This window comes from Larus michahellis, chromosome 25 (assembly GCF_964199755.1).
Source record: "Larus michahellis chromosome 25, bLarMic1.1, whole genome shotgun sequence".
Taxonomy (NCBI): domain Eukaryota; kingdom Metazoa; phylum Chordata; class Aves; order Charadriiformes; family Laridae; genus Larus; species Larus michahellis.
The window spans coordinates 2,659,357-2,727,570 of NC_133920.1; the positions used below are offsets into that span (position 1 = coordinate 2,659,357).

General features: G+C 55.7%; 3 protein-coding genes across 18 annotated transcripts; 1 reads left to right on the top strand and 2 right to left on the bottom strand.

Moving 5' to 3' along the window:
• Positions 1–6,399: 6,399 nt before the first annotated feature.
• LOC141734910 (guanylate-binding protein 1-like) lies at positions 6,400–15,588 on the bottom strand. Of its 10 annotated transcripts, none has more exons than XM_074567189.1 (13): positions 15,348–15,588; positions 13,581–13,674; positions 12,058–12,152; positions 11,203–11,414; positions 10,999–11,126; positions 10,459–10,568; positions 9,941–10,143; positions 9,586–9,828; positions 9,009–9,289; positions 8,220–8,432; positions 7,993–8,095; positions 7,668–7,861; positions 6,400–7,516 (listed from the first exon to the last, which is right to left on the bottom strand). In XM_074567189.1, the coding sequence occupies exons 1-13, from the start codon at positions 15,398–15,400 to the stop codon at positions 7,175–7,177; spliced, it is 2,271 nt and encodes a 756-aa protein (XP_074423290.1). In that variant the 5' UTR covers positions 15,401–15,588; the 3' UTR covers positions 6,400–7,174. The 10 variants fall into 10 exon arrangements, with proteins under 10 accessions (XP_074423290.1, XP_074423289.1, XP_074423285.1 ...); XM_074567188.1 differs by having other exon boundaries at positions 11,203–11,426; XM_074567184.1 differs by lacking the exon at positions 15,348–15,588 and adding an exon at positions 13,857–13,883 and having other exon boundaries at positions 11,203–11,497.
• On the top strand, positions 14,263–31,989 carry LOC141734911 (guanylate-binding protein 1-like). 7 transcript variants are annotated; one of them, XM_074567193.1, is made up of 15 exons: positions 14,263–14,312; positions 16,470–16,563; positions 18,012–18,106; positions 24,662–24,755; positions 26,184–26,278; positions 26,908–27,131; positions 27,208–27,335; positions 27,764–27,873; positions 28,189–28,391; positions 28,504–28,746; positions 29,047–29,327; positions 29,904–30,116; positions 30,241–30,343; positions 30,474–30,667; positions 30,819–31,989. In XM_074567193.1, exons 1-15 carry the CDS (start codon positions 14,278–14,280, stop codon positions 31,125–31,127), a joined length of 2,421 nt encoding a protein of 806 aa, XP_074423294.1. In that variant the 5' UTR covers positions 14,263–14,277; the 3' UTR covers positions 31,128–31,989. The 7 variants fall into 7 exon arrangements, with proteins under 7 accessions (XP_074423294.1, XP_074423300.1, XP_074423301.1 ...); XM_074567194.1 differs by lacking the exons at positions 14,263–14,312; positions 24,662–24,755 and adding an exon at positions 16,261–16,287; XM_074567199.1 differs by lacking the exons at positions 24,662–24,755; positions 26,184–26,278; positions 26,908–27,131; ... (7 more) ...; positions 30,474–30,667; positions 30,819–31,989 and adding exons at positions 18,736–18,959; positions 19,036–19,163; positions 19,594–19,703; ... (5 more) ...; positions 22,305–22,498; positions 22,650–23,826.
• Positions 31,990–43,540: 11,551 nt separating this feature from the next.
• LOC141734907 (olfactory receptor 14C36-like) lies at positions 43,541–44,440 on the bottom strand. The gene has a single exon (XM_074567180.1). The coding sequence runs from the start codon at positions 44,438–44,440 to the stop codon at positions 43,541–43,543; it is 900 nt and encodes a 299-aa protein (XP_074423281.1).
• Between the last annotated feature and the right edge of the window lie 23,774 nt (positions 44,441–68,214).

The following is a 68,214-nucleotide window of genomic DNA, read 5'->3' on the forward strand; positions in this document are numbered from 1 at the left end:
GAGGTGATTGTCCCCCTGTACTCAGCACTGGTGAGGCCACACCTGGAGTATTGTGTCTGGTTTTGGGCACCTCAATATGAGAGAGACATCGAGGTGCTGGAGCAAGTGCAGAGGAGGGCAACGAAGCTGGTGAAGGGCCTGGAGAATAAATCTTATGAGGAGCGATTGAAGGAGCTGGGAGTGTTTGTTTAGTTTAAGGAAGAGGAGGCTGAGGGGAGACCTCATCGCTCTCTACAATTACTTGAAAGGCCATTGTAGAGAGGTTGGTGCTGGTCTCTTCTCACAGGTAATTAACGATAGAACAAGGGGGAATGACTTTAAGCTGCAGCAGGGTAGGTTTAGACTGGACATTAGGAAAAAAGTTTTCACAGAAAGAGTGGTCAGACCCTGGAACAGGCTGCCCAGGGAGGTGGTGGAGTCACCATCCCTGAATGTGCTTAAGAGTCGTTTAGATGTGTTGTTAGGGGTTATGGTCTAGGGGACAACTTTGTAGAGTGGGATTGATGGTTGGACTCGATGATCGCAAGGGCCTTCTCCAACCTGAATGATTCTATGATTCTATGATTCTATGCCCCTGCTCACTGCAGGGGAGTTGGACTAGATGGCCTTTAAAGGTCCCTTCCAACCCAACACGTTCTGTGATTCTATGACTCCTGTGTCACATCTCTGTAATAAGGGAGATTTCCTCAGTGCAAGTGTCTGGAGGTTGGACTTTTCTTCCAAAGCTGAAGTCAAGAGCAGGCTGAAGAGGTTGTCCCTACAAGGCCATGCTGCTGTGCTTGGGTTCTTTATGGGTTCAGGGCAGGAGGGCATGGGGTGATGTGCTGGGGAAGGCCTGGGCTGATCTTTCACATGTGGGTGACCCCCGCCCCTGGAGATGGTGAATGCTCAGAAGGGATGTGCCTGGGACTGTCTCCCTGCGGCTTTTGGGCACCACAGCCTGCTCACTCTGCAGAGCAGCACCACCAGCTCAGGGCTCTGCAGGTGTTCGTGGTGTGGACCCCCTGCCCAGCCCCCACCTGCAGCTCCCGAGGGGCTCTGGTCTCCCACATGTCCTCTGTGATACCTGCCAGTCCCAGGCAAACACCTCAGGTACAGTGAGGCCTCCCAAAAAGGCACTGGAAGTTTATGGTCAGGCAACTGAGGTCTGCCTGGAAAGGTGAACGACTTTTTTTGAACTAGGCTTTTTTTTTTTTTAAATATGGGCTCATATTCATCAGTCGAAACAATCGAGTACTTTTATTAAAATGACGATGTCTTCCCCACCGTGCCACAACGGGAATTTCCAGGGAGTGCACTACCCGTAGGAGAAGTATTGATCTTCCCCTCTACTTGCATTGCCACTACTCTGTCTACTACCCTGTGTGTTGAATCTCCCCCACCTTTCAGGTGTTCCCACCTCTCCTGATTAAGTGACAGTGTCTAAGGGCATCTTTTCAGCAGACCGTCTGGACATACGCCCTTCCCGTGGCTCTCCAGATTTCCCCCTCCCCTTGCTCTTCCATCAGCCAGATACCTCCAAACTATCTGGTTGCTGCGTTGGCCTTCAGGGAGTTAGGAACTTGCTGCCTCTCTGAGAAGGCTGATGAACTCTTGAGGCAACTCCTTAAGTATGTTTCTATCTGTATTTTCCTAGCGCTCTCTCTAAACCGGTTCTCGTACGGATATGCCTTGTGGAAGGTGACCCTCGTTAGATGCAGCTTGCACTTGGCATGTAGTAGAGGAGAGAGTTTTAAAGCTTATTGAGTTGCATCGTGTGTAGCTTTTGTTCTTTAGGCAATGAGGAGAAGTCCTCCTGTGCCTGTGTGCGGGCAGTTCCCTGAGGAAAGCAGGTGGGAATTGGTGCCAAGGAGCTGTAACATCCAGCTGCGGACTTCAGTGGAGAAGTCTGATGTAAGGACAAGTGCCGCAAGGCCCAGGGGGCCGATCAGAGGAACGGTGGGGTCGGGGAGGTGAGGAGCAAGGATGCCCCTTGAGTGTGTGGCCTCAAGGGACTGCTTTTCCTTCCTGCCCATACCTGCTTAGGTGACCCTCTGGATCAATACCTATTTGAGACTGCTGCTATCGCTGCTTCGTAAACAGGAAAATAAAACCAAATGCCTTTAAAATGCAAAACTCCCTTCTCATTATGTCCTCATTGAAATCTTCCTCTGTAACTACCAGCCTGAAAGCTCTCCAATTAGCTGCAGGAGTCTTGAGGACTTGAAGAAAGTTATGGGAAGAGACAAGGCACACGAGGGCTCTCTGCCTTGTAATGAGCCCCCCGGTGGGTTCGGTGCTGAGCCCGTGGACCCGCAGCGCCGAGGAGAGGTTGCACAAACTGCTCAAGGAGTCAGAAAGAAATGCTGACATGTCTTGGAGCATTAACGAGCCCCACCGAGGGCCATTACCAAGACGGCCACCCCATGGACTCGTTAGAGCAGAAGTTCGGAGGCGGCGATGACAGGCAAAGGCAAAGTGCCGGTGGCTCCGACGCTGCGTGAAGCCTTGGTGTGCTTTATGAAGGCAAATGCCAAGCCCTGACCCCAGCCCCTCACCCTCAGTAGAGAGACCCCGTCCATCACACATGGCTCAGGGCTTTCATGGGTTGCGGGGGGGTGTGGTGCCAAGTGAAGCACAACGGTACGACACCTCCCAGCCTCGCCGGGGGGCGCAAGAAGGCAACGTGGCCTCAGTGCTGTGGGGACAATGTGTCTCCTCATAGGCCCTGGTGGCAGAGACATCAGCCATAGCCAAGGGGACAAAGAGCTCAGTTCTGTCAGGGCTTTTTGGCCTTGACGGCACCCTTGGCCATCTCCACCATAGGCTGTCCCACACCGTCCCGTGCCTGCGCCTCTTTCCCTGCAGACTGTAGACACCCAACACACTTCCCCACCTTGTTCTCACCCTGGCACGTCCCTGCCTTTACTGACATCTCTCCATCCTCACTGGCTGCTCCTTCAAATGCAAAATCATGGGTTAACGCAGACTCCCTCTGAGTGACCTGTTGCGCCAAAGCACCACCTTCCTTCAAGTGACATTTCGGTCTCCTCACGTCCATCTGGACATTCAAAACTGCAGTTTCACATGGTTTTCCTGTCTCGTGCTCTTTCCCTCTACCAAAAACCACGCGATCATCTCTGACAGTAACAGTCAAGCTTTCTGAAGCTACTATTATTCTTCCCTGAGCTGCCACTTCACCAGGCCAATGCGGTCCCCACCTCTCAGCCTTTCCGCACATGGTCCCTAACCCCATCTTGGTAGCCCTCCTATGGGCCCACTCCAGTTCCTCCCCGCTCCTCCAGAAGAGAGAGCCCCACATGAGGACACACTATTCCAGATGTGGCCACACCCGTGCTAAGCCCTGGGGGTGATAACTCCCCTTGCCTGGATGGCCACGCTCCTCCCGGCGCAGCCCAATGTGCACGTGGCCATATTCATGGTTAGCACCACGGTCCTGTATGGCATCGCTCGTAATGCCCAGGCCCTTCTCTTCCAGGTTGCTCCTCATTCAGTTCAGGTCCAAGCCTGCTTTGATGTACAGGGTTGTTTTGTCCCCTAACGTAGAAGATCAGAAGGAGAAGACCCCATCTCCTTGAAATCTTCTTGAGGTTTCTGTTGGCGTAATCCCTGAGTTTCTCAAGGTGCGCTTGGACTGAAGCTCCATTGTGCCTGCTGTTAGTGTGAGCGTGCAGATGCCCCACCTGACTTGGGGTGTCTGGCACAAGGACAAAGCATAAGGAATTTAAAGGACAGGACAGATCATACATTAAAAGAGGAGACACTAGTTAAATGAAATTGCAAGCCAAGGTAGGCGTTACCATGGTGACCATCCGAGAAACACCAACTGAAGGGACAAAAGAAGCAAAACCAGAGCCAACAAGGGAAGCTTTAAGAGGGGTGGGCTGTTTGTATGGGAGGGCATGAGGATGATCCAAGGGAAGAACTTGGGAGGGATAAAAGAGGGAAGAAGGAAATACGAGATGAAGCCAAAGATAAGGTCATGGCTGTGTGGGGGCATCTGCCAAGCAGCCCTTCACCTGAGAAAGACTGACTGGCGTGGACACAAAACTGCTGTTGATCTGGCCATACTTAGGTCTGCATTATTTCCATGGCCATGGGAACATGAGTGCTTTCCCGACCATCATCAGGGAAAATGCCTGTAGTGGATGGCAACACTGGAAGAGACCTCAGGAGGTCTCTAGCCCAATCGTCTGCTCACAGCAGGGTCAGCCATCAGGTTGCACCAGCTTGCGCAGGATTTTATTCATTTTTGGCCTGAAAACCTCCAAAGATGGAGATGGCACCAGCTCTCTGGGAAACATTCTTGTTGGTCATTGGCCCTCATCCTCCCATCACGTACCGTGGTGAAGAGCCCGACTCCTCCAGTTACCTCCTGAAAGGGGTGGGAAGGCGCATCTGTGGTCTCCTCAAAGTCACCTTTTCTTCTGACTGGACAAATCCAGCTCGCTGAGCCTCCCTTAGCGAGACAGCTGACCTTACAACTGCACCCCTGAGATCTTTAAGACTCTTCCAATCCTGTTGGCTTCTCTTGGATGTGCAAAGGATGTCACGGTTGTGAGAATGTCGCCATCCTCCTGCCATGGCTTTTTGCCTGTGTCACTCTCCCTTGTCACCTTGATGTCACGCACAGGTGTTGTGGGCTGTGAAGAGGGCGCGATCTGAACAAGTAGCCATTCACAAATAAACTTGGAACTCAAAATGCTGCAGGCCCAAGAGCCAACATCACACCGTGGGAGGGGCTGGTGCTGCGTTTGCCACACTTGGTGCTAAGCCACGTGCAGAGGAGGAATTCACGTCTACAAGAATCGCACTAACTGCTGTCAGTGGTGGCAGAAACACCAAAGCATTCAGATCAGAAGGGACCTTGGGAAGTCTCTAGACCAACCTTCCACTCACATGAGGAGCAGCACTGAATTCCCACCAAGTTCCTCAGGGCTTCGCCCAACAGTGTCCTGGAAATGTTTTGAAACGGGGGCTTTGTCTAAGATCGTCAGGGGGCTCCAGGGTACCCTCTGAGGAAGGTGTGGGTGCCAGATAAGGAGAGACACAGGATTCCTTGACCCTCAACAAGCCGCTAGAAACCTCTGGAAGCTTCTAAAAAACTCCTTTTGCTGCCTTTGATCAACAGGTGCATTGCTGAGAGGCTGCTGAAGCTATTCCAGCCCTTGGACTGTTACTCCCTGCTGCTCTTCCAAGAAGGCACCAATGACATAGCCAGACTTGGATCTACGGGCCAGCCAGCCTCATCTTGATCCCTAGGAACAAGAAGGAGCAGCTAATCCTGGAAACCATTTCCAGGCACGTGAACAACAAGAAAATCACCAGGCGTAGCCACCATGGATTCGAGAAGGAGACCAACCTGATAAACTTCTACAACAAAATGACTGGCCAGGTCCCAGAGACTGAGGGAAGGGCACCTAGTATCCAATTTATGGTTTGTTTTTTTTTCTTTTTATCAAATCACAAATCTTTCTCTGGGTATGGGTTTCCTGATAAGAAAACCATTTCCCAGTTCTGGGTGCAATCTACCACAGAGGCACTTATAAGGGAAGGCGATGAGGGCACCTTGCCCACCGAGATCAAAAGGATAATGCAATCCCTGAAAAAGGATTTCCAGTCTCGGTGGCGTTTGCTTACGTTCACTTATGACCTCACCAGCAGTAAAGCCACAGCTTTTGTTGTGACAATACGCAATGCTTCGGTACCCACCATACGCCCAGTCATTGCGCTGGGATTAAGCCACCGTGGAACCGTCCTCTGTCCCTTAGAACATAGAGTATGGGCCCAAGAGCATGGGAACAAACGGCAAACCATTGATGTTTACGCGTGTGGTGTATGGGACCATGGTACCGCACCAAAATTTGGCAAAAGATGAAACAAATGATGTCAATAATTTGACTAGAGTGTGGCAATGAAGGGAGACAGTCTCACGGTGTGAGGGCTCGGCAGGGAAAACAGCCGCGGCACAACAGCAGGTGGAGGAGCAGAGCCCGGGCTTTGTCCCCGGGAGGTTCCCCAGGACCTTGCTGGCCAAGCAGGGTCAGTGCTCCACAGACCTCCCTCTGTCACCTGCAGACCTTCCTCTCTCACCTGAGGACCTCCCCTGCAGGGATGGAGTGCCCACACAGCAGGGAAGGCATTTGAGGGGCGAGCGTCACTGGGGTAAGTGCCTTTGGAGCAGCCCCTCTGTCCATAAAGAACTCAAAAACCTCTACACCTTCATGTTAGTGTCCCTGCTTCTTCTCCAGGTGCGGCTGAAAATGTAATTCCCTGTAGCAAAGGGGGAAACCCCTTTGCCCATGAGTGACATGGGCTGACCCCGGGAGGCAGCTGAGCCCCACGCCAATAGTGGATGGAGGAGAGGACGGGAAGGGTAAAAGTGAGACAATGCATCGGTCGAGATAAAGACAGTTTAATAGGTGAAGCAAAAGCTGCCTGTGCAAACAGGGAAGGGGCACTTGGGGATCTCCTGGTGTGAAGAGAGGGAAGAGAGGGTGAGCGAGTAGAGAGCAGGACATCACGGCAGGCAGAACTTCCTCACGGCTTCAAAGTGAGAAGAGCCTTGGGTGGGAAAAGCTCCATTGCAGAGGATGCCTGTCACTCACCGCTCCCTGGATCGCGGGCTCACTGCTTCTGGGTCACTCTGCCTGGGACTGACGCCAAGCAAACCAGGTCGCGCTCACCACGTGGATTCCTGGTTTACTCACAACCTCCGTGCTACTTCCCGCAGCTGCAGAAAGTGCGACCCTAGGATATCAGCCAGCGGGCATAAACCTCGCTGGTCATGTTTCCCGTAGCCCTGGTGAGGAGGTCTCTACACGAGGTGTGCTACGTTCCTCCGTGACATGTTCTGAGAACGGCAAAATGCTCCCAGACCTGCCTGTTGGCCTTTCTGTGCCCCAGGCCACCCCGGCTTTAGATGTTCCCCGTGCCTTCAGATGGAGTGAGAGACCAGGTGCTCTGGGAAGGAAGAGGAGAACATCTTCTCCCGGAGGAGACATACATGAACATAGCAGATAGAGCGGTACAAGCAAACAGGGCGGTCAATTCTGCACTCCGTGGCAAGCATCTTGCAGGAAAAGCTTTAAAAATTCTAACAGATTTCTACGTGGGGACACTACGCTCCTCTCTTCCCTTGTTACTAGAGGGGTTTTAAAGAAAATCTTCATGGTTACCTCCAGCGGAATGCCATAATCAGCGTAAACACATAAGAAAAAACCCTCAATAGTCGCTTGAAGAATTTCCACCAGTTGCAGTTATTATTGCCATATCCCTGCTCCTGTCCAGAGCCTCCAGAGTGTCCCGAACCCCCTCCAAAGGGGCCTCCGTTACCACCAAAGGGTCCCGGACCCGGTCCAAAGGGGCCACCACTCCCACCGAAGCCACCGCCTATACCACCAAAGGGTCCCGGACCCCGTCCAAAGGGGCCTCCTTTACCACCAAAGGGTCCCGGACCCCGTCCAAAGGGGCCACCACTCCCACCAAAGCCACCATTGGAACAGCCGCTCTCTTCCTGTGAAGAGAGTCAGATTGTCAGCAAGGGCACGGTGTGTGCTGTGGGAGCAGCACAGAGCCAAGAATCAATGGGAGGGACCCAGCTGGGACCCCTTTGCCATTCCTGCCTACTAGCCACGTTGTGGCACCTGCACCCTCCCACTTCGTACCTTCGATTTACGTTTGCTGGTCTTCGGGTGCTCCTCCCGCCGCTTCTTAGGCTGATCCTCCAGCTTCTTTCTCAGACAAGCCACCTCTTCTTCAGTGCTGTGCAACTTGTCCTGCAGCTTCTGCTTGTCTTCAGCCTCCTGCTTCCACCGGGCATCCCACTCCTGCTGAGCCTTCTCATACTGCTGTTGCACATCTGGGGACGGAGAAAGAGAGGTGTTGCAAAGGCAGGAGCTGAGCCCACAAGCCCCCAAGGAGTACTGTTGTGTGCCCCCCACCAAGCTTGGCCGTCTACAGGCAGTGACATTTCTCCTGCCCACAAGTTACCTTTCAGCTCCTTGTCCTTCTTTTCCAGGGCGAGGTCTATGTTGAGGATGTTCTTGTCCAGAGCCTCTCTGCGTTGGAGGAACTCCTGCAGGACGGCATCAGCCTGTAGGAGCACAGGTAGAAGAGGAGTCAAGGGCAGAAACAGCAGCTGGGGGGAAATGGTTACGTGGGGGAAGGGGATGGGACGTGGAGCCTCTTCCCGGCAGGGGAGCTGCTCTTGTTCCTACCATCACCCCCTTGCCAGGCAGTTCCCCATATTTCTCCAACAGCGCCTGCTGGTCTCCTTCGAACAGCTGGTGACCCCCCGGCACATTGTAGACACCATCGGTGATTTTTCTGTCCAAGTCCTGGAAGAGGTCCCTGAGCGCGGCCTCGCACTTCTCACGGGACGCCTGCTCGTTGTCCCTGCAGAACTTGTCCTTGATTGCCTCCACCTGGCGCTGTCCGGAAAGGGGCAGAGGGAAGGAATCAGCCCAGGCTGAGCTGCGGCCACCGCTCTCACGCCGGGCAAAAATCAAGCCCTGTTGACATGGAAACTGGGATCGCCAGTCCGTGGGGTAATCGGCCGGGAGGAGACACAGGGGGAGGCCATTCTGCGCTCAGGAACATCTCTGGACCAAGGTGCCCAGGAGCAGAGAGCACGCCAGGGACCACGGGCTTCACAAAAGACAGGGACAAGAATTAGTCGGCAGGAGAGGGGAAGCGTGGAAGGCTACAGGCTTCCAGCCAGGGCAGAGACACATCTGGGCTGGGGCAAGAGAGCAGGCAGGGCTGAGCCTTGTCCCCTTTGCAGCACGGCTTTTGAACCTAGGGAGAAGAGGTGGTGCAGCAGGACAACTGACAGCCTGCAGAACGTGAGAGCGGGCCTTGGGACCGAGTCTGCTCTGCAGAGGGCACAGCAGTGTCCTCTGGCAGGAGGCAGGAGACCCCCTCCCCCCAGGACCATGCTATTTCCCCAAAGCTAAGGGGATGGTGGCGTCCCTGGGGGAATCCTGGCTGGGCTGGGGACCACCTACTGTAAGATCTGCCAGGAAAGAGCAGATCTCCTCCTCGAACGCCTGTTTCTGGAACAGCTCCAGCGTGTCCCGCTCGCACTGGGTGTGCAGATCCAGCAGCTCCTGAACCGTCTCCGTCGGCAGCTTCACCCGCCGCTCCATCAGGTCCTGGTACAACGTCACAGCCTCTTTCACTGCCGCTGCATTTACAGTCTTTGCCAGGGCGAGCACCGCACTCTCCAGGCATGGCACTGCCCCGCTCCGGATGGTCTCCACGTAGCTCTCTGCCAGTTTCCCCAGCACTGCCAAGGAGGACCAAAGATGAGAGATCTGCAGCCTGAACAAAACACCGGCTCCCGCTCGCCGCTGGCTCCTGCCATATCCCTGCTGCCTGCCTGCCACAGCCTTCCTGAACTTCCTTTCCTCTTTCCCACCCCGTCTACAGCATCCAGCGGCTCCAGATCCACAGGCAGGGACAGCAGCCAGCAGAAAACCTCTCCCTTTCCCCACCTCCACCATTTGGCTGGGCATTTGATCCTTCCCCAGAGGCAGAGCCAAGAGGTGCTGGCCATCCAACCCTCTGCACAGCAGCACTCACGGGTCCCTGTTATGGTGCGGCCACAAGGGATGGTCTTAGGTGGAGACTTTTCCCAGATGTGGCTGCAGAATTTCTCCACCTGCTGCCGGAATTCACAATCGATCTCATCGTCCTGAAGCTCCTCCAAGCGAACCGGGTCCCTCCTGTGGGCCGGCTGGTAAAAAACAAAGCACTTGCGATCCCGAAAGAACTGGCAGATGCATTCCCGGGGCTGGTTGTAGCGTTGGGTCTCTGGGCTGCTCCCTGTGGGGTAGGAGCACACGGAGCAAGTTCACCGGGGCTTGGGCTGTTGTTGACTTACACTGAAATGCTGCTGGGGTTGGACGTCTCCAGCAGCACAGCACCATTCCCTTACCAGCCTTTAACTTGAGTGCATTCTCCAAGTATTCATCCTCAGAGATTTCCTTCCCATCCACCTCCAGCTGCAGTGTGAAGTCCCGGACCGTCCACACAAAAGTCGGGAAGATGGGGGCAACGTTTTCTGAATCCTCCAGTTCATCTTCGCTCTGCTCGGGTGCTGCTTTCAACTTGACCTGCTCAGTCAGCTTCATCACATAGCTAGGGAGCTGGCTAAGGAAACAGGGACCTCAGCTCTGAATGCAGGGGCATCGCCACCCTGCAACCGCTCAGCACTTCACGGGCAAGAGAGGAGACTCTGCGGGGACAGAGAACAGCCGGGAACCGCCGGAAGGAAGAGGGAGAAAACCCCTCAGCCTGGAGGTCCACCACGTGGCACTCCTAAGGACTCAAAGCACAGCACTGGGCACCACCAGAAGGTCCTTTGGCTCTTTGAGGAACTAGGATTTGTCAAACCCTTGCCCACCACTCAGGGAGAGGAGGGCATCCCTCCTGCTGCTGTCCCACCAAGGATACTGCAGCTGGTCCACGGCTTGCTGGTCAATGGTGCCTTTGCTGTTGTAGATCAGGGTGCTGGAGAGCAGCACGGTCAGCACAAAGATCCACATGTCGTTCTTCATGTCACCCTGGAGGAAGAACCTTTGGCTCTCACCAACAAGACCCCCTAAGTCTTGGGGGCAAAGCCCCACATGCCCAGACCCTCAATGCTCCTTACCGACAGGCCACGGCAAGACCAGGTCTTGTGGAGACCCACCCCCATGCCATCACCACCTCCTTCTCGAGCTGGGCTTATCCTCAGCTCTTAACTCTCAGGGTCCCACACACCTCTAGCAAAGTGCTCCCTGAGCTCCTCTGTCCTGTTCTGCTGCTCTTTCCCAGAAAAGCAGAGGAGTTTGGCACCTTGCCTGCCCCAGCCTCCTTCCCCATGGCCTCTGGCTCTTCCCAGCACGCTGGCTGAAGCCACCACAGGTGGTGGGAACCCCCCCGGCCTCTGGTCACCATGGCTGGTGACAAAGTGCTGGGAATGCGCAAAGGCAGCGGCCGCTTCTTCCACACCTTCTCCACATCACCCAGCCCTTCCGTGTCCAGCAGCACCAGAGTGTGTCCAGGTTTGCACGGGTGAGGTACACACCACATCCAGATACCTCTGGTGTGGGACTGCACACCACTGCCCAAGGAGAAACCTGTGGGGAGGTCGCAAGGGTCTCAACAGCGTTCGATACAGGTACGTTGGGCATCCGGGGCCGGGACTTCTCTCACCTTTCCTCTGACAAGCCAGCCTGTTCATGAGGTAGGACTTGCCAGTGCGGTACAGCCCTGTGATGGCCACCACCACCACGGGCTGGGTGATCCCTGACAGCACCTGCAGGGCCTCCTGCTGGACCACCAGCCCCTTCGTCCGCGTGTTCTCAATGAGGCACACGGGCTCCGGCATGTGGATTTCAGATGCCATTGCTGACGGCAAACACAGCCTGGAGAGGAGACTGCAAGACGGGACGGTTAACACGGTGGGGACCTTCCACCCGCCTCCTCTTTTTTCCCATTGCAAGCGCTGCTGTGAAGACAACGATGGCACTTAGACGAGGTGCACAGCCCCTTCCCATTTCCCTCCCAACGGAAACAGCTGCATTTTGGAAAGCCTGGCGGGATGGTTGGAGTGCTCTGCACTATGTCCTAAGCACCGCTTTGAAGTTTGCTGAGTGGAGAAATGTGCAAAAATGGGGGTGGGACATAGCGATGGCCTCAGGCAGGGCTCGAGGCCCAGAGGAACGACTGGAGAGTCACACCAGCCCCAAGGAAAGGAGAGGTCAGGTGGTGAGGCTGAAGCTGAGGGGAGCACCCCAAGAATTTTTTCATTAATTTCTTATGCCGAACCCCATCAAAGCCCCTCTCACCCCCCGCTGTGCCTCCCACAGGGTCATGCGTGCTGCTTGCCCATGCAAGGCACCCATCTCTCCTTTCCTCCCCCCACACGTTCATCACTGATGCCCTGGCGTCCCAGTCCCTTGCTGGGGTCCCTGTCACTTGCTGGGGTCAGCAGGAGCCACTCCACAGCCCCAGCGTCCAGGGCTGCTTGCACGGGGTGGGGAGGAGGCATCAGGGGATGGGACTCACCGTCGTCTTCGTCGCCTGCCCTGGGCTGCAAGAGCTTTGCTGCAGCCTGGCTCCTGCCCGCCTTTGTCCTGTGCCCTGGGCCTGCACCTCCCCTCCTATTCCTGGAAAGGAAATGAGTCAGAGGCGAAAGTGAAAGCCATCAGCTCAGCACAAACACTCCGAGCAGGCAAGACAGAGATGGTTTAATAAGTGAAGGAACAACAACGAAAAACAAACAATGCCACAGGAAACCCTCACCTCCTCCCAGCTGCCCAGGCCGTTTCAGAGCTGCACCCACCTTGGGAGACATCCCCCGACCCCCTTCTTCCTCGACCCCACCGCTTTTTCCTGCTGAGCGTGGCCTTATCTAGTGGGGAAGGGTGGGGAGATATGGGAAGAGGTTTCCCAGAGGACCTGTGGATTCCCCATGGAACTTGCGCATGACCCACCGTTGCAAGTGCTCAAGGTCCGGTTGGAAGGGGCTGTGAACAACCTGATCGAGTGCAAGATATCCCTGCTCACGGCGGGGGTTCGGACTAGATGATTTTTGAAGGTCCTGGCCATGTCCTCACCCAACCTCTTGCCCACCCCCAGACCACTCACTGGTGGGGTGGTGTGAGCAGCAGAAAAGGCCCTTACTCTGTGTAAGCGCCGCTCAGCAATAGAGAAAACACCCCCGTGTTATCAACGCTGCTTTCAGCACAGTCCAAAGCACAGCCACATGCAGACTACAAGGAAGAAAATCAACTCCATCCCAGCCAAGACCAGCACAGGGTGAACAAGAAGTTGGGAGGGGACACAGCTGGGACACCTGACCTCCACCCGACCGTTCTGCTCTCCTTGCACACACAGCTTTTGCTTTGCCTATTTTCATCTTAACCTAGGGGTTGTCTCACTGCTGACTCTCTCCCCCATCCCACGAGTTTGCGAGTGAGCGAGGGGCTGCGTGGGGCTTAGTTGCCACCTGGGGTTAAACCACCACCAGCCAACGCCATCACCAGCCCCTCCCAGGCTCCAGTCAACCCCATGGACATGGAGGCAGCAAAAGGGCTCAGCCCATGCACAGACCCAGAACCTGCCCCACTACAACCTCCCGGATGCCCTGGGACTCGCTCCGGCAATGGCGAGCTCCACGGACACTGCCCACTCCTGGGCTTTGACTCCTCTCTGAGGACCTCACAAGCCCTGCCCTCTTCCAGGAGCATCAAGGGGATTGACACTGGGGGACAAGAGGCTGCCCCTCCTGTCACAGGCACAGCGGGGAGGAGAGGAGAGCTTAGGGCACAGGGTGCGAGCCTGGGCGAGTCCTAACTTGCATGCAAAGCCATGGGGGGATGAACGCCTGCTCCCAGACACCCATTCCCCTCGCTCCATCCCAGAGCCTGAGCAGACCTTTGGACCTCGTCCTCCTCCCCCCCGCTGGCGTCCCCCTCACTTGCTGGGGTCCCTGTCCCATGCTGCGGTCAGCAGGATCCATTCCACAGCCCCAGCGTCCAGGGCTGCTTGCACAGGGTGGGGAGGAGGCATCAGGGGAAGGGACTCACCGTTGTCTTGTCGCCTGCCCTGGGCTGCAAGAGCTTTGCTGCAGCCTGGCTCCTGCCTGCCTTTGTCCTGTGCCCTGGGCCTGCACCTCCCCTCCTGTTCCCGGAAAGGAAGTGAGTCAGAGGCGAAAGTGAAAGCCATCAGCTCAGCACAAACACTCCGAGCAGGCAAGACAGAGATGGTTTAATAAGTGAAGGAACAACAACGAAAAACAAACAATGCAACGGAAAACCCTCACCTCCTCCCAGCTGCCCGGGCAGTTTCAGAGCTGCACCCACCTTGGGAGACATCCCCCGACCCCCTTCTTCCTCGACCCCACCGCTTTTTCCTGCTGAGCGTGGCTTTATCTTGTGGGGAAGGGTGGGGACATATGGGAAGAGGTTTCCCTTTGGATTCCCCATCAGGACAGGTGACCAAAAATTGACCAACAGGGGTATTCCATCCCGTCTGCCCCGTGCTCAGTATCAAAGCTGAGGGATCAAAGGGTCAGCTCGCTTCCTTCAATGGCCGACGTCCAAGGAGGACCTTGTCTGCTCATCTGCCTTTGATCCCGATCCGTGTGTTCCTCACTCCAGCTCTGGAGCCTGGTTCCCACCCGTCGCTGAGCCCATTCTGGGACGTCCCCAGTGCCTGCCGGTGACGTCGTCCTGGGAACTTAATACCATTCTGTATATACAGTATCTATTTATCTATGTATATATGTGTCACTCGCAAGGAGACCAGCTCCAGGGCAGGTAAGTCCGCACTGGGGAAGGGAATCGCGGCAAAAAAGGGCCGGCTAGGGGCTTGTTTTCAAGGCTTTTTGAAGCCGGGAGAAGCCGCCAGCCTGGGCCAGTACCTGGCACTTTCAGGGGGCGGAGGCAGCTGAGGAGCCGAGGGCGGAGCCAGCGCCCCCCGGCGGCAGGTGTGAACGAGCAGGGGGTGGGACCGACCCCCCCTCCTAAAAGAAGCCCTTCGGGGGGCAGCACTGAGCAAACAAGCAGGGAGTGGGCATCGCCTGGGCGTCACCCAGGGAACCACCCGGGAGCACCATGACGAGGGTGTAACTCCTGGGCTGGGGAAGAGGGTGGCTCTTAGGGATGCACGGATCCTGAGCTTGGAGAAAGTGGTATTTGAATACCAGGGAAGGAAGCTTCCCCTTCGCACCCTGGACCTAGGCCCCAGGGAGGCAGCAGACCTCCCTATGCACCGGGTCCAGCCTGCGTATTGCGCCTTCTGCTCCCTTCAACAGCAAGTCACCTGTGACAAGGACCCGTCTTCTCTTCTTTACTGCAGAGGTTTTGATGCGGAGGGAGGTCTGACTGGACCTCGCTGACACCTCCAAGATAGGAGAACTATCCTGCTTGTCGTCGTCCAGGTTCCCTTGCAGAGCACTGTACCCGTTACACAATGGCACCCGGGAAGATGGGGTAGTCACCGGGCAGTCCCGAGTGTGGCGCCTGTTGCGCTGGGCAGGAACTTCCTGACGTTGCCCGCTGTCCTCTGAGTCACCACCTTCAGTCAGGGGGAGAGAGGACAGGGAGTTCCCTGCTGCAGGGGTTCTGTCTGCCAGCTGGGTTTCTGTCGTGGGATGCAGATACTCTAAGCATGTCTCTCCCGCTCGCATTACCTGATGCTCCTCAACCTGCTTACCTCCTCCCTGAGCTCCATCACTAATCAGAGGAGATCCTCTACCCGACACTGGCGTGAGAGCAGGGCACACCCTGCAGCCTGGTGTCTGTGTGGCAGCGTGTTCCCACAGGAGCTCTGTCTGAGAGGCTGCATCAGACCTGGTGGTTGTGGAGATCATGGATGCCACGGTCTTCTGGCGAGTAGTTACCATCGCTACCTGGCCGGGTTGGCAGTCTCTCAGCCCTCTCCCGCACGAACTGCCGTGCGAACCGCTGTGACTGGACTGTAGTGTCGTGCCCTGTTTGGTCGCCCGCTTCCCCAGCCCAGGAGTTACACCCTCGTCATGGTGCTCCCGGGTGGTTCCCTGGGTGACGCCCAGGCGATGCCCACTCCCTGCTTGTTTGCTCAGTGCTGCCCCCCGAAGGGCTTCTTTTAGGAGGGGGGGTCGGTCCCACCCCCTGCTCGTTCACACCTGCCGCCGGGGGGCGCTGGCTCCGCCCTCGGCTCCTCAGCTGCCTCCGCCCCCTGAAAGTGCCAGGTACTGGCCCAGGCTGGCGGCTTCTCCCGGCTTCAAAAAGCCTCGAAAACAAGCCCCTAGCCGGCCCTTTTTTGCCGCGATTCCCTTCCCCAGTGCGGACTTACCTGCCCTGGAGCTGGTCTCCTTGCGAGTGACACATATATACATAGATAAATAGATACTGTATATACAGAATGGTATTAAGTTCCCAGGACGACGTCACCGGCAGGCACTGGGGACGTCCCAGAATGGGCTCAGCGACGGGTGGGAACCAGGCTCCAGAGCTGGAGTGAGGAACACACGGATCGGGATCAAAGGCAGATGAGCAGACAAGGTCCTCCTTGGACGTCGGCCATTGAAGGAAGCGAGCTGACCCTTTGATCCCTCAGCTTTGATACTGAGCACGGGGCAGACGGGATGGAATACCCCTGTTGGTCAATTTTTGGTCACCTGTCCTGATGGGGAATCCAAAGGGAAACCTCTTCCCATATGTCCCCACCCTTCCCCACAAGATAAAGCCACGCTCAGCAGGAAAAAGCGGTGGGGTCGAGGAAGAAGGGGGTCGGGGGATGTCTCCCAAGGTGGGTGCAGCTCTGAAACTGCCCGGGCAGCTGGGAGGAGGTGAGGGTTTGCCATTGCATTGTTTGTTTTTCGTTGTTGTTCCTTCACTTATTAAACCATCTCTGTCTTGCCTGCTCGGAGTGTTTGTTCTGAGCTGATGGCTTTCACTTTCGCCTCTGACTCACTTCCTTTCCGGGAACAGGAGGGGAGGTGCAGGCCCAGGGCACAGGACAAAGGCGGGCAGGAGCCAGGCTGCAGCAAAGCTCTTGCAGCCCAGGGCAGGCGACAAGACAACGGTGAGTCCCTTCCCCTGATGCCTCCTCCCCACCCTGTGCAAGCAGCCCTGGACGCTGGGGCTGTGGAATGGATCCTGCTGACCCCAGCAAGGGACAGGGACCCCAGCAAGTGAGGGGGACGCCAGCAAGTGACGGGGACACCAGCGGGGGGGAGGAGGACGAGGTCCAAAGGTCTGCTCAGACTCTGGGATGGAGCAAGGGGAATGGGTGTCTGGGAGCAGGCGTTCATCCCCCCATGGCTTTGCATGCAAGTTAGGACTCACCCAGGCTCGCACCCTGTGCCCTAAGCTCTCCTCTCCTCCCCGCTGTGCCCGTGACAGGAGGGGCAGCCTCTTGTCCCCCAGTGTCAATCCCCTTGATGCTCCTGGAAGAGGGCAGGGCTTGTGAGGTCCTCAGAGAGGAGTCAAAGCCCAGGAGTGGGCAGTGTCCGTGGAGCTCGCCATTGCCGGAGCGAGTCCCAGGGCATCCGGGAGGTTGTAGTGGGGCAGGTTCTGGGTCTGTGCATGGGCTGAGCCCTTTTGCTGCCTCCATGTCCATGGGGTTGACTGGAGCCTGGGAGGGGCTGGTGATGGCGTTGGCTGGTGGTGGTTTAACCCCAGGTGGCAACTAAGCCCCACGCAGCCCCTCGCTCACTCGCAAACTTGTGGGATGGGGGAGAGAGTCAGCAGTGAGACAACTCCTAGGTTAAGATGAAAATAGGCAAAGCAAAAGCTGTGTGTGCAAGGAGAGCAGAACGGTCGGGTGGAGGTCAGGTGTCCCAGCTGTGTCCCCTCCCAACTTCTTGTTCACCCTGTGCTGGTCTTGGCTGGGATGGAGTTGATTTTCTTCCTTGTAGTCTGCATGTGGCTGTGCTTTGGACTGTGCTGAAAGCAGCGTTGATAACACGGGGGTGTTTTCTCTATTGCTGAGCGGCGCTTACACAGAGTAAGGGCCTTTTCTTCTGCTCACACCACCCCACCAGTGAGTGGTCTGGGGGTGGGCAAGAGGTTGGGTGAGGACATGGCCAGGACCTTCAAAAATCATCTAGTCCGAACCCCCCGCCGTGAGCAGGGACATCTTGCACTCGATCAGGTTGTTCACAGCCCCGTCCAACCGGACCTTGAGCACTTCCAACGGTGGGTCATGCGCAAGTTCCATGGGGAATCCACAGGTCCTCTGGGAAACCTCTTCCCATATCTCCCCACCCTTCCCCACTAGATAAGGCCACGCTCAGCAGGAAAAAGCGGTGGGGTCGAGGAAGAAGGGGGTCGGGGGATGTCTCCCAAGGTGGGTGCAGCTCTGAAACGGCCTGGGCAGCTGGGAGGAGGTGAGGGTTTCCTGTGGCATTGTTTGTTTTTCGTTGTTGTTCCTTCACTTATTAAACCATCTCTGTCTTGCCTGCTCGGAGTGTTTGTGCTGAGCTGATGGCTTTCACTTTCGCCTCTGACTCACTTCTTTTCCCGGAACAGGAGGGGAGGTGCAGGCCCAGGGCACAGGACAAAGGCAGGCAGGAGCCAGGCTGCAGCAAAGCTCTTGCAGCCCAGGGCAGGCGACGAAGACGACGGTGAGTCCCATCCCCTGATGCCTCCTCCCCACCCCGTGCAAGCAGCCCTGGACGCTGGGGCTGTGGAGTGGCTCCTGCTGACCCCAGCAAGTGACAGGGACCCCAGCAAGGGACTGGGACGCCAGGGCATCAGTGATGAACGTGTGGGGGGAGGAAAGGAGAGATGGGTGCCTTGCATGGGCAAGCAGCACGCATGACCCTGTGGGAGGCACAGCGGGGGGTGAGAGGGGCTTTGATGGGGTTCGGCATAAGAAATTAATGAAAAAATTCTTGGGGTGCTCCCCTCAGCTTCAGCCTCACCACCTGACCTCTCCTTTCCTTGGGGCTGGTGTGACTCTCCAGTCGTTCCTCTGGGCCTCGAGCCCTGCCTGAGGCCATCGCTATGTCCCACCCCCATTTTTGCACATTTCTCCACTCAGCAAACTTCAAAGCGGTGCTTAGGACATAGTGCAGAGCACTCCCACCATCCCGCCGGGCTTTCCAAAATGCAGCTGTTTCTGTTGGGATAAACGGGAAGGGGCTGTGCACCTCGTCTAAGTGCCATCGTTGTCTTCACAGCAGCGCTTGCAATGGGGAAAAAGAGGAGGCGGGTGGAAGGTCCCCACCGTGTTAACCATCCCGTCTTGCAGTCTCCTCTCCAGGCTGTGTTTGCTGTCAGCGATGGCATCTGAAATCCACGTGCCGGAGCCCGTGTGCCTCATTGAGAACACGCGGACGAAGGGGCTGGTGGTCCAGCAGGAGGCCCTGCAGGTGCTGTCAGGGATCACCCAGCCCGTGGTGGTGGTGGCCATCACAGGGCTGTACCGCACTGGCAAGTCCTACCTCATGAACAGGCTGGCTTGTCAGAGGAAAGGTGAGAGAGGTCCCGGCCCCGGATGCCCAACGTACCTGTATCGAACGCTGTTGAGACCCTTGCGACCTCCCCACAGGTTTCTCCTTGGGCAGTGGTGTGCAGTCCCACACCAGAGGTATCTGGATGTGGTGTGTACCTCACCCGTGCAAACCTGGACACACTCTGGTGCTGCTGGACACGGAAGGGCTGGGTGATGTGGAGAAGGTGTGGAAGAAGCGGCCGCTGCCTTTGCGCATTCCCAGCACTTTGTCACCAGCCATGGTGACCAGAGGCCGGGGGGGTTCCCACCACCTGTGGTGGCTTCAGCCAGCGTGCTGGGAAGAGCCAGAGGCCATGGGGAAGGAGGCTGGGGCAGGCAAGGTGCCAAACTCCTCTGCTTTTCTGGGAAAGAGCAGCAGAACAGGACAGAGGAGCTCAGGGAGCACTTTGCTAGAGGTGTGTGGGACCCTGAGAGTTAAGAGCTGAGGATAAGCCCAGCTCGAGAAGGAGGTGGTGATGGCATGGGGGTGGGTCTCTCCAAGACCTGGTCTTGCCGTGGCCTGTCGGTAAGGAGCATTGAGGGTCTGGGCATGTGGGGCTTTGCCCCCAAGACTTAGGGGGTCTTGTTGGTGAGAGCCAAAGGTTCTTCCTCCAGGGTGACATGAAGAACGACATGTGGATCTTTGTGCTGACCGTGCTGCTCTCCAGCACCCTGATCTACAACAGCAAAGGCACCATTGACCAGCAAGCCGTGGACCAGCTGCAGTATCCTTGGTGGGACAGCAGCAGGAGGGATGCCCTCCTCTCCCTGAGTGGTGGGCAAGGGTTTGACAAATCCTAGTTCCTCAAAGAGCCAAAGGACCTTCTGGTGGTGCCCAGTGCTGTGCTTTGAGTCCTTAGGAGTGCCACGTGGTGGACCTCCAGGCTGAGGGGTTTTCTCCCTCTTCCTTCCGGCGGTTCCCGGCTGTTCTCTGTCCCCGCAGAGTCTCCTCTCTTGCCCGTGAAGTGCTGAGCGGTTGCAGGGTGGCGATGCCCCTGCATTCAGAGCTGAGGTCCCTGTTTCCTTAGCCAGCTCCCTAGCTATGTGATGAAGCTGACTGAGCAGGTCAAGTTGAAAGCAGCACCCGAGCAGAGCGAAGATGAACTGGAGGATTCAGAAAACGTTGCCCCCATCTTCCCGACTTTTGTGTGGACGGTCCGGGACTTCACACTGCAGCTGGAGGTGGATGGGAAGGAAATCTCTGAGGATGAATACTTGGAGAATGCACTCAAGTTAAAGGCTGGTAAGGGAATGGTGCTGTGCTGCTGGAGATGTCCAACCCCAGCAGCATTTCAGTGTAAGTCAACAACAGCCCAAGCCCCGGTGAACTTGCTCCGTGTGCTCCTACCCCACAGGGAGCAGCCCAGAGACCCAACGCTACAACCAGCCCCGGGAATGCATCTGCCAGTTCTTTCGGGATCGCAAGTGCTTTGTTTTTTACCAGCCGGCCCACAGGAGGGACCTGGTTCGCTTGGAGGAGCTTCAGGATGATGAGATCGATTGTGAATTCCGGCAGCAGGTGGAGGAATTCTGCAGCCACATCTGGGAAAAGTCTCCACCTAAGACCATCCCTTGTGGCCGCACCATAACAGGGACCCGTGAGTGCTGCTGTGCAGAGGGTTGGATGGCCAGCACCTCTTGGCTCTGCCTCTGGGGAAGGATCAAATGCCCAGCCAAATGGTGGAGGTGGGGAAAGGGAGAGGTTTTCTGCTGGCTGCTGTCCCTGCCTGTGGATCTGGAGCCGCTGGATGCTGTAGACGGGGTGGGAAAGAGTTAGGAAAGGAAGTTCAGGAAGGCTGTGGCAGGCAGGCAGCAGGGATATGGCAGGAGCCAACGGCGCGCGGAAGCCGGTGTTTTGTTCAGGCTGCAGATCTCTCATCTTTGGTCCTCCTTGGCAGTGCTGGGGAAACTGGCAGAGAGCTACGTGGAGACCATCCGGAGCGGGGCAGTGCCATGCCTGGAGAGCGCGGTGCTCGCCCTGGCAAAGACTGTAAATGCAGCGGCAGTGAAAGAGGCTGTGACGTTGTACCAGGACCTGATGGAGCGGCGGGTGAAGCTGCCGACGGAGACGGTTCAGGAGCTACTGGACCTGCACACCCAGTGCGAGCGGGAGACGCTGGAGCTGTTCCAGAAACAGGCGTTCGAGGAGGAGATCTGCTCTTTCCTGGCAGATCTTACAGTAGGTGGTCCCCAGCCCAGCCAGGATTCCCCCAGGGACGCCACCATCCCCTTAGCTTTGGGGAAATAGCATGGTCCTGGGGGGAGGGGGTCTCCTGCCTCCTGCCAGAGGACACTGCTGTGCCCTCTGCAGAGCAGACTCGGTCCCAAGGCCCGCTCTCACGTTCTGCAGGCTGTCAGTTGTCCTGCTGCACCACCTCTTCTCCCTAGGTTCAAAAGCCGTGCTGCAAAGGGGACGAGGCTCAGCCCTGCCTGCTCTCTTGCCCCAGCCCAGATGTGTCTCTGCCCTGGCTGGAAGCCTGTAGCCTTCCACGCTTCCCCTCTCCTGCCGACTAATTCTTGTCCCTGTCTTTTGTGAAGCCCGTGGTCCCTGGCGTGCTCTCTGCTCCTGGGCACCTTGGTCCAGAGATGTTCCTGAGCGCAGAATGGCCTCCCCCCGTGTCTCCTCCCGGCCGATTACCCCACGGACTGGCGATCCCAGTTTCCATGTCAACAGGGCTTGATTTTTGCCCGGCGTGAGAGCGGTGGCCGCAGCTCAGCCTGGGCTGATTCCTTCCCTCTGCCCCTTTCCGGACAGTGCCAGGTGGAGGCAATCAAGGACAAGTTCTGCAGGGACAACGAGCAGGCGTCCCGTGAGAAGTGCGAGGCCGCGCTCAGGGACCTCTTCCAGGACTTGGACAGAAAAATCACCGATGGTGTCTACAATGTGCCGGGGGGTCACCAGCTGTTCGAAGGAGACCAGCAGGCGCTGTTGGAGAAATATGGGGAACTGCCTGGCAAGGGGGTGATGGTAGGAACAAGAGCAGCTCCCCTGCCGGGAAGAGGCTCCACGTCCCATCCCCTTCCCCCACGTAACCATTTCCCCCCAGCTGCTGTTTCTGCCCTTGACTCCTCTTCTACCTGTGCTCCTACAGGCTGATGCCGTCCTGCAGGAGTTCCTCCAACGCAGAGAGGCTCTGGACAAGAACATCCTCAACATAGACCTCGCCCTGGAAAAGAAGGACAAGGAGCTGAAAGGTAACTTGTGGGCAGGAGAAATGTCACTGCCTGTAGACGGCCAAGCTTGGTGGGGGGCACACAACAGTACTCCTTGGGGGCTTGTGGGCTCAGCTCCTGCCTTTGCAACACCTCTCTTTCTCCGTCCCCAGATGTGCAACAGCAGTATGAGAAGGCTCAGCAGGAGTGGGATGCCCGGTGGAAGCAGGAGGCTGAAGACAAGCAGAAGCTGCAGGACAAGTTGCACAGCACTGAAGAAGAGGTGGCTTGTCTGAGAAAGAAGCTGGAGGATCAGCCTAAGAAGCGGCGGGAGGAGCACCCGAAGACCAGCAAACGTAAATCGAAGGTACGAAGTGGGATGGTGCAGGTGCCACAACGTGGCTAGTAGGCAGGAATGGCAAAGGGGTCCCAGCTGGGTCCCTCCCATTGATTCTTGGCTCTGTGCCGCTCCCACAGCACACACCGTGCCCTTGCTGACAATCTGACTCTCTTCACAGGAAGAGAGCGGCTGTTCCAGTGGTGACTTCGGTGGTAAAGGAGGCCCCTTTGGACCGGGTCCGGGACCCTTTGGTGGTAAAGGAGGCCCCTTTGGACCGGGTCCGGGACCCTTTGGTGGTATAGGCGGTGGCTTCGGTGGGAGTGGTGGCCCCTTTGGACCGGGTCCGGGACCCTTTGGTGGTATAGGCGGCGGCTTTGGACAGAACCAGGGATATGGCAATAATACCTTCAACTGGAAGGACTTAGTGGTACCAGTAGCATCACTTTTGGCTTGTGTGGCAATTGCGGTATTACGCATGAAGTTATGATGAAGATTTTCTTTAAACCTCTCTAATAACAAGGGAAGAGAGGTGTGTAGTGTCCCCACGTAGAATTCTGTTAAATTTTTAAAGCTTTTCCTGCAAGATGCTTGCCACGGAGTGCAGAAGTGACCGCCCTGTTTGCTTGTACCGCTCTATCTGCTATGTTCATGTATGTCTCCTCCGGGAGAAGATGTTCTCCTCTTCCCTCCCAGAGCACCTGGTCTCTCACTCCATCTGAAGGCACGGGGAACATCTAAAGCCGGGGTGGCCTGGGGCACAGAAAGGCCAACAGGCAGGTCTGGGAGCATTTTGCCATTCTCAGAACACGTCACGGAGGAACGTAGCACACCTCGTGTAGAGACCTCCTCACCAGGGCTACGGGAAACATGACCAGCGAGGTTTATGCCCGCTGGCTGATATCCTAGGGTCGCACTTTCTGCAGCTGCGGGAAGTAGCACGGAGGTTGTGAGTAAACCAGGAATCCACGTGGTGAGCGCGACCTGGTTTGCTTGGCGTCAGTCCCGGGCAGAGTGACCCAGAAGCAGTGAGCCCGCGACCCAGGGAGCAGTGGGTGAAAGGCATCCTCTGCAATGGAGCTTTTCGCACCCAAGGCTCTTCTCACTTTGAGCACTGACCCTGCTCGGCGAGCAAGGTCCTGGGGAACCTCCCGGGGACAAAGCCCGGGCTCTGCTCCTCCACCTGCTGTTGTGCTGGGGCTGTTTTCCCTGCCGAGCCCTCACACCGTGAGACTGTCTCCCTCCACTGCCACATTCTAGTCAAATTATTGACATGATCTGTTTCATCTTTCGCCAAACTTTAATATATAAAATGGCTACAAGCAATAAGCACAATAAAGTTAAATCTAAGAAAACTACTCCTGAATATAACATTGAATTCAAAGCTCCGGTTGCTGTTGATGACCATCCCAGGAGAGTTTGCCATCGGGGATGTTCTTCCTCTTTCTCAGACAGTTTGTACACATTCCATTGGAGGTGTGTGTGTGTGGTAGGCGATTAATCTTGATATAATGCGTAATTAAAAGGCAGCAATTGGTAGGTTGGGACAGGAGCCTGTGGTGGTTCAGCCTCAGACGGCAACAAGGAACCACGCGGCTGCTCTCTCAAACCCCTACAGCCGTGGGGGAGAATTGGAAGAAAAAGCAAAACTCGTGGGTTGAGACAAAGGCGGTTTAACGGGACAGCAAAGGGAACAGGAAAACAACAACAACAACACGGACAGTGGAACGTGCCCCTGCTGATTGACAGATTACGGCACCACTGCTCACCCACCGGACCGGGGACAGCCCAGCCCTCTCCCAACTGGTGACTTCCCACCCCCTCCCCTGGCAGCCCCTGGCTACCGACTGGGCACGGCTCCCATGGGATGGAATACCCATGCCCCTGCCAAAGCCCGGGAATGGCTCCCAGGGGATGGAATACCTGTGTCCCTGCCAGAGCCTGGGGAAAATGAACCCTATCCATACTGGAACTAGGACGAGCTGAAGGGGGTCGGGGGATGTCTCCCAAGGTGGGTGCAGCTCTGAAACTGCCCGGGCTGCTGGGAGGAGTTGAGGGTTTTCCGTTGCATTGTTTGTTTTTCGTTGTTGTTCCTTCACTTATTAAACCATCTCTGTCTTGCCTGCTCGGAGTGTTTGTTCTGAGCTGATGGCTTTCACTTTCGCCTCTGACTCACTTCCTTTCCGGGAACAGGAGGGGAGGTGCAGGCCCAGGGCACAGGACAAAGGCAGGCAGGAGCCAGGCTGCAGCAAAGCTCTTGCAGCCCAGGGCAGGCGACAAGACAACGGTGAGTCCCTTCCCCTGATGCCTCCTCCCCACCCTGTGCAAGCAGCCCTGGACGCTGGGGCTGTGGAATGGATCCTGCTGACCGCAGCATGGGACAGGGACCCCAGCAAGTGAGGGGGACGCCAGCGGGGGGGAGGAGGACGAGGTCCAAAGGTCTGCTCAGGCTCTGGGATGGAGCGAGGGGAATGGGTGTCTGGGAGCAGGCGTTCATCCCCCCATGGCTTTGCATGCAAGTTAGGACTCGCCCAGGCTCGCACCCTGTGCCCTAAGCTCTCCTCTCCTCCCCGCTGTGCCCGTGACAGGAGGGGCAGCCTCTTGTCCCCCAGTGTCAATCCCCTTGATGCTCCTGGAAGAGGGCAGGGCTTGTGAGGTCCTCAGAGAGGAGTCAAAGCCCAGGAGTGGGCAGTGTCCGTGGAGCTCGCCATTGCCGGAGCGAGTCCCAGGGCATCTGGGAGGTTGTAGTGGGGCAGGTTCTGGGTCTGTGCATGGGCTGAGCCCTTTTGCTGCCTCCATGTCCATGGGGTTGACTGGAGCCTGGGAGGGGCTGGTGATGGCGTTGGCTGGTGGTGGTTTAACCCCAGGTGGCAACTAAGCCCCACGCAGCCCCTCGCTCACTCGCAAACTCGTGGGATGGGGGAGAGAGTCAGCAGTGAGACAACCCCTAGGTTAAGATGAAAATAGGCAAAGCAAAAGCTGTGTGTGCAAGGAGAGCAGAACGGTCGGGTGGAGGTCAGGTGTCCCAGCTGTGTCCCCTCCCAACTTCTTGTTCACCCTGTGCTGGTCTTGGCTGGGATGGAGTTGATTTTCTTCCTTGTAGTCTGCATGTGGCTGTGCTTTGGACTGTGCTGAAAGCAGCGTTGATAACACGGGGGTGTTTTCTCTATTGCTGAGCGGCGCTTACACAGAGTAAGGGCCTTTTCTGCTGCTCACACCACCCCACCAGTGAGTGGTCTGGGGGTGGGCAAGAGGTTGGGTGAGGACATGGCCAGGACCTTCAAAAATCATCTAGTCCGAACCCCCGCCGTGAGCAGGGACATCTTGCACTCGATCAGGTTGTTCACAGCCCCTTCCAACCGGACCTTGAGCACTTGCAACGGTGGGTCATGCACAACTTCCATGGGGAATCCACAGGTCCTCTGGGAAACCTCTTCCCATATCTCCCCACCCTTCCCCACTAGATAAGGCCACGCTCAGCAGGAAAAAGCGGTGGGGTCGAGGAAGAAGGGGGTCGGGGGATGTCTCCCAAGGTGGGTGCAGCTCTGAAACGGCCTGGGCAGCTGGGAGGAGGTGAGGGTTTCCTGTGGCGTTGTTTGTTTTTCGTTGTTGTTCCTTCACTTATTAAACCATCTCTGTCTTGCCTGCTCGGAGTGTTTGTGCTGAGCTGATGGCTTTCACTTTCGCCTCTGACTCACTTCTTTTCCCGGAACAGGAGGGGAGGTGCAGGCCCAGGGCACAGGACAAAGGCAGGCAGGAGCCAGGCTGCAGCAAAGCTCTTGCAGCCCAGGGCAGGCGACGAAGACGACGGTGAGTCCCATCCCCTGATGCCTCCTCCCCACCCCGTGCAAGCAGCCCTGGACGCTGGGGCTGCGGAATGGCTCCTGCTGACCCCAGCAAGTGACAGGGACCCCAGCAAGGGACTGGGACGCCAGGGCATCAGTGATGAACGTGTGGGGGGAGGAAAGGAGAGATGGGTGCCTTGCATGGGCAAGCAGCACACATGTCCCTGTGGGAGGCACAGCGGGGGGTGAGAGGGGCTTTGATGGGGTTCGGCATAAGAAATTAATGAAAAAATTCTTGGGGTGCTCCCCTCAGCTTCAGCCTCGCCACCTGACCTCTCCTTTCCTTGGGGCTGGTGTGACTCTCCAGTCGTTCCTCTGGGCCTCGAGCCCTGCCTGAGGCCATCGCTATGTCCCACCCCCATTTTTGCACATTTCTCCACTCAGCAAACTTCAAAGCGGTGCTTAGGACATAGTGCAGAGCACTCCCACCATCCCACCGGGCTTTCCAAAATGCAGCTGTTTCTGTTGGGATAAACGGGAAGGGGCTGTGCACCTCGTCTAAGTGCCATCGTTGTCTTCACAGCAGCGCTTGCAATGGGGAAAAAGAGGAGGCGGGTGGAAGGTCCCCACCGTGTTAACCATCCCATCTTGCAGTCTCCTCTCCAGGCTGTGTTTGCTGTCAGCGATGGCATCTGAAATCCACGTGCCGGAGCCCGTGTGCCTCATTGAGAACACGCGGACGAAGGGGCTGGTGGTCCAGCAGGAGGCCCTGCAGGTGCTGTCAGGGATCACCCAGCCCGTGGTGGTGGTGGCCATCACAGGGCTGTACCGCACTGGCAAGTCCTACCTCATGAACAGGCTGGCTTGTCAGAGGAAAGGTGAGAGAGGTCCCGGCCCCGGATGCCCAACGTACCTGTATCGAACGCTGTTGAGACCCTTGCGACCTCCCCACAGGTTTCTCCTTGGGCAGTGGTGTGCAGTCCCACACCAGAGGTATCTGGATGTGGTGTGTACCTCACCCGTGCAAACCTGGACACACTCTGGTGCTGCTGGACACGGAAGGGCTGGGTGATGTGGAGAAGGTGTGGAAGAAGCGGCCGCTGCCTTTGCGCATTCCCAGCACTTTGTCACCAGCCATGGTGACCAGAGGCCGGGGGTTCCCACCACCTGTGGTGGCTTCAGCCAGCGTGCTGGGAAGAGCCAGAGGCCATGGGGAAGGAGGCTGGGGCAGGCAAGGTGCCAAACTCCTCTGCTTTTCTGGGAAAGAGCAGCAGAACAGGACAGAGGAGCTCAGGGAGCACTTTGCTAGAGGTGTGTGGGACCCTGAGAGTTAAGAGCTGAGGATAAGCCCAGCTCGAGAAGGAGGTGGTGATGGCATGGGGGTGGGTCTCTCCAAGACCTGGTCTTGCCGTGGCCCGTCGGTAAGGAGCATTGAGGGTCTGGGCATGAGGGGCTTTGCCCCCAAGACTTAGGGGGTCTTGTTGGTAAGAGCCAAAGGTTCTTCCTCCAGGGTGACATGAAGAACGACATGTGGATCTTCGTGCTGACCGTGCTGCTCTCCAGCACCCTGATCTACAACAGCAAAGGCACCATTGACCAGCAAGCCGTGGACCAGCTGCAGTATCCTTGGTGGGACAGCAGCAGGAGGGGTGCCCTCCTCTCCCTGAGTGGTGGGCAAGGGGTTGACAAATCCTAGTTCCTCAAAGAGCCAAAGGACCTTCTGGTGGTGCCCAGTGCTGTGCTTTGAGTCCTTAGGAGTGCCACGTGGTGGACCTCCAGGCTGAGGGGTTTTCTCCCTCTTCCTTCCGGCGGTTCCCGGCTGTTCTCTGTCCCCGCAGAGTCTCCTCTCTTGCCCGTGAAGTGCTGAGCGGTTGCAGGGTGGCGATGCCCCTGCATTCAGAGCTGAGGTCCCTGTTTCCTTAGCCAGCTCCCTAGCTATGTGATGAAGCTGACTGAGCAGGTCAAGTTGAAAGCAGCACCCGAGCAGAGCGAAGATGAACTGGAGGATTCAGAAAACGTTGCCCCCATCTTCCCGACTTTTGTGTGGACGGTCCGGGACTTCACACTGCAGCTGGAGGTGGATGGGGAGGAAATCTCTGAGGATGAATACTTGGAGAATGCACTCAAGTTAAAGGCTGGTAAGGGAATGGTGCTGTGCTGCTGGAGATGTCCAACCCCAGCAGCATTTCAGTGTAAGTCAACAACAGCCCAAGCCCCGGTGAACTTGCTCCGTGTGCTCCTACCCCACAGGGAGCAGCCCAGAGACCCAACGCTACAACCAGCCCCGGGAATGCATCTGCCAGTTCTTTCGGGATCGCAAGTGCTTTGTTTTTTACCAGCCGGCCCACAGGAGGGACCTGGTTCGCTTGGAGGAGCTTCAGGATGATGAGATCGATTGTGAATTCCGGCAGCAGGTGGAGGAATTCTGCAGCCACATCTGGGAAAAGTCTCCACCTAAGACCATCCCTTGTGGCCGCACCATAACAGGGACCCGTGAGTGCTGCTGTGCAGAGGGTTGGATGGCCAGCACCTCTTGGCTCTGCCTCTGGGGAAGGATCAAATGCCCAGCCAAATGGTGGAGGTGGGGAAAGGGAGAGGTTTTCTGCTGGCTGCTGTCCCTGCCTGTGGATCTGGAGCCGCTGGATGCTGTAGACGGGGTGGGAAAGAGTTAGGAAAGGAAGTTCAGGAAGGCTGTGGCAGGCAGGCAGCAGGGATATGGCAGGAGCCAACGGCGCGCGGAAGCCGGTGTTTTGTTCAGGCTGCAGATCTCTCATCTTTGGTCCTCCTTGGCAGTGCTGGGGAAACTGGCAGAGAGCTACGTGGAGACCATCCGGAGCGGGGCAGTGCCATGCCTGGAGAGTGCGGTGCTCGCCCTGGCAAAGACTGTAAATGCAGCGGCAGTGAAAGAGGCTGTGACGTTGTACCAGGACCTGATGGAGCGGCGGGTGAAGCTGCCGACGGAGACGGTTCAGGAGCTACTGGACCTGCACACCCAGTGCGAGCGGGAGACGCTGGAGCTGTTCCAGAAACAGGCGTTCGAGGAGGAGATCTGCTCTTTCCTGGCAGATCTTACAGTAGGTGGTCCCCAGCCCAGCCAGGATTCCCCCAGGGACGCCACCATCCCCTTAGCTTTGGGGAAATAGCATGGTCCTGGGGGGAGGGGGTCTCCTGCCTCCTGCCAGAGGACACTGCTGTGCCCTCTGCAGAGCAGACTCGGTCCCAAGGCCCGCTCTCACGTTCTGCAGGCTGTCAGTTGTCCTGCTGCACCACCTCTTCTCCCTAGGTTCAAAAGCCGTGCTGCAAAGGGGACGAGGCTCAGCCCTGCCTGCTCTCTTGCCCCAGCCCAGATGTGTCTCTGCCCTGGCTGGAAGCCTGTAGCCTTCCACGCTTCCCCTCTCCTGCCGACTAATTCTTGTCCCTGTCTTTTGTGAAGCCCGTGGTCCCTGGCGTGCTCTCTGCTCCTGGGCACCTTGGTCCAGAGATGTTCCTGAGCGCAGAATGGCCTCCCCCTGTGTCTCCTCCCGGCCGATTACCCCACGGACTGGCGATCCCAGTTTCCATGTCAACAGGGCTTGATTTTTGCCCGGCGTGAGAGCGGTGGCCGCAGCTCAGCCTGGGCTGATTCCTTCCCTCTGCCCCTTTCCGGACAGCGCCAGGTGGAGGCAATCAAGGACAAGTTCTGCAGGGACAACGAGCAGGCGTCCCGTGAGAAGTGCGAGGCCGCGCTCAGGGACCTCTTCCAGGACTTGGACAGAAAAATCACCGATGGTGTCTACAATGTGCCGGGGGGTCACCAGCTGTTCGAAGGAGACCAGCAGGCGCTGTTGGAGAAATATGGGGAACTGCCTGGCAAGGGGGTGATGGTAGGAACAAGAGCAGCTCCCCTGCCGGGAAGAGGCTCCACGTCCCATCCCCTTCCCCCACGTAACCATTTCCCCCCAGCTGCTGTTTCTGCCCTTGACTCCTCTTCTACCTGTGCTCCTACAGGCTGATGCCGTCCTGCAGGAGTTCCTCCAACGCAGAGAGGCTCTGGACAAGAACATCCTCAACATAGACCTCGCCCTGGAAAAGAAGGACAAGGAGCTGAAAGGTAACTTGTGGGCAGGAGAAATTTCACTGCCTGTAGACGGCCAAGCTTGGTGGGGGGCACACAACAGTACTCCTTGGGGGTTTGGTGGGCTCAGCTCCTGCCTTTGCAACACCTCTCTCTCCGTCCCCAGATGTGCAACAGCAGTATGAGAAGGCTCAGCAGGAGTGGGATGCCCGGTGGAAGCAGGAGGCTGAAGACAAGCAGAAGCTGCAGGACAAGTTGCACAGCACCGAAGAAGAGGTGGCTCGTCTGAGAAAGAAGCTGGAGGATCAGCCTAAGAAGCGGCGGGAGGAGCACCCGAAGACCAGCAAACGTAAATCGAAGGTACGAAGTGGGAGGGTGCAGGTGCCACAACGTGGCTAGTAGGCAGGAATGGCAAAGGGGTCCCAGCTGGGTCCCTCCCATTGATTCTTGGCTCTGTGCCGCTCCCATAGCACACACCGTGCCCTTGCTGACAATCTGACTCTCTTCACAGGAAGAGAGCGGCTGTTCCAGTGGTGACTTCGGTGGTAAAGGAGGCCCCTTTGGACGGGGTCCGGGACCCTTTGGTGGTAAAGGAGGCCCCTTTGGACCGGGTCCGGGACCCTTTGGTGGTATAGGCGGTGGCTTCGGTGGGAGTGGTGGCCCCTTTGGACCGGGTCCGGGACCCTTTGGTGGTATAGGCGGCGGCTTTGGACAGAACCAGGGATATGGCAATAATACCTTCAACTGGAAGGACTTAGTGGTACCAGTAGCATCACTTTTGGCTTGTGTGGCAATTGCGGTATTACGCATGAAGTTATGATGAAGATTTTCTTTAAACCTCTCTAATAACAAGGGAAGAGAGGTGTGTAGTGTCCCCACGTAGAATTCTGTTAAATTTTTAAAGCTTTTCCTGCAAGATGCTTGCCACGGAGTGCAGAAGTGACCGCCCTGTTTGCTTGTACCGCTCTATCTGCTATGTTCATGTATGTCTCCTCCGGGAGAAGATGTTCTCCTCTTCCCTCCCAGAGCACCTGGTCTCTCACTCCATCTGAAGGCACGGGGAACATCTAAAGCCGGGGTGGCCTGGGGCACAGAAAGGCCAACAGGCAGGTCTGGGAGCATTTTGCCGTTCTCAGAACATGTCACGGAGGAACGTAGCACACCTCGTGTAGAGACCTCCTCACCAGGGCTACGGGAAACATGACCAGCGAGGTTTATGCCCGCTGGCTGATATCCTAGGGTCGCACTTTCTGCAGCTGCGGGAAGTAGCACGGAGGTTGTGAGTAAACCAGGAATCCACGTGGTGAGCGCGACCTGGTTTGCTTGGCGTCAGTCCCAGGCCGAGTGACCCAGAAGCAGTGAGCCCGTTACCCAGGGAGCAGTGGGTGAAAGGCATCCTCTGCAATGGAGCTTTTCGCACCCAAGGCTCTTCTCACTTTGAGCACTGACCCTGCTCGGCGAGCAAGGTCCTGGGGAACCTCCCGGGGACAAAGCCCGGGCTCTGCTCCTCCACCTGCTGTTGTGCTGGGGCTGTTTTCCCTGCCGAGCCCTCACACCGTGAGACTGTCTCCCTCCACTGCCACATTCTAGTCAAATTATTGACATGATCTGTTTCATCTTTCGCCAAACTTTAATATATAAAATGGCTACAAGCAATAAGCACAATAAAGTTAAATCTAAGAAAACTACTCCTGAATGCAACATTGAATTCAAAGCTCCGGTTGCTGTTGATGACCATCCCAGGAGAGTTTGCCATCAGGGATGTTCTTCCTCTTTCTCAGACAGTTTGTACACATTCCATTGGAGGTGTGTGTGTGTGGTAGGCGATTAATCTTGATATAATGCGTAGTTAAAAGGCAGCAATTGGTAGGTTGGGACGGGAGCCTGTGGTGGTTCAGCCTCAGACGGCAACAAGGAACCACGCGGCTGCTCTCTCAAACCCCTACAGCCGTGGGGGAGAATTGGAAGAAAAAGCAAAACTCGTGGGTTGAGACAAAGGCGGTTTAACGGGACAGCAAAGGGAACAGGAAAACAACAACAACAACACGGACAGTGGAACGTGCCCCTGCTGATTGACAGATTACGGCACCACCGCTCACCCACCGGACCGGGGACAGCCCAGCCCTCTCCCAACTGGTGACTTCCCACCCCCTCCCCTGGCAGCCCCTGGCTACCGACTGGGCACGGCTCCCACGGGATGGAATACCCGTGCCCCTGCCAAAGCCTGGGAATGGCTCCCAGGGGATGGAATACCTGTGTCCCTGCCGGAGCCTGGGGAAAATTAACCCTATCCATACTGGAACTAGGACAAGCTGAATAGTTAAAGTCACGTTCCATAATTTCAGCAAAACTACAAATACGGATATCTGATTGATTGTGTATCCCTACAGCGCCGTCGTCTATAAATAATCACAAAGGGTTCCTACACAAGCACGTCCTTTTCCAATATCTACAAGTACAGTTTCAGGGGTTTCATTGGTCCCATATTGGTCCCATACACCACACGGCTTAACATCAATGGTTTTCCGTTGGTTCCCACGCTCTTGGGCCCATACTCTATGTTCTAAGGGACAGAGGACGGTTCCACGGTGGCTTAATCCCAGCGCAATGACTGGGCGTATGGTGGGTACCGAAGCATTGCGTATTGTCACAACAAAAGCTGTGGCTTTACTGCTGGTGAGGTCATAAGTGAACGTAAGCAAACGCCACCGAGACTGGAAATCCTTTTTCAGGGATTGCATTATCCTTTTGATCTCGGTGGGCAAGGTGCCCTCATCGCCTTCCCTTATAAGTGCCTCTGTGGTAGATTGCACCCAGAACTGGGAAATGGTTTTCTTATCAGGAAACCCATACCCAGAGAAAGATTTGTGATTTGATAAAAAGAAAAAAAAAACAATCCATAAATTGGATACTAGGTGCCCTTCCCTCAGTCTCTGGGACCTGGCCAATCATTTTGTTGTAGAAGTTTATCAGGTTGGTCTCCTTCTCGAATCCATGGTGGCTACGCCTGGTGATTTTCTTGTTGTTCACGTGCCTGGAAATGGTTTCCAGGATTAGCTGCTCCTTCTTGTTCCTAGGGATCAAGATGAGGCTGGCTGGCCTGTAGATCCAAGTCTGGCTATGTCATTGGTGCCTTCTTGGAAGAGCAGCAGGGAGTAACAGTCCAAGGGCTGGAATAGCTTCAGCAGCCTCTCAGCAATGCACCTGTTGATCAAAGGCAGCAGAAGGAGTTTTTTAGAAGCTTCCAGAGGTTTCTAGCGGCTTGTTGAGGGTCAAGGAATCCTGTGTCTCTCCTTATCTGGCACCCTCACCTTCCTCAGAGGGTACCCTGGAGCCCCCTAACAATCTTAGACAAAACCCCCTGTTTCAAAACATTTCCAGGACACTGTTGGGCGAAGCCCTGAGGAACTTGGTGGGAATTCAGTGCTCCTCCTCATGTGAGTGGAAGGTTGGTCTAGAGACTTCCCAAGGTCCCTTCTGATCTGAATGCTTTGGTGTTTCTGCCACCACTGACAGCAGTTAGTGCGATTCTTGTAGACGTGAATTCCTCCTCTGCACGTGGCTTAGCACCAAGTGTGGCAAACGCAGCACCAGCCCCTCCCACGGTGTGATGTTGGCTCTTGGGCCTGCAGCATTTTGAGTTCCAAGTTTATTTGTGAAGGGCTACTTGTTCAGATCGCGCCCTCTTCACAGCCCGCAACACCTGTGCGTGACATCAAGGTGACAAGGGAGAGTGACACAGGCAAAAAGCCATGGCAGGAGGATGACGACATTCTCACAACTGTGACATCCTTTGCACACCCAAGAGAAGCCAACAGGATTGGAAGAGTCTTAAAGATCTCAGGGGTGCAGTTGTAAGGTCAGCTGTCTCGCTAAGGGAGGCTGAGCGAGCTGGATTTGTCCAGTCAGAAGAAAAGGTGACTTTGGGGAGACCACAGATGCGCCTTCCCACCCCTTTCAGGAGGTAACTGGAGGAGTCGGGCTCTTCACCACGGTACGTGATGGGAGGATGACGGCCAATGACCAACAAGAATGTTTCCCAGAGAGCTGGTGCCATCTCCATCTTTGGAGGTTTTCAGGCCAAAAATGAATAAAATCCTGCGCAAGCTGGTGCAACCTGATGGCTGACCCTGCTGTGAGCAGACGATTGGGCTAGAGACCTCCTGAGGTCTCTTCCAGTGTTGCCATCCACTACAGGCATTTTCCCTGAGGATGGTCGGGAAAGCACTCATGTTCCCGTGGCCATGGAAATAATGCAGACCTAAGTATGGTCAGATCAACAGCAGTTTTGTGTCCACGCCAGTCAGTCTTTCTCAGGTGAAGGGCTGCTTGGCAGATACCCCCACACAGCCATGACCTTATCCTTGGCTTCATCTTTTATCTCCTTCTTCCCTCTTTTGTCCCTCCCAAGTTCTTCCCTTGGATCATCCTCATGCCCTCCCATACAAACAGCCCACCCCTCTTAAAGCTTCCCTTGTTGGCTCTGGTTTTGCTTCTTTTGTCCCTTCAGTTGGTGTTTCTCGGATGGTCACCATGGTAATGCCTACCTTGGCTTGCAATTTCATTTAACTAGTGTCTCCTCTTTTAATGTATGATCTGTCCTGTCCTTTAAATTCCTTATGCTTTGTCTTTGTGCCAGACACCCCAAGTCAGGTGGGGCATCTGCACGCTCACACTAACAGCAGGCACAATGGAGCTTCAGTCCTAGTGCACCTTGAGAAACTCAGGGATTACGCCAACAGAAACCTCAAGAAGATTTCAAGGAGATGGGATCTTCTCCTTCTGATCTTCTACGTTAGGGGACAAAACAACCCTGTAGATCAAAGCAGGCTTGGACCTGAACTGAATGAGGAGCAACCTGGAAGAGAAGGGCCTGGGCATTACGAGCGATGCCATACAGGACCGTGGTGCTAACCATGAATATGGCCACGTGCACATTGGGCTGCGCCGGGAGGAGCGTGGCCACCCAGGCAAGGGGAGTTATCACCCCCAGGGCTTAGCACTGGTGTGGCCACATCTGGAATAGTGTGTCCTCATGTGGGGCTCTCTCTTCTGGAGGAGCGGGGAGGAACTGGAGTGGGCCCATAGGAGGGCTACCAAGATGGGGTTAGGGACCATGTGCGGAAAGGCTGAGAGGTGGGGACCGCATTGGCCTGGTGAAGTGGCAGCTCAGGGAAGATAATAATAGTAGCTTCAGAAAGCTTGACTGATACTGTCAGAGATGATCGCGTGGTTTTTGGTAGAGGGAAAGAGCACGAGACAGGAAAACCATGTGAAACTGCAGTTTTGAATGTCCAGATGGACGTGAGGAGACCGAAATATCACTTGAAGGAAGGTGGTGCTTTGGCGCAACAGGTCACTCAGAGGGAGTCTGCGTTAACCCATGATTTTGCATTTGAAGGAGCAGCCAGTGAGGATGGAGAGATGTCAGTAAAGGCAGGGACGTGCCAGGGTGAGAACAAGGTGGGGAAGTGTGTTGGGTGTCTACAGTCTGCAGGGAAAGAGGCGCAGGCACGGGACGGTGTGGGACAGCCTATGGTGGAGATGGCCAAGGGTGCCGTCAAGGCCAAAAAGCCCTGACAGAACTGAGCTCTTTGTCCCCTTGGCTATGGCTGATGTCTCTGCCACCAGGGCCTATGAGGAGACACATTGTCCCCACGGCACAGAGGCCACGTTGCCTTCTTGCGCCCCCCGGCGAGGCTGGGAGGTGTCGTACCGTTGTGCTTCACTTGGCACCACACCCCCCCGCAACCCATGAAAGCCCTGAGCCATGTGTGATGGACGGGGTCTCTCTACTGAGGGTGAGGGGCTGGGGTCAGGGCTTGGCATTTGCCTTCATAAAGCACACCAAGGCTTCACGCAGCGTCGGAGCCACCGGCACTTTGCCTTTGCCTGTCATCGCCGCCTCCGAACTTCTGCTCTAACGAGTCCATGGGGTGGCCGTCTTGGTAATGGCCCTCGGTGGGGCTCGTTAATGCTCCAAGACACTTCAGCATTTCTTTCTGACTCCTTGAGCAGTTTGTGCAACCTCCCCTCGGCACTGCGGGTCCACGGGCTCAGCACCGAACCCACCGTGGGGCTCATTACAAGGCAGAGAGCCCTCGTGTGCCTTGTCTCTTCCCGTAACTTTCTTCAAGTCCTCAAGACTCCTGCAGCTAATTGGAGAGCTTTCAGGCTGGTAGTTACAGAGGAAGACTTCAACGAGGACGTAATGAGAAGGGAGTTTTGCATTTTAAAGGCATTTGTTTTTATTTTCCAGTTTACGAAGCAGCGATATCAGCAGTCTCAAATAGGTATTGATCCAGAGGGTCACCTAAGCAGGTATGGGCAGGAAGGAAAAGCAGTCCCTTGAGGCCACACACTCAAGGGGCATCCTTGCTCCTCACCTCCCCGACCCCACCGTTCCTCTGATCGGCCCCCTGGGCCTTGCGGCACTTGTCCTTACATCAGACTTCTCCACTGAAGTCCGCAGCTGGATGTTACAGCTCCTTGGCACCAATTCCCACCTGCTTTCCTCAGGGAACTGCCTGCACGCAGGCACAGGAGGACTTCTCCTCATTGCCTAAAGAACAAAAGCTACACACGATGCAACTCAATAAGCTTTAAAACTCTCTCCTCTACTACATGCCAAGTGCAAGCTGCATCTAACGAGGGTCACCTTCCACAAGGCATATCCGTACGAGAACCGGTTTAGAGAGAGCGCTAGGAAAATACAGATAGAAACATACTTAAGGAGTTGCCTCAAGAGTTCATCAGCCTTCTCAGAGAGGCAGCAAGTTCCTAACTCCCTGAAGGCCAATGCAGCAACCAGATAGTTTGGAGGTATCTGGCTGATGGAAGAGCAAGGGGAGGGGGAAATCTGGAGAGCCATGGGAAGGGCGTATGTCCAGACGGTCTGCTGAAAAGATGCCCTTAGACACTGTCACTTAATCAGGAGAGGTGGGAACACCTGAAAGGTGGGGGAGATTCAACACACAGGGTAGTAGACAGAGTAGTGGCAATGCAAGTAGAGGGGAAGATCAATACTTCTCCTACGGGTAGTGCACTCCCTGGAAATTCCCATTGTGGCACGGTGGGGAAGACATCGTCATTTTAATAAAAGTACTCGATTGTTTCGACTGATGAATATGAGCCCATATTTAAAAAAAAAAAAAGCCTAGTTCAAAAAAAGTCGTTCACCTTTCCAGGCAGACCTCAGTTGCCTGACCATAAACTTCCAGTGCCTTTTTGGGAGGCCTCACTGTACCTGAGGTGTTTGCCTGGGACTGGCAGGTATCACAGAGGACATGTGGGAGACCAGAGCCCCTCGGGAGCTGCAGGTGGGGGCTGGGCAGGGGGTCCACACCACGAACACCTGCAGAGCCCTGAGCTGGTGGTGCTGCTCTGCAGAGTGAGCAGGCTGTGGTGCCCAAAAGCCGCAGGGAGACAGTCCCAGGCACATCCCTTCTGAGCATTCACCATCTCCAGGGGCGGGGGTCACCCACATGTGAAAGATCAGCCCAGGCCTTCCCCAGCACATCACCCCATGCCCTCCTGCCCTGAGCCCATAAAGAACCCAAGCACAGCAGCATGGCCTTGTAGGGACAACCTCTTCAGCCTGCTCTTGACTTCAGCTTTGGAAGAAAAGTCCAACCTTTTCCTTGCACTGAGGAAATCTCCCTTATTACAGAGATGTGACACAGGAGTCATAGAATCATAGAACGTGTTGGGTTGGAAGGAACCTTTAAAGGCCATCTAGTCCAACTCCCCTGCAGTGAGCAGGGGCATAGAATCATAGAATCATAGAATCATTCAGGTTGGAGAAGGCCCTTGCGATCATCGAGTCCAACCATCAATCCCACTCTACAAAGTTGTCCCCTAGACCATAACCCCTAACACCACATCTAAACGACTCTTAAGCACATTCAGGGATGGTGACTCCACCACCTCCCTGGGCAGCCTATTCCAGGGTCTGACCACTCTTTCTGTGAAAACTTTTTTCCTAATGTCCAGTCTAAACCTACCCTGCTGCAGCTTAAAGTCATTCCCCCTTGTTCTATCGCTAATTACCTGTGAGAAGAGACCAGCACCAACCTCTCTACAATGGCCTTTCAAGTAGTTGTAGAGAGCGATGAGGTCTCCCCTCAGCCTCCTCTTCCTCAAACTAAACACTCCCAGCTCCTTCAATCGCTCCTCATAAGATTTATTCTCCAGGCCCTTCACCAGCTTCGTTGCCCTCCTCTGCACTTGCTCCAGCACCTCGATATCTCTCTCGTATTGAGGTGCCCAAAACCAGACACAATACTCCAGGTGTGGCCTCACCAGTGCTGAGTACAGGGGGACAATCACCTCCCTCCTTCTGCTGGTCACACTAGTTCTAATACAAGCCAGGATGCCATTGTCTTTCTTGGCCACCTGGGCACACTGCTGGCTCATGTTCAGCCCCTTGTCAATTAGAACCCCCAGGTCCTTTTCTGCCAGGCAGCTCTCCAGCCACACTGCCCCAAGCCTGTAGCGCTGCATGGGGTTGTTGTGGCCCAAGTGCAGGACCCGGCACTTGGCCTTGTTGAAGCTCATACCGTTAGCATTGGCCCATCGGTCCAATCTATCCAAGTCTCTCTGTAGAGCCTCCCTATCCTCATGTAGATCAACACTCCCGCTTAGCTTCGTGTCATCTGCAAACTTCCTGATGATACACTCTATGTCCTTATCAAGATCATCAATAAAGACGTTAAACAGAAATGGTCCCAACACCAAGCCCTGAGGGACACCACTTGTGACCGGCCGCCAGCTGGATTTAACTCCATTGACCACATCTTTAACTAGATCAGGTTGCTCAGAGCCTCATCCAGCCTGGCCTTGAACGTCTCCAGGGATGGGGCCTCCACCCCCTCTCTGGGCAACCTGGGCCAGTGTTTCACCACCCTCGTTGTAAAGAACTTCATCCTAATGTCTCATCTAAACCTGCCCTGCCCTAGTTTAAACCATTGCCCCTCGTCCTATCGCTACATGCCCTTGCCAGCAGCCCCTCCCCGGCTTTCCTGTAGGCCCCCTTCAGGTACTGGAAGGCCGCTATAAGGTCTCCCCAGAGCCTTCTCTTCTCCAGGCTGAACAACCCCAACTCTCTCAGCCTGTCCTCATAGCATAGGTGCTCCAGCCCTTTGATCATCTTCGTGGCCCTCCTCTGGACCCGCTCCAACAGCTCCGTGTCCAGCTGTACCACCATGCCAGAGACATGTACAGGACCCCTGGGTCAGACAGACTGGCTTCATGTCTCTGGAGAAGTGGGGTGGATGCAGGCATTCCTGGCAAAACACGATGATCACAAACCAAATGGCCAATACAGAGGAGGTTCCTGAGATGAACTGGAAAGCGCTTGTGAAGTGACATGGGCAGCTTATTCCTGCTTCTGAATCAGTTTCTTCAGTGTGTCTTTGAGCTCCTGGTTCCTCATGCTGTAGATGAGGGGGTTCAATGCCGGGGGCAGCAGTGAGTACAGAACAGCCATCAACAGATCCAGTGACCGGGACGAGGTGGAGGGGGGCTTCAGGGAGGCAAACATACCAGTGCTGACATACAGGGAGACCACGGCCAGGTGAGGGAGGCACGTGGAAAAGGCTTTGTCCTGTCGCTGCTCAGAGGGGAACCCCAGCACGGCCCTGAAGATCTGCACGTAGGCCAGCACACTGAAAATTAAACACCCAAACCCAAGAGGGACACTAACCACAAGAAGCCAGGCTTCCCTGAGAGAGGAGTTGGAGCAGGAGAGCTTGAGGATCTGGGGAATCTCACAGAAGGACACAGCATTGCCTTGGCAGAGCGGTAGTGAAAATGTGTTGGCAGTTTGCAGCAGAGCGTGGAGCAAACCACTGCCCCAGGCAGCTGCTGCCATGTGGACACAAGCTCTGCTGCCCAGGAGGGTCCTGTAGTTCAGGGGTTTGCAGATGGCAACGTAGCGGTCATAGGCCATGACGGTGAGAAGAAAATATTCCCCTCCAGCCAAGAAGAGAAAGCAAAAGGCCTGTGCAACACATCCATAGTAGGAAATATCCCTGACGCCCCAGAGGGATTTGGCCATGATTTGGGGACAGTGGTGGAGCTGGACCCAAGGTCGAGGAGGGAGAGGTTGAACAGGAAGAAGTACATGGGGGTGTGGAGGTGGTGGTCACAGGCTACAGCACTGACCATGAGGCCGTTGCCCAGGAGGGCAGCCAGGTAGATGGCCAGGAAGAGCCAGAAGTGCAAGAGCTGCAGCTCCCGTGTGTCTGCGAACGGCAGGAGGAGGACCTGTGTGATGGAGCTGTTGTTGGACATGTCTCAGGGAATGGGGCACTGTCCATGGAGGAAAAGACAGTGATAAATAAGGGGAGACTTAGACAAAGGTGCTATGGGGCAGATTTACATCCTGGAGGGCAGCTCACAGCTTGGAAGGACACCTCCAGCCCAGTGTCCTGATGATGGTATCTCGTTAAGGGATGACATGAACATTGCTGGGCAGCTGCTCTCAGCCCCCGTGCTCTTCAGGGGACAGTGGGCAAGATGCTGGCGAGCTGCACCACGGCTCTGTGGAGCTCTGGCTGCAGAGGAGGTGGTTCATGCTTTGGACCCCACAGCCCTGAGGGCAGAGGCTCTGCTGGGTGGGAGAGAGGCAAGGGCGTTTGCTCGGAGGAAGGGGTCTGCATTGGAGGGCTTTTCTGAATTCTCCCTCCCACAACATTTCTGGGTTTTGTTCCCCTGTCCCATGCCTTTGCCCTGTCGGTGCTCACAGCCCCCATCCCAACCTCTCTGCACTCCTCTTTGCTCTGCAGAAACCTGCCTGTTGGCAGGGCACGGGCTGGGACATGTTCATGCTCACAGGTGGAAAAGGGCAGGTCAGCACAACGCTGAGGGGTCCAGCAAAGGTGATGCTGGTGCTGTCCATAGGCAGAAGAGAGGATGAAGGCCCTTTAGGAGGCTCCTAGCAGATCTACTGGTCACTCAAAGTTACAGTCCAGGAATCTCAGTGACTTGTTCAAACTTGAGAGCTCCTTTTCCATAGTGTTCTCTCTCCCCACCACGCAACAGTAGGAAACAAAAACCCCAGACCCTGCAAAGCTTTACAGTAATTGGTTGGAATTTGGGGGGGTTTACAATGTGGCCAGCCCTATCGATACTGGGGGAAGATACAGCCGTCCCCAGGCTCACACATTCCCAGACCCTGGCAGATCCCGGACTTGGGCTGTCTGCAAACTCCTGCGCACCAAGATCTGTTGTGCACATCACGTCAGGGGGATGTTTCCCCACCCCTGAATGCACCCTGCACAGTGTGGTGCCTTCACACGTTGACTGTGGGGCCACATGTGGGGCAGCGGGGCTGTGCTGGTGCAGGGATGAGGACGTGTACAGGAGCCACACTGCCAGGACATCCCAAAATCCCTAAACACCAGCCAGGCACGGCTGTTCCCCCAGTCACTGTGATGGCTCTGGGATTCCAAGAGGCACCATGGGTTGGAAGCGTAGGGTGGGCACCACGACCCCCAGCTCTGCCAGCAGACCTTCTGAAGCCCCAGCAGCTCCCAAATGTCGGAAGGGGACTCACTGCCCCTCCCAGGGTTGGGAGTCTCTTGGGGCCAGCAGCCGCTGGCACTACCTGCCAGGAGCCACAAGACACAGTGGCCAGCGTGGATTCCTGCACCGCACCTCACAGTGCCTCCCCTCCTATGTGACCTTCGTCTCTCAGGAGCACCGCTGGGTGTGAAGGGGACCTGCTGGAGCTCTTCTCTGCTGACCCCCATGGCCCCCAGCTCTGCCCTGGTGCCAGCTCACAACCACTCCCACAGTCCTTCTGCAAGTCTGTGTCTCTGCCTGGACCTGGCCGCCGTGGTGTGCCTGCGTGGCCCCGAGATCCCAGACGGGCTCTGCTTGGAGACCACGTTGTGACCCTGGTCCTTGGTCCGAGTGGGGCTGATGATCTGGCCAGGGATCATGACAGAATGGACAGGACAAGAGACGGCAAGGACAAGAAGCAGGAAGGGAAATTGCAAATGACATTAAGGGAAGAAAAGAAGTATACATACATATTTTCTATATTTGTATATATAATCAGGATAGTGGGTAAGTACAAGTTGGGTTTGGAAAGCGTGTCTGGAGACCAGCTAGACCTCCTCTTAATGCTAACCCATAAGCTCTCAGTTGGCTCCTCACCCATCACGAGGCAGACGTCCAGGCCCTCCAGCTGCTCTCTCACATAAAGGGCAACTGCCCCTCCTCGACTTTCCAGCCTGTCCTGAAAGAGCCTGTGTCCTTCCGTTGCAACCCTCCAGTCCAGGGAGTAACCACACCATGTCTCCATGACACCAGGAAGGTCATAGCCCTGCAACTACCCACAGCTCTCTAACTCACCGTGTGCATTAGTGTATGGGCACTTTAGCACCTTGGGTTCCTGAACAGGGGTTGGGGAATTTCTCCATCATGGTGCCTTGAAGGCACTTCTTGCTGACAGACGAAGATTTCAAAGAGCACGTCACAAAAAATTATTTTTTATTCTCACGGATATATTTTATTCCTTTTCAGTTTCGATAAGAGATGGTAGCAGCATTCTCCGGTTGATGTTGCTCCAGTGAGCCTCCTAAGGAGTTTGAGACCGGCAGGAGAAGCAGTCCCTTGAGGTCTGAGACCATAGGGACAACCTTGTCCTTCCCTGCCCAGCCCTGCGCTTTCTCTCATGAACCTCCACCCGCCTTCCTTAGAGAACTGACTGCACGCAGGCAAAGAAGGGTTTTTCCTATTTTTCAGTAGCAAAGTCCAGGATTCCTTCTTAGAAATGAGACCTGTAGTTGTGACACCGGGCCTGAGCTTCTCTCATGGGCACAGCAGCTCCTGGGGCAGAAGAGAGGGAGCGTTTTCCACCCCACCAGCCCCAAGCCTGGAGGGCACCAATGGCGTGAGGAAGTGGAGGCCAATCACTCTCTTTTTCACTCCTTTGGTCCCTAGGATAACAACCTCCCCCTTGAATGCCTTATGCGCCCCACTCCCCAGGGCGGCACAAACATCCTGCTCCTGGGGCACCGTTTCCAGAAGGCCTCTGGGTCAGACAGACCAGGCTCTTGCCGCTGGAGAAGTGTGGTGATTCCTAAAACTTGTTTACAAAGATAGTGTTCAAGCGCAGAAGAAAAGGACCAAATCACCAAGCCTGGCCTGAGAGAAACTCAGAATTGCCTGTAAAGAGAGAAGGGCAGCTTATTCCTGCTGCAACAGCAGACAGTGGATGAGTCTCTATAGTGCCTCCTTGAGCTCCTGGTTCCTCATGCTGTAGATGAGGGGGTTTGCTGTGGGAGGCACCACTGCATACAGAACAGCCACCACCAGATCTAGGGAAGGGGACGAGATGGAGGGAGGCTTCAGGTAGGCAAACATGGCAGAGATGGCAAACAGGGAGACCACGGCCAGGTGAGGGAGGCAGGTGGAAAAGGCTTTGTGCCGCCCCTGCTCAGAGGGGATCCTCAGCACGGCCCTGAAGATCTGCACGTAGGACAGGACAAGGAACAGAAAACACCCGCAAGCTACACAAAGACTGACCACAGTAAACCCAGCTTTCCTGACATAGGAGTCAGAGCAGGAGAGCTTGAGGAGCTGGGGGATTTCACAGAAGAACTGGCCCACAGCATTGCCTTGGCAGAGGGGTAGTGAAAATGTGTTTCCAGTGTGAATCACCGCGTTGAGGAAACCACCGCCCCAGGCAGCTGCTGCCATTTTGATGCAAGCTCGGCTGTCCATGAGGGTCCCGTAGTGCAGGGGTTTGCAGATGGCAACGTAGCGGTCATAGGCCATGACGGTGAGAAGATAGTATTCTGAAGAAACAAAGAAGAGAAACCAAAAGACCTGGGCAGCGCATCTACAGTAGGAAATAACCCTGGTGTCCCAGAGGGAGTTGGCCATGGATTTGGGGACAGTGGTGGAGATGGAGCCCAGATCAAGGAGGGAGAGGTTGAGGAGGAAGAAGTACATGGGGGTGTGGAGGTGGTGGTCACAGGCTACAGCGCCGATGATGAGGCCGTTGCCCAGGAGGGCAGCCAGGTAGATGGCCAGGAAGAGCCCGAAGTGCAAGAGCTGCAGCTCCCGCATGTCTGCAAATGCCAGGAGGACGAACTCGATGGTGCAGCTGACGTTGGACATTTGGTCCTTCCAGGGATGGGTGACTGTCCGAGGAGGAAAAGACAAGCTCAGAGACTTGTTTGAACAAAGCCCGTTGCATTTGACAACAAAACTCCCCACAGTGCCTTCTGAGTTCTCTGGGGGACCTTCCATCAGGTCTCCAGCTTAAACTCCAGTTTGTGCTGAAGAGGTGCGCCGTGAGGATCAGGGTCCTCTGCCCATGGGTTCAGAGGCGTTGCTCCGGCTCTGCAGCAGGGTTAACACAGAGCTGGCAAAAGCCATTTGGTTGCTGTTCCAAGGGCAGGACGCCCTGAGCTGGGTGAGGAGTACTTAGTCTTGTTACCCAGCGGGTGTATTCCCAGTGACCATCATGAGAGGTGAAATAAGGACCATGCCCAGCTGCTTCCTGGAGGCAAGAGGACAGGATTCATATCCTCCTACTCTTCCTCCTTTCCAAGATTTCAGTCATGTCACTGTCAGCTCTCTCTCAAGGCAAGGAAAGGGAGCAGGCAGAGGTGACGTGGCCCATTGCAGAGGGCTTTATCCCTGTCCTTATGTCAATGCACCACATGCACCGTTTCTCCAAGCACTCAATGAATAACACAGTCCAAGACATGCTTGCGTGTAAATGCATGCTCCGACGCATGCGTTTTTTGAGCGGTGAAGGTTCAGCAGTTTCACTGCCTGTTCTGCAGGAAATGAGGGGGAGCAGGTGAGTTTAGACTCTCCAAGTACAGACTCATTTACTTTTCAGCTGCCTGCCTCTTGTCTTCATTGCAACGGCAGAAATTCTCGGCTTTCCCTCATCTCTCAGGGTAAACACTGCCAAGCCACTCGAGGCCAAAAGAGCTCCCTGTAACCTCGTGCAGACTCCCGAGAGGGAGCGTGCTCGTTGGTCTTGCCCGCAGCTGCCCTGTGCTTCCACCTCTCCCAGCTAGAGGACGACTGCACTCGGAGGTCACTCTGCAAAGGACTCAGGACTCTGCTAAGAACAGGAGAGTCCAGTTTCAGAGGGCAAATCTCCAAAGTGCTGTCTCTTTCTCAGCCGGGCTAGGGAGAGTGGCAGGGAGGATGTGAAAAGGCGCCTGACTCAGATGTGAAAACCAGGGACTGTCGCCTACCAGAAGGAGCTTCCAGGAGAGCCGTGCTCTTCTGGAGCACTGTCCGCAGCCTGCCAGGACATGCTGGGGGACAGTCAGGTGTCCTAAAGGTGGGGTCTCCTTAAAAGAGAGCGGGCATATTCCCCAAGCACACTCACTGCACTGCCACAGCTCCAGGAATGGACATCTCATTGCCATAAAGGCAGCTCCACGGAAGGACCCTCAGAGCCTGAACTGCAGGGGAACCCCCCGCACCCTGCCCTTTATCCCCAGGGGTCTTGAAAAGAGGGACAAGAGCGACAGTGAGAGATGGAGAAACAAGGATCATCACCACGTTCCTCCTACCAAAGGTGGCTTGGAGAGACAGAGAGAGGCAGGCAGCCTGTCAGGAAGGCCTTCCCCTTACCTAGGTGTGTGCACCACCTTCCAGTGGCGACATTGCCGGCCAGTTGCTCTCAGACCCTTTGTCATGCAGCAGGAAAAGGGCATGTTGTGGCAGAGATGCAACTCTCTTCTGCTGGAGATCTGGCTGCAGAGATGACACATGCCTTAGACCCCATGGCCTTGAGGGTAGAGGACTCTGTTGGGTGGGAGAGGAGACAACGGGGCATGCTTAGAGGCAGGCGTCTGCACTGGAGACGCTGGAAGGGAATTGTCTGGATCCCGTCTCCTACTACAGAAGAGCAGAGCTCTTTCTCTGTATCTGTGCTCACAGACCCCATCCCACCCTCTGCGTGCTCACCTCTGCCCTCCAGAAACCTCCCAGGGCTTGACGCTTTTCCGGAGAACCTCTGTGTTTGCAGCTGCTGAGGAGCACTTCAGAAGAGCCCTGATGGGAATGATGGCAACTGCCAAGGAGATGGTGGTGCTGCCTGTAGGCTGGGGGAGCAGTGGCGGGTGAGGAGACTTCCTGAGGTCCCTCAAACCCCTCTTGATCATTCAGAGTAACATTTTAGGGGTCTCACTCCCAAATCTAAACCCCCAAAACTCTTTCCATCTCCCTGTTGACAATGGGGGAAAACTGAAAAAAAAACAAACAAACAAAAGAAACCCAATCAAAGCAATTCAGAGGCAGGAAAGATCTTTCTGGTACCTGGTGACTAAACTTTCCCCTGGAAAATTCCCCATCTCAAAATGTCCCTGTGGTGAGCTAGAGCTGTGACCATCTCTGAGCAACCTGCTCTAGTGGGAGGTGTCCCTGCCCATGGCAGGGGGGTTGGAACTAGATCATCTTTAAGGTCCCTTCCAACCCTAACGATTCTATGATTCTATGATTTTATGATCCTTATCCCACATAATACTCTCCAGATGGAGTAAAGACCCAGCCCCGTCCGGAGTTGCTGCTTCCACCCAGAACTTCTCCCTGCAGTGCCATGGGCAGTTCCCCCTTCTCAATCACCCCTGAGAAGCAGTGAGAGCCATCCTGACAGATCCCATGGCTGTCAGATGTGGCAGCTTTGGAAGACCTCTCTGGGAACATCAGCTGCACTGACCTGCAGCCAGAGACTTACTGTGTCCAGGACTGGGAAGATTTCCCCCTCTGTGAGCCCGCCCTCTGTCCTCCCACTCCAGGCTGCCTTTAATTTCTCTCCTGGTTGCCCATCACGTCTTGTCACTGCCCTGAGCCCTGCTGCTCTTTGCAGAGGAGCTGCTCCTGGCCTGAGCTCTCTTTCTACAGGGGCCAAGCATCCGTTGCCATGAACTTGCTCGGTCCCAGGAGCTTGTGCCAGCCCAGGAGCACAAGTGCAGCTGAAGGTGTGACTTTCTTTGCCCCACAGTCTCCCCCGAGATGCTCCCTGGTCTCCAGCGCTGACAAAGCAGCAGGGCCCCTCCTGGGGAACCTTCTTGGAAGGAGGCTGAAGTAAACACCTGCATCATCTCTGTCATCTGTGGGGAGAGCGGTGCAGTCCAGCCATGTGATGTGTCCTTTCAGAGCTTGGGTTAACTAAGAGAGGTGACAAGCGCTCCCTCTGAAAACCCCTATTCCACCCCAAATACTAGGCAGTGAGAGGAGGGCTTTGTTTCCCCACGGAGGGCCGTGATGCGAATGAGCCAATGCAGAGGTCTAACTTTGCTTACAGGTCTGCAGGCTCTCAGGTTCATCTCCCTCCAGTTGACGCCACAGACCTACAGGAGGTGGGATTCCCTGTCCCTTGGTTTGGGTGTGCAAAAGATAGGTGTCACGCCTTGTCGAAGCTCTCACCAGAGTCAATGGACATGGATGGAGATCAGTGACAAGTGGTGTCCCTCAGGGGTCCATATTGTGAGCAGTACTGTTTAATATCTTCATCAACGACATAGACAGTGGGATCGAGTGCACTCTCAGCAAGTTTGCGGATGACACCAAGTGTAGTGGTGCAGCTGACACACCTGAGGGACAGGATGCCATCCAGAGGGGCCTGGACAAGCTCAAGAAGTGGGGCCATGTGCAATTCAACAAGTGCGAGTTCAATAAGGCCAAGCGCAGGGTCCTGCACCTGGTTTGGGGCAACCCCCGGTACCAATACAGGTTGGGGATGAGGGATTGAGAGCAGCCCTGCGGAGAAGGGCTTGAATGTACTCGTGGATGAAAAGATGGGCATGACCTGACAATGTGTGGCCAACTGCATCCAAAAAAAAGCAGATCCTCCTGGAATCTCTGCTAAGGCACATGGAAGATAAGGAGGTGATTAGTGACAGCCAACATGGCTTCACCAAAGGCAAATCGTGCCTGACAAATTTGTTTGCCTCCTATGATGTTGCCACAGCATTGGTATATAAGGGGAGAGCAACCCATGTCATCTACCTGGACCTATGCAAAGTGTTTGACACTGTCCCGCATGACATCCTGGTCTCTAAATTGGAAAGGCATGGATTTGATGGATGGATCGCTTGGCGGATAAGGAACTAGCTAGATGGCCGCACTCAAAGGGTTGCGGTCAACGGCTCATTGTCCACGTGGAAACCAGTGAGGAGTGGTGTTCCTCAGGGGTCAGTACTGGGACCAGTGCTGTTCAACATCTTTGTCGGCAACATGGACTGTGGGATTGAGTGCACCCTCAGCAAGTTTGCTGACAACACCAAGCTGTGTGGCACGGTCGATTTGCTGGAGGGAAGGGACGCCATCCAGAGGGACCTGGACAGGCTTGAGAGTTGGGCCTGGGCGAACCTCATGAAGTTCAACCAGGCCAAGTGCAAGGTCCTGCACCTGGGTCATGGCAATCCCAGGCACAAATACAGATTGTGTGGAGAATGGCTTGAGAACAGAGACGCGTTCACAGAGACGCGGGAGCTGCAGCTCTTGCACTTCTGGCTCTTCCTGGCCATTTACCTGGCTGCCCTCCTGGGCAACATCCTCATCACCACAGCTGTAGCCTGCGACCACCGCCTCCACACCCCCATGTACTTCTTCCTCCTCAACCTCTCTGTTCTTGATATCGGCTCTATCTCCACCACAGTCCCTCAATCCATGGCCAACTCCCTCTGGAACACCAAGGCAATCTCAATGACCGCTACGTTGCCATCTGCAGACCCCTGCGCTACGGGACCCTCCTGGGCAGCAGAGCTTGTGTCCACATGGCAGCAGCTGCCCGGGGCAGTGGTTTGCTCCACGCTCTGCTGCACACAGCCAGTACATTTTCCCTACCCCTCTGCCAAGGCAATGCCATAAACCAGTTCTTCTGCGAAATATCCCAGATCCTCAAGCTCTCCTCTTCAGATGACTACCTGAGGGAATCTGGGCTTCTTGTGTTTAGTCTTGCCTTTGCTTTTGGATGTTTTGTTTTCATTGTGCTGTCCTACGTGCAGATCTTCAGGGCCGTGCTGAGGATCCCCTCTGAGCAGGGACGGCACAAAGCCTTTTCCATGTGCCTCCCTCACCTGGCCGTCGTCTCCCTGTTCATTAGCAGTTGTATGATTGCCTACCTGAAGCCCCCCTCCGTCTCTTCCCCAGCTCTGGACCTGGTGGTGGCAGTTCTCTACTCGGTGGTGCCTGCAGCAGTGAACCCCCTCATCTACAGCATGAGGAACCAGGAGCTGAAGGATGCCCTGAGCAAACTGATTCAATGGGTTCACCTTCAGCAGCAGTAAGATGCCCGTCTCTCCTCACAGGGTGTTCTGAATTTGGGCCAGGACAGGCTTGTACTTTATTTGGTTTGGTATCTGTGATGATCAGGCTCATACAGAAATGTCTGAATTCATTCCATATCTCCAGAGGCATGATCCCACTTTGCCCTTTAACCCCGAGGCTTTAGGTAAATGTGTCGTCGCAGTAGCAGACCTGTCTGCCCGTGGCGCAGCTCCGTAATAAAGGGTGTCTCCCCAGTGCAGCGCCTGGAGGTTGGCTTCTTCTTCTGGCTGAAGTCAGGAATAGGTTCCAGGAAATTCCCTCTCCATGGGCTGCTGCAGCGCTTGCTTCTCCATGGGCTCATGGGAAGGGTCAGAGGGAATGAGGGATGGACTCAGCTGCGTCACGTGGGTGCCCAGTGCCCTGGAGATGGGGAACGGGCTCTGAATTGCCTGCTCAGGGCTGTTCCACTTGCAGCAGAGCTGAACGGTAGCTGCCTGGCTTTCTGGAAGGGAACCCGGAGCCCTCAGGAGAGCAGAGGGCATGTACAGGAGCCATGTTCCTGAGGTGGGCCTGACAGAACAAGAGACTGTCCAAGTGATGTTATCCAAAGGTGAAGCACTGTATTTAAGTATCCACAAGCAGACAAGGTCTCTGCCAAGACCAGGAGAGGCAGTGGGGAGCCAGAAAGACCAAGACAAGCACACTGCTGGGCGATTAACGTCTTCCTTAGTAAAAGAACATGGGTGGGTCAACATGCTCCCTGGACAACATCCGGAGTCAGAGGGAATGCTTTGTGCTCCTTCCACAGCTGCAGACCTCTGCGAAGTGCTCCCATCTACCCAGAGCTGCTTCCCAGCCTGACCAGCGTGGAGTTACGCCATGGCCCAGGGCACCACAACCCCCTTTTGCTGCAGAGTGGCACCACCAGCTCCAGGCCCTGCAGGGAACACGGGGAGGAGAGCAGGAGCAGCAGGAGGTGTGAGGATCAGAGGAGGGATGGGGAGAGGTCAGACAGGAGCGGATCCAGGCTGAGAATTTCCTCACAGAGAAGAATGCTGGTGCTCAGCTAATCCAAGGCAGTGCCAAGGGTTTGGTTACCCTAAAGCATGCTCGTGGTGCAGCGTCAGCAGTGCACGCTGTCCTGGTACACTAGCAGGCCTGGGGAGTAGCTGAAGGATGGGTGTCCCCCGCTCACCATCATCCCTCCTGAAGGGTGGCACCAAAAGGGAGGCTGTGACCCTGTGTCAGGGCTTGCACTGAAGGAAGAATAGACCCAGAAGCCACTTCATTTCACTGCTGTCCTTCAGTCCCTGCTGGACCACTCCATGACCTGGAGACAGCCTCCCCTGCCCAGTCTGCCAGTCCTTATCCCAGAAGTCACCTCCAAACAAGGCTACTCAGCCAGGGCTGAGCTGGAGGACAGGAGTCCAGCTGTGAGCACAGAGTGGACAAGGCCTCTCCCGGGTCATCTGCAGGGCTAGAAGCCTTTGTGTTCCCCACAGGAAAAGGCAGCATGTGGAGGAGAACCTGGGAAACTGCAGACCATCCCTATATGCCCATGGACCCTCAAGAAAAGTCCCTCAATGCAAAAAGCCAGCCTGGCTTGATGCCCGCGTGAACAGACAGGAAAACCTTCCACAGGAGCTTCATTCAAGACCCATGTCCCCATACCAGCCATTTCCAGCCCTCACCTTTCACCACGGCCGTGGGCAGCGCTGATCACGTTTCAACGTGACCGTCTCCATCCTCCTGCTGGGCTCAGTGGCTGTATCAGTAGGACAGGCAGTCCTGCCCTGCCCCTGTCCATGCCCAGACCCCTGCAAACCACAGAGCAGGTGTGACTGGAAACCAGCAGCTGGAACACAGCTGAGACTGGGCAGTGCCAGCCCCGCCACTCCTGGCAGCCCCTCTGTAGCCAGAGCAGCTCTCCACGGTCACTAAAGGACTCAACACTGCTTGTGGAGCCAGGTGTCCCTTGGAGGCTTCAGCCACTGGCACTACCTGCTGGGAACTGTGCACCCAGTGCCACGTGTCGGTGCCCTGCACTGCAGCTCGTGGTGCCTCCTCTCTCAGGAGAACCACTGGCTGTGTTACTCCCTGACCAGTTGTGCAGAGGAGCTGCTGGAGGTCTTCTCTCTTGAGCCCCATGGCCCCTGGCTCTGCTCTGGTGTCAGCCCATGGGTACCACCACAGTTCCTCTGTGCTGGGCTGTGCTGTCCTTTCGTATCTCCACTGGTGCTCCTCTGGGACCGTGCGGGGACCCCCGGTGCATATCATAGAATCATAGAATCATAGAATCATAGGGTAGGAAGGGACCTCTGGAGATCAGCTAGTCCAACCCCCTGCCAGAGCAGGGTCACCCAGAGCAGGTGGCACAGGAACGCATCCAGGCGGGTTTGGAATGTCTCCAGAGTTGGAGACTCCACCACCTCTCTGGGCAGCCTGTGTCAGGGCTCTGACACCCTCAAAGGAAAGAAGTTCCTCCTCATGGTTAGGTGGAACTTTCTATGTTCAAGTTTGTGCCCATTACCTCTTGGCCTGTCCCTGGGCATCACTGAAAAGAGCCTGGCCCCATCCTCCTGACACCCACCCTCTAAGTATTTATAAGTGTTGATAAGGTCCCCCCTCCGCTGTCTTTTTTCCAGACTGAAGAGACCCAAATCCCTCAGCCTTTCTTCATCAGAGAGGTGTTCCAGTCCCCTAATCATCTTGGTAGCCCTATCTATGCTTGGAGGGGACCACCTGGCTACCCCATCACAGGGCATCCCATCGAGGACACACTTGGACATCATTATGGCAGGTTGACCTTGTGCAGCAGCCCAAAACCCACCCTGCTTTTCAGCCGCTGCCCTCTCCTGGAGGACTGGGAGAGAACGGAAGGCAAAAAGTCTCATGGATCGAGATAAGGACAGCTTGAACAGAGAAAATAAATACATGAATAAATAAATAAGGTGTGCATGGATGCAAAGCCAAAAGAGGAATTCATGCACTAATTCCCATTGGAGGGAGAAGTCTAGACACTTCTTGAAAGCAGGCCCTCAACGTCTCACGGGAAGACATACGCCATATCCCTGCACGACTTACGGCATGGAACGTCCCCTTGCTCTGTTCAGGCTGGCTGTCGTGGCTGTGCCTCTGAGTGCTGCCTTGCCCACTCCCAGCCTCCTGACTTTTGGGGCAGGGAGTGTTTGAGAGACAAGGCCTTGACACTGTGTGAGCACTGCTCAGCACTAACCAGAACGCCCATGTGTTAATAGCACGATTTTAGCCACCAATGCAAAGCACAGCACTGTACGGGCTGCTGTAAGAGCTCCATCCCAGCCGTACCAGTACAATTCTGCTTGGTGTGAGGATCTGGCCTGGGGATAGGGAGGGGTGGAAAGGATAAAAGACAATGAGGACAAGACAAAGAGAGGCAGAAAGGAGCTTTTCTAAAGAGTTTTAGGGGTGGAGGGGAAGGGGGAAATCGCCATGACAGTGGATCAGCGCTAGATCAGGAGAAAGCACTGCCCAATCTGACCTAACCGTAAAGTTCTCCCTGCTCAGGGCAGACCATGATGCTCAAGACCTCCAGAGGTCACTTCCACGCCATACCCCTGTAGGGGGAGAGAATGGACGGTGGGTGCGAGGGTAGTGAACACTGGTGCGTGTTGAGGATTTGCTGACATTTGTAATCCCTGGTCAACCCTGTCCTCAGGATTACACAGTGACTGAGTTCATCCCCAAAAGGAGGATGGGCACGAGGCACCAGGAGTCCAACTAGCACAGGGGTACCACAGAAAATTTCTCAGAAATACTGCCGGGCATGCCAGAATCACAGAGTAAGGAGTGTTGGAAGAGGCCTGCGTAGACAGCCTAGTCCAATCTCTTGTTAAGCGAGCTTGGCCACCTGGGGCAGGTTGTCCAGGACTGGGATTGAATATCTCCACGGAGGGAGACACCACAATCTCTCTGGGCAACCAGTTCCCGTGATCAGCCACCCACAGTCAAGAAGTGTTTTCTTACGTTCAGATGAAATGTCATGTCTTTCAGTTTGTGCCCGTGGCCTCTTGTCTTGTTGCTGGGTATCCCTGAGAGCCTGACTCCCTCTTCTCCATGTCCTCCCATCAGATATTGATGGACTTTGACAAGAACCCTCTTGGAGCCGGCTCTTCTCCAGGCTGAACAGTCCCAGCTCGCTCAGCCTCGATTCACGTGAAGGGTGCTCCGGTCCATTAACCATCTTTGTGGCTCTTCATCGGACACACTCCTCTAAGCCCATGACCCTCCTGTTCTGGGGAGTCCAGCACTGGACACAGCACTGCAGAAGTGGTGTTACCAGCGCTGAGGAAAGAGGAAGGCTCACCATCCTCATCCTGCTGGGAATGCTATTCCTAATGCACCCCAGGAAGCTCTTGATCTTCTGTGCCACAAGGCCACACTGGGGAGGATGACCTCCCTTGACCTGCTGGCCACACTCTTCCCTGTGCAGCCCACAATTCCATTGGCCTTCTTGGCGACAAGGGCACATTGCTTGCTCATGGATAATTTACCGTCTACCAAGACCCCCAGATCCTTTTCTTCAGCTGCTTTCCAGCAGGTCCACCCCTAACCTATACTGGTGCCTGATGTTCTTCCCATAGAAGCTGAAAGGAGCCTAGACAGAACGATGGAATGGCCAATGGAAAATCCCGTACCACAGATGTCATGCTCAGGGTACAAATGGGGTTAGCCGGGGGGTGGGTACCCACTATCGCTGCTCGGAAAGGTACCGAATTGCACCAGCAGCTGCATGGCCCTGGCTGCCGGCTGGGGTTAAACCACACCACCTCTGCTGTTTTTGTGGTAATGAGCCCTCAGGTGCCAAATTCCCAAACTGCAGATCTCTAAAGACTGAGCCAGCCTCAAGAGAAGTCCAAGTCAGAAGCAAACCTCCAGCTTTCTGAGGGTGTTTAGCAGGCCCTGCTGAAGTCCCTCACTGGAGGGGCCATGGAGGGAACGAGCTGTCAAGGGTCCTGTCCCCGGGGGCTGGAGAAGCAGGAACTTGGAGACACTTGGTACAGGAGGAAATGTAAATGTGGAGATCACTGATGTGATCTGATGTGCCCTGATGTGCTTCCCCAAGCAGGATGGCTTACCCACCTCCCCTAGAGATGGGGCTCTTCTGACTTTTTTCGGAAGAAATAAACCGTCTATCTTCTTCTGCAAATTACTCCTAATGTAACTCCTTATTGGCACAGCCTATTTCCTGCCATTTTTCCTGGGATATTTTTGTTGTTTGCTTTAATCCTGTCTTGTTTTTATTCCATTTTTTTTCTACTTGTGATAATGATTTCCAAACCCAAACGTCATTAGTCATACCGCTTCTACATCAGTCCCTACCAGTCTTGTATGACCCAGAAACTTTGAGAAGCCATAATCTTTGTGCATTTCAATAAAATAAATTACCCTGCACTGACTTGTCTGTCCAAAATGCTTCCTCTGAGGCCTTCTACGGAGCTGCAGGGGCAGTGCCTGTCTCCAGAGGAGGACAGGAAAAGAGTCCCAAGCACAGCCCCGTGGCCAAGGAGGATGCCCCTTGCTCTTTCCAAATTTGCTCTTTCCTCCTCCACGCTCTCCGTCTGAGCCCTTCTGTTAGTTTAAGGCTTGAGCGCTCTTTCAGCTTGCCGACAGTCCTGCTGCACGGCAGCAACAGGCGCTGGGTCCTTCTGTGACAGAGCTGGACTCCAGAAGAGAATTTCCATCATGAAATGGGATTTCCTTTGCGCAGCGCCTGAAGGCTTCCGTCTTCTGCCAGAGTTGCTCTCCAGAACATGCTCTAGAAAGTGCCCCGGCGAGGAAAATACCAGGGAAGAGCCAAAGTGTGTGCGTGTGTGTGAAGGGTGTAGGCACAGAGCAGTGTCCTCGCACACCCACACCTCCGGGGAGAGGGGTGAAGGAGCGGCAGAGCAGGGTCTGGTCTGTGCCTTTGTTGGCTGGCCACAGCGGGGAAGGTGCCCCATGGTGGTGGTCACAGCCCAGCCCCTTGCAGCCACCGTTGGCAGCGTGGGGCTCCCCCCGGCTCAGAGAGGCCGTTTGTCCCCCCGAGAAGGGCCACCAAATGCCTGGCTCAGAAGTCCGTCTTTGCCTCGTAAAGAGGAGACTTAAGCACGGACACGGTGTGCACGGGGGGAGATGAACCCGAGCAAGCGCAAACGCAAAGGCGGGGTGGGGGTCGCCGTCCTCCCCCCTCCAGATGCCGGGGTCCTCTCCAGCTGCTGGGGAAGGGGAGGGCCCAGACACCTGGGCTCCCTCCACCAAGCTTGACCATACTCCTCTGCCCCCCCAGTTAAAAGCAGCTGTTAATTACTTGGGGGGGGGTGGGTGGTGGTGTCACCAGGAGTGCCCCCCCCAATACCTCCTGGGGGTCCTGCTGTGTAGGGGAGGTGGGGGGTGTGTGTCCTGGGGGGACCCAGGCAGGGGGGGCTAATCCCCACCATGGGGCTGAAGGGACATTGGTGAGGTGTAAGGGGACATATGGGTCTCAGAGGCCCTTTGGGGGGGCTATGGGGGGACTGAGGAGGCATTGAGGGGGGTCTAAGGGAACCCAGCAGGGACTGAGGTGACATTTGGGGGGACTGAAGGAGCATGTGGGGGCTGAAGGGGACATTGTGGGGGGCTGAGGGGACCCAGAATGAGTTTAATGGGACACGGTGGGGGCTGAGGGCACATTAGTGGGGGGCTCTGGAGGGCTGAGGGGACACTGGGGTGCTGAGGGGGACCCAGGGGGGTTGAGAGGACGTGGGGGGACACTGTGGGGGCTGTGGGTGCCCAGGGATGTGATGGTACCCAGGGGGGCATGAGGAGGAGGGGACCCAGGCGTCCAGGGGGGACCCAGGCATCCGGGGAGTGACTCCTCCTCCCCCCGCAAGGGAAACTGAGGCACACACAAGCCCTGGGGGTGGGGTGGGGGTGAGTGTCCTGGAGGGACCCAGGTGTCCGGGCATCCCCCCGTCCTGGTTTGGGGATTGCCATGGGGTGAGGGACAAATTTGGGGGATCCCAAAATTTAGGGGGGGGGCACAATTGAGGGCAGCCGTACATGAGGGGGGTGTCCCATAGATTGAAGGGTGGCCCTACTTGGGGGGTACCCCAGGGTTTTGGGTGGGTGAAGGGTCCTGTGGGGGCTGGGGGCATGTTTTAAGAATGTAACCCAGCAATTTATCAAAGTCAGTGGTGAATGTGGCAGCGCTTTACGAGATGGGCCACGGAGGTGATCCGAGGGCGGGAGCCCCTCTCCTAGGAAGACAGGCTGAGAGAGCTGGGGGTGTTCGGCCTGGAGAAGAGAAGGCCCTGGGGAGACCTTCGAGCCTCTTCCAGTCCCTAAAGGGGCTCCAGGAGAGCTGGGGGGGGCTGTTTTCGAGGGCACGGAGCCATAGGACGAGGGGCGATGGCTTTAAACTAGAGCGGGGCAGGTCTGGATTAGCCGTGAGGAGGAAGTTCTTCACGCTGAGTGTCCTGTAGAGCAGGTAGTCTTTATTAGCAGCGCTGGGGTCCCACTGGGGATTCTCCACCGTAAGTGCTCCCACAACGATCTTATTCTGAGCGGTTTATATTTACAAAACTGTTACCTAGTCATTCGTTTTCCCTAAATCATTAACATGAGCACGCCCACTCCCAGAACCAATTGCACAAGCATGAGGCAAGTTATTCCGCGGTCTTTGCTTCCACCTAGTATCCATTTTCAGGAATTGCAGTCACTCTGGTGGCCATATACTTCATCTGCTGGTTGTATCTTCCTCTTTGTCAGTTGCCCTCCCGATGAACTTTCCTCTTTAGCAATCCTCGATGCATGCCTGCTACTGATTTGTTTACATAGGTGATTTATTACTACCCGTTTGGCAGCACTTGCCTAAACCATCACCTAAACCCATCACCTTGACAGGCTGCAGGATCGAGCCTTGGTTCCTGACTCTAGGGCACGCGTTTTTCCAATGTCCTCGCTCTTTGCAGATCACGCCCTGATCTTCTGCTAAACGAGTTCCCCTCCCAATTCCTCTGTAGCCTCCTCTACTTCCCCGGGCGCCGTTCATTCTTCCCGCAGCAGCTCCGGTCTATGCAGCAATTAATCTCCCTTCTCTTTGATTCTCCCTCTCCTTTTCTCTGTTATTCTAGATGGTCCAAGCTACTTACAGCAGTGTTCCCAAGTCCCTCGAATCTGCTCCTTCTAAATTTTGGTGTTTCATTCGTATATCTGGGGCAGATTGTCCCATAAAAATAGAGGCCAATCGCACAGCCTCCTCCGACTTCTTGGGGTCCAAGTTAGTCTATTTCCTAGCAGTATTCTTTAATTGTTCCATAAATGCAGGTGGCGATTCATTTGGTTCTTGTTTAACCTCAAATAATGGCTTTTGGCATAGCATGTCTCATTTCAAATAACAAGCATCTCTGATACGTGGTTAAGAGCCCCCGGGGTCCCGGTTGATTTGGGTCCCAGCCCGGGTCCGTAGTAGGAAAATTCTGATCCACTGTTCCCTGCCAGTCTCCATTAGTGTGTGCTCCAGCAGCAGCGGGAAGTCGCAGCCTCTGCCAGTCGGCTCTCCCAGTGCCAGAGCTCAAGGGGGGGCACCAGGCTCTGATGTGCACCTTCCTCCAGAAAGAGCAGAAACTCCTACCCGGAGCTCAGAGCGGGACACTGCAGACAGAGGCAATGCAGGCTTCCCGGGATGGCGGGGAACCCCATGCAAAGCCATAGCTGCCTCAGGATTTGGGGACAGGACCAGAGGACCACAGCTATGCTGGGCTGGAGGTGTCAGGAGAAGGGAGAAAGCAGACAACAGCAGCCCAGAGCTGTGTCACAGAGGGGTAGAGTTGGGCCATCCATACCTCACGCTCAGTTTTCCCTATGAGCTCTCTTGCACGGCTACAGGAGGGGAGGGGAGGGCAGCCATCCTTACTCTTGAGGTCTTGCATGAAGGCCACTGGCTTCATCATGTTGCCGCTGGTGGCAAAATCCTGGATCATGTCGTTCTGAATATGCACAACATGCAAAAGCCTCCTTGGTGACCGGGAGCAGGAGAGGAGAAGCTAGGATGCTGGGGACAAACCCAGTGTCGTCCTCCAACCAGGACGCCCAGGAGAGATGGAGGCAGTACAGGGGCCAGGGGATCTCTGGTCCCACACAGCTCAGCCACGCTCAGTTTTCCCTACGAGCTCTGTGCTACCGTAGAGCTCTGGGGCATCCCAGGTACCCAGGGACCAGCACACGCCACTCACCCCAGTCGCAGTCCCAGCCACTGCAACCTCCCCAGAGGAGACAGCATCCACGGGGATGGAAACCGTGTCACCAGCACTCGCTGGAGGAGCCCACAGCTCGGCCCTGAGGGGCACATCCCACTGGAGCGCTACAGACGCCGCTGCAAGTCCCGCGTGCTCCCCTTGATCACAGCTTGGAGCAGTGCCCACCAGACCCCTTTCAAAGCCACCCATCAACAGCACCACCTGCCTGTACGCAGCCTTCTGCCCTGCCCTCAGGCAGTCCCCACAGACAGGGGCTCTTTGGGACCCCCAGCTCAGCCCCCAGCAAGCCAGCAAACCCCCATGGCCCCATGTTAGTCCTGCCTACACCCAGCAGAGTCAAAGCCTCCCCACACACAAGGACGCAGAGCTCAGGAACACTGCTACAGCCCGGAAAAGCGAGCCGTATGCAGGAACGACCTCTCCATGGAGAAAGGGGCAGGAGGGAACAAGGAAGGCGCATCCTGACACCCACACAGCCCTCGGCAGGGCCCCCTGCAGAGGTGCTGAGTGCGGCACTGGCAGCAGGACAGGCGGGTGCTCCTCGTCCCTCCTCACCACCGGCATGGCCCCCCAGCCCTGCCGCCCACCGAGCCAGCCCTCCCCACTCACGGCTGCCGCTGTGCTCCTTGGAGAGCAGGGAGTCGGGGAGCGGTGGCGTGGGGGTCAGGCACGGCACCGTGGAGCTGAGGGAGCTGGTGTTTCCTCTGCTCTAGGCTGCTCTGTGGTCTCAGGGCCCCATATGTTGGATCTGCTCTGGTGTCTCCTGTCAGTGAGGACAGAGGGATGCTCTCCGAGCACACTGTGCTCTTCACACAAGTTTTCATGGCTCGCACATGCCTACACTCCGTGAGCGATGTTTACTTGCATAGGACAATTTGTCTTGTCACTCCAAACTAAGCCCTGGAAACCCTCCCTCAGCTTTTGGCTGCAATAGAAAAGGCTGGAAACACTGGAAAAAGGTGCTCAGTCCTCAGCACTAGAAGCTGCATGGGATCAAAATCCCAAAGAAGCCAAGAGTTTGTCTCCAGCACAAAGACACTTGACAGCACTTTGTCTTCACAGGCTGAGGTGTCCTGGACAGACACAACCATCTGAAAGCCTTGGAAACAAAACTCTTCATTACAGGTTTGATACATGGTCCCCTGAAAGGCAGGACATAGATGGAAACCAGGGAAACAGCTGCTCTCAGAGAGAAATACAGATCAATGCTGCCATGCGGCACTTTACATCCTCAGGACAATTCCTGTTGATAGCTAGGAAGTGGAGAGAATGAAGAATTAGCGTTGTTCCAGCAGGAACACCAGGACCTTGAGGAAGCTGGGGTTGCCTCTCACCCCACCCAAAATGACTGTCCAGAGCTCCTCCGCACTGCAGCTCCCCACTGCATATGGGACGTGGCTTTTGACTGCTGGTCATAGGAGTTATTTCAGTTGACAACTTCATAGCTAGGAAGGTTCACCACCTCCAGGGTAGACAACAGCAGGAACAGAATTCTCCTGTGAGCTAACGTCTGCACTTCTCAAAGCCTTCCAAATATTTCATCAAAAAGAAAAAATTACTTGCTTAGAAACAAATGGACAATTTTCCAAATGCTGGGTGATTCAAGGGTATGGCAAGGAAAGAAAAAAAGAAACAAACAAACAAAAAGGTAAAAATAAAGAAAAAGCATCAGTTTCATGATGGTGTGAAGAAACAGGAAGATGCAAGGCTCTCATAAAAGTCACTTCTACACAGCTGTGGAAAACCTTCAAGAAAATTCTTTCAGTTAGAGGTGCAATCTCCACTATCCACTCTACATCCTCTTCTTTCCAGGTGCCAATATCCTGACAGCCCTGCGGGACATGCCCAGCTCCAGATCAGCCCGGTGACAACACAGCAACAGCACAGATTCCATCCCCCAGGCTCCCACGGCCTCTAGGATGTCATTGTGCGTTTCCACGATGACCCTGTGGTCTCCCCAAGGCCAGCTGGCAGCTGGCACCACACCCTGTCTTGCCGGGTTTCTGCCTGCCATCGAGGTACGGCAGCAGCTCCCGCTCCTCCTGGTGCTCCTACCCTGCGGGTAACCCCCCAGCCGGCTCTGCCCGCCAGTATCCCCCCCATCACCCCTCTCGGCTTCCCCCAACAGAGAGGTTGCCTCTGCGGCTGCTGATGGCATCGCAAGTGCCCAGCGTGAGCTTCACCGCCCCCGCCACGCCGTCACCGGTCACTGCCAGCGTGCTGCCGGGGCACTCCGAGCCTGCCCAGGCCCAGCCCAGCACCCACCAGCTGGCGCGGGCCAGCGTCTGGCAGGGGGTGCGCGGGCCCCTGGGTGTCCTAGGGCAGCTGGGGCACATCCCCCACGGGGTGCCACTTCCCCCTGTGGCTGCTCCCTGTCCTCGTGCCTGCAGCTGGGGACAGCAGGTGGTGACAGGGATGCTGGTGCCCCACCAGCCCATGGGGTTGGGGCCATGGGCCGTGGCCCACCAGGAGCCCCTGTCCACCATGGCTCAGCATTGGGGGCAGGGCCTTCCTATGGCCCACACCCTGAGCACCAGCATCGAGAAGCCGCTGGAGGCCTCTGAGAATGACGTGGTGGTCATCAAGGGCAGTGGCCCCGACACCAGAACAAAGCCTAAAGGTGAGTTTTGGGGGGTGGCAGAGCCCGTGGGCGGGCATCCCATGCCCAGGAAATCTTGCATCGCCATGGGGTCTGGCTGGTTTTGATTGCTCTGTCAGCAGGGGTGACCATCCTGGACACCCCGGAGAAGCCCCTGGTCCTGCCCGAGCTGGGGCCGCACAGCTTTGCCGAGGCCTTTCCCGAGCTGGCAGGGGACAACCTGCACTTTCAGGATGAGCACAAGCACTTTCAGGAGTTCAACGTGGACATCACCGACATGCTCGCCTGGCTCGACACCCTGGAGGGCGAGGACACCGTCCCCGATGCCCTCGACATCTCCACCGGTCTCACCAGCACTGCCTTCCCCAACCAGCCCTGCCAATTCTCCGAGTACGGGGCAGAGGGTGACTGCCCTGAGGAGCAAGTGGTGGTGGCGATGCTGGGAGAGGCCTACCCCTTCTTAGGGGTGGCAACGTCCCCCTTGATGGACCCCAAGGGGACACAGGGCGGGGTGGGAGCGGTCCTCCCCGCCTGGCTGCCACTTTGTCCTGTAGAGACTTGTGGGGACAGTCCCATGGAGAGTCCCGTGAAGGATCGTCCAGAGGGTCCTCCAGAGAGTCCTCTGCTGAACTCCGCAGCTGCCCCCCAGCACCATCCGCCCCGCAAGGCCCAGCTGGTGGAGGAGGCACTGCACAGGCAGCCCCGGGTGCTTTTGAGCCGCTTGCCGCTGCCGCCGGGCATCGTCCCCCACTGGGTAGTGCCCAGATCAGGGAAGGCGGGCAGAAAGCAGGCGAAGCGCCCCGTGCCAGAGGGCACCCCAAGAATGGAAGAGACCTCCTCACGGGACAATATCCCACCCAAGAAGAGAAAGAAGATGGTGGTGTGCCAGGTGCTCAAACACTCAAAAACCCTGGGCGAGGGAAAGCTGATGGGGGACGGTGCTGCAGCTGGTAGCAGCAGGCAGCACGTGGGCAGCAGCAAGAGGAAGGCATGCCACGGCAACAACGTGCCCACCAGGCGATCCCGAACCCTGGGGGATAAGCGAAGTGCCCCACACCCCCCCGACCACTGTTGATGGGTTGATAGGGAAGGTGGGGAGCACAAATCCCTGTGGCATGCGACCCACACCCAGCCACTGCAGCCCCAGCCCTCTACCACGTCTCGCTTTCCTTCTTAAGTCATTAAAGGTTTGATGTTTGTTTCACATTGCTTCTACCTGCGGCCATTCGTGCAGCGGGAGGTGGGGGGGTTAACGCAGCCCCTGCCCCACACGTAGAGCTGCCCCTCCACCTCTTCACCCCAGGATATGAGGAACCCCCCCAAGATTCCAGAGGGAAAACCAGCAATGTGCTTCAGGACAGAGACAGAGGAAGAGAAAAAGAGGAGCAGGGAGCGGGACAGAGGGAGAGCAAGGGGAAACACAAAAGGGACAGGAAGAACGGCAGAGAAAGAGAGGGGCTTGGAAACTAGAGCAGGGGCAGGGAGCAGGATACAAGAACAGCCCAAAGAGAGGCACAGGCAAGCAAAAAAGCGAGACCAGTGAGGCAAAGGCTGTGGGGGCACAGGCACGGGGAGGGACCCGCACGCAGCAGAGGGGTGACACGGCCCCCAGGCCCCAGGACTCAATGCAGTTCCCACTCTTGGTGCTGCCAGGAGAATGTTACAGTTCAGACGCTGCTGTCTCTGCCTCTCTCAGCTCTTACGATGGTCAAGCTTCCCAGACACACAGCCTCACACGCCCGCACACACACTGCACGGCCGTGCCGCACCTTTGGTTCCACATACAGACCCTGCGGTGCGTGGTGGCCAGCTGGCCTGCTGAGGACTGCTCGCAGGGACCCTTCCTCACCCGCAGGGGCCAGCGGCCTCTTGCCTCCGTCTGGGGGCAGCTTCCAGATGGATGCCCTTTCTGTCCTTCTCCAGCCGCTTTACCTTTTCCTGATCCTTCAACTGCAGCCTCAGCTGCAGGCAGCCAACGACATCCCTGGGGGACGTCATCAGTGTTTTCCCATGCGATGAAAATAAAGAGATTTCTGGACGTGCATGAATAGCAAGCGGAGAGCTATTGACCTTCCAAACCAGCAGAACTCGATTTGCATTTTTTCAGTGCTCCCTCTCAGGCTGTGCATTTAATCTCCCTCATCTTTCATGTATTTCCACATCTCCTAACTAAACCAACCATGTCTGAAGTCACCATTCCAGCAGCGCTGGGGGTGTGCAAGGAGGCCAGGAGGCCCCCTCAGTGCCTCAGGACAACATGTCTCCTCACAGGCCTTGGTGGCAGAGGTGTCATTGCTGTGCCCAAGGGGACAAAGACTTGGGTTCTCTTGGTGACTTCCAGCCTTGCCAGTGCCCTTTGCCATCTCCACCACAGTGTGTCCTACGCTCTCCCACAGCTGCTTCTTTTTCCCTGCCGGCTGGAGACACCCATGTCGCTTCCCCACCTTGCTCTCACCCTGGCAGTTCCAGACACTCACCGACGTCTGTCCACCCTCACACTTTGTTCCATGACACACAAAGACATGGACTCATCTCAGACTCCTTCTGCATGACTTCTCATACCACAGCCCTACCCTTGGAGTGATATTTCTGCTTCCTCATGGCCACTCTCCACCTTCCAAGCTGCACTGTGTGGCAGTGTTTCCCTCTCCTGCAGTTCCCAACCTCCAAGCAAAGCTCCACCAGCTGGGAAACAACCTTCAAGCAGCCATCCCAGCCCATCAGCCTTCTGGTGGCCTTTCACCAGACCAGACAGAAGCAGGCTCACCATGATGTCCCAAGGCTGCCAGCCTTTCAGCTTCTTGTATAGACATGACCAAGCTGCGTGCCTGCTGCTGTCCCTTCGCGTACTAATGTAGAAGAGACATGAGACCCAAAATATAAGTCCCCTTGCTGGAGTGAGCCTGGGTCCTTCGGCAGAGGGCATCTCCCAGTCAATGTGCCACCCAGGGGCCTTCTGCCGGCCTGTCAGAGACACTGGCAGATGTGAGCTTAAAAGCACAGAGCCCAGCCATGAGCCAAGGGCTGACTTGTCAGCTCTCTCAGAAAGAAGGGACCTCACAGTCCCTTTCCCAGCCACATTCCTGCTGTAGCCTGTCCCCTCCAGAGGCAGAAGTGACCTCACAGCCCCTTCACCGCCATTGCCTTCCTCCTGGATGAGTTCCTGAGACACAATTGACCCCATGACCCCGTACCCACCCATCACCCTCCTTGTGGCCCAGTCCCTGAGCAGATAAAAGGGAGCTTCTCTCATCAAATTTATCTCACAGATTTCCTGCCAACGGTTTGAGGGGAGAAACGTTCCTCAGAGGAGCTGCTGTATTTATACTGGTGCATTTTGTATCTCACCTTCTGCCTGTTTCTTCTTCTTCCTCCGTCTGTTCTGTCTTCAAAGAGCTCTCCAAGGAAAAGATTCCTCGAATCCTAGGACGGCGCAGGTTGGAAGAGACCCCTGAACTGCGTTGTCCTGGGTCTGGCTGGGAGGGAGTTAACTTTCCCCATAGCAGCCCCCAGACTGCTGCGCTTCCTACTCGTGCCTAGAAGGGTGTTGGTCCTGCACCAATGTTTTGGCTATTGCTGAGCAGTGCTCGCGCCACGTGAAGGCTGTCTCTCCCACCCCCTCTGAAGGTAGTACACTCGGGGTGGGCAAGTGGTTGGGCTGGGCCCTGAATTGACCAAAGGGATATTCCGTGCCATATGACATCATGCTCAGCAAGAAAAGCTGAGAGAAAGGAGGGGGAAGGAGATGATATTCGTTATTAACACAATTGTCTTCCAAAGAGATTGCTATATGTTGCCTCCCAGGAGGTAGCTGATATTGTCTCCTGACGGGAAGTAGAGGAAACAATCTCATCTGGTTTTCCTTTCCTTCTGCGTGTGGCCTTTGCTTTTCACTTGCTTCTTTTTTTTTTTTTGTCCTCACACACACAGACTGTCCCCCTCTGTCAAGCTACTTTTATCTTTACCCATGAGTATTTTCACCTTCTTTTCTCCCTTTGTCATGCTGAGGAGGAGCGGGGAGAACCTCCCATGGCTTGGTGTGCACCTGATGGCCAGCCATGTGTAACCCACCACAGTCATCTTGCCCAACTCTCCTGCTACCAAGAATGCTAACTAGGTGAGATTCTGCAAGGGCTCCCCACAACTTGGCGTCACCCACAAAGGAGGGGAAAGTGCATTTTCTCCCATCATCCAGAGGGATAATAAAAATGTTCCCTACTTCTTGTCAAGGGCTGGTCTTTGAAGGATGCCACTAGCAATTGGCCGCCAGGAGGACTTTGTAGCACAGATGACATCTCTCCCTCAGCAATCAGCCAGCTTCCCACCCACCACACCGTCCACTTCTTCAGCCCGGCTGGCAACAAGCTGGCTCTAAGGAGACTACAGAAGACCACGTCAAAGGCCTTGCTAAAGTCCGGGTACACAACATCCCCTTCTTTTCCCTCCCACTTGTCTTCTGCGACCCCTTTCTTGTCCTTCAAATGCCTGCAGATGGCTGCAGGAGGGCTTGTCGTATCACCTTCCCTGGTGAGGCTGACCAGTCTGTAATCGTCCCCATCCTCCTTCCTGCCTTTTTGAAAACTGTCTGCCTTCTCCAAGGCCCCAGGAACCTCTCTGACAGCTCTGGCCTTTCCAAGGTGTTGGAGAGAGGTGTCACAATGACACTGGCCAGCCTTCTCCATCTCCCTGACACCAACAGCCTTCTCACTATGACACGCTGCCAGAGGAGTGCCCAGGACACAATTCTAACCTGTCCAGGCCCTTGGGGCCACTTCAAAGGAGAACCATAAGGGATTTCTTCCAACAAGCCCACAACTCCAACGGCATCTCTCTGCAGCTGACAGCTTTCCTAAGCTGTTTTTGTCAGTTCCTCCCGACCCCCAATCCTTTCTTCTCCTCAGGCTGGAGATGAGAGGATTGAGCAGGGGTGAGGTGCGTGTTGAAAGAGGGCTTTGTTAAACTCTCTCCGGAGGGCTGTTCTGGGCATCCCACTGACAGTGAGGAGGGTGCCGCAGAAAGGAGTGGCTCCAGGGAGACGAGAGGAGCCGGTGGAGAAGGCCTTCTACCTGCCCCTGCTGGGCAGGAGAGCTGCCCCCAAGTGCCGCTCTGATGCACTCACAGGATACCAGCATGAACAGGAAGGGCAAGAATGGGTCTAAAAAGCAGGTTATGAAAACAAAGTCCATGAGTGTCATGGTTTCACGTCAGGAGAGTTTCAGCATTGGTGCAAACCCACCGAATCATAGAATCATAAACAGGCTTGGGTTTTAAGGGACCTTTAAAGATCATCTTGTCCAACCCCCCTTGCAGTGAGCAGGGACATCTCCAATGAGACAGGTTGCTCAGAGCCCTTTCCAAGCTGACCTTGAATGTCTCCAGAGACTGGGTACATACAACCTCTCCAGGAGACCTGTTTCAGTGTTTCAGCCGCACAAGAAGAAGTGGTCCAGTCTGTGGGGAGCACAACATGTATCTGGGACAAGAAGGAAATGATTGCTGTAGATGACAGAATCCCCCTAGCCAAGGTGCAGCCTTCTTCTGGAGACAACCCTTCCAGTTCCTGAGCCGTGCAGAGAGCAGGGGGTGGCATACAGCCCAGTACTCCTCGTAGGATGTGGCCACCAGCAGGAAACACTGTGTACATGCCAAAGGTGCAGGAAAGAGCACTACCATTGCTGTGAGCAGAGATTGTGCTGTCCCCAGTCGGGGGACAGTCAGGGTGCTGGAGCTGGAGCAGGTTTCCAAGTTTTCCAGCAGCATCAACATGACGAGGAGGGTGTTCCCAACCCCAGTCATGGGGTAGGTCATGAGAAAGAGAGGAGGAAGAGACTTTTTCTGAAGGTTGAGGACACCTATTACTTAGGGTACTTGCTTCCCTGTTAGGTGCTTAAAAAAAACTGTGATCGACATTCAGAGAGGTGAAACATGGAGGGGGGTGTGCCTCCGGCTACATTCCTACTCCCTAGACGCGCTCTGTGCTTTGTGAAAGGTGAGAAATGCCATCTTCTAGAAGGTGATGCCACTCAGGCCTGCAGAACCCTTTCTGACTGCACAGGTGAGATGCCCCACAGAGGCGCTTCTGTCACACCGTGTAATAAAAGGGACAGGCCATGAAGAGAGGGGAGGGTGAGGTAGCACACAGGCTGCTCCTGGAGACACACCCAGCACTGTCAGGGCTCTGGCAGGGCTGTTCAGAGACACGAGTCCTTCCCTGGCACGGGCAGAGGCCCTGCAGCAGACTCCATGGCCTCCTCTTGCCACTCCCGGAGGCCGGCAGCACCTCAGCCCCGCGCTGTGTCTCCCTGCTCGGCACCTCTCTGAGGTGCCCCACGGCGTGAGGAATGGACACAGGGACCTGGGGTCAAGGAAGCCCACCCCAGGGCTGCATTCAGGGGGTTTCCCAGGGGACGTTACTCTCCGAGTGAAGTGACCTCCAGCCACTGTCTGCCCCACAGGCCTTCATGGAGGCCCCAGCAACAGCTGATGGTGTTTGTGCTCACTCAGGTTAATCTCACCACATGCACATCATGCTCATGCCTGTGGTTGTTATTAGCCAGCTGTGTGCCCAGGTCAAGAACAGAGAGGTTGAGGAGGAAGAAGTACATGGGGGTGTGGAGGCAGTGGTCACGGGTGATGGTGGTGATGATGAGGCCGTTGCCCAGGGGGCCGTTGCCATCTTCCTAAGTCACCGTTACGCATCATGGAGCCCTTCTTCCCTGGAAAGTGCTAAATATCTGGCTGCCAATGGGAAGCAGGGGATGAATTCCTTATTTTCCTTTGCTTGCACACAC

Bases quoted from the DNA above. Each gene is read 5' to 3' on its own strand.
- LOC141734907 (XM_074567180.1), bottom strand. From the start codon at position 44,440: ATGTCCAACGTCAGCTGCACCATCGAGTTCGTCCTCCTGGCATTTGCA.
- LOC141734910 (XM_074567185.1), bottom strand. From the start codon at position 13,719: ATGGCTTTCACTTTCGCCTCTGACTCACTTCCTTTCCGGGAACAGGAG. The intron at 8,096-8,219 runs GTAGGAACAAGA...GTGCTCCTACAG, and splicing joins TGCCTGGCAAGGGGGTGATG to GCTGATGCCGTCCTGCAGGA. The intron at 7,862-7,992 runs GTAACTTGTGGG...CTCCGTCCCCAG, and splicing joins GAAGGACAAGGAGCTGAAAG to ATGTGCAACAGCAGTATGAG.
- LOC141734911 (XM_074567193.1), top strand. From the start codon at position 14,278: ATGTGTCACTCGCAAGGAGACCAGCTCCAGGGCAG. The intron at 16,564-18,011 runs GTGAGTCCCTTC...TTCCCGGAACAG, and splicing joins GGGCAGGCGACAAGACAACG to GAGGGGAGGTGCAGGCCCAG. The intron at 30,117-30,240 runs GTAGGAACAAGA...GTGCTCCTACAG, and splicing joins TGCCTGGCAAGGGGGTGATG to GCTGATGCCGTCCTGCAGGA.